Source organism: Panthera tigris, chromosome D2, assembly GCF_018350195.1.
Source record: "Panthera tigris isolate Pti1 chromosome D2, P.tigris_Pti1_mat1.1, whole genome shotgun sequence".
NCBI lineage: Eukaryota > Metazoa > Chordata > Mammalia > Carnivora > Felidae > Panthera > Panthera tigris.
In genome coordinates, this window is record NC_056670.1 from 67,123,191 (window position 1) to 67,195,279 (window position 72,089).

At 43.0% G+C, this 72,089-nt stretch overlaps 1 long non-coding RNA gene across 1 annotated transcript; it reads right to left on the reverse strand.

Moving 5' to 3' along the window:
• Positions 1-21,505: 21,505 nt before the first annotated feature.
• On the reverse strand, positions 21,506-26,222 carry LOC102968390. Its single transcript, XR_445727.3, has 3 exons — positions 25,652-26,222; positions 24,132-24,262; positions 21,506-21,882 (listed from the first exon to the last, which is right to left on the reverse strand). It is a non-coding gene; the product is annotated as an uncharacterized LOC102968390 (long non-coding RNA).
• Positions 26,223-72,089: the final 45,867 nt, after the last annotated feature.

A 72,089-nucleotide genomic window follows, 5' to 3' on the forward strand; every position in this document is an offset into this window, starting at 1 on the left:
TTGATCCAGCACCATGTATTAAAAATACTGTATTTTCCCTTCACTGAGTTACCTTGACACCACTGAAATCATTGACCATAGATGTATGAGCCTATCTCTGTTCTCATCCATTGATCTATGTATCTATCCTTACACCAACACCTCATTGTCATGGTTATTGCCACTAAACAGTAGCTCTTGAAATCTACAGTGTTGGTCCTCCAAATGTGTTCCTTTGTCAAAATTGTTTTTGTCTATTCTGAGTCCTTTTAATTTCTAGATACAACTTACAATCCGAATGGAAATTTCTACAAAAAAATCTGCTAGAAATTTCATTGGAATTGCATTGAACCTATGGATCAGTTTGGGGATAATTGACATCTTAAGACTATTGAGTCTTTGGGGCACCTGGGTGGCTCAGTCAGTTAAGTGTCCAACGCTTGATTTTGACTCAGGTCATGCTCTCACGGTTCATGGGATGGAGCCCTGTGTTGATCTCCAGTCCCCATGCTGACAGCGTGGAGCCTGCTTGGGATTCTCTCTCTCCCTCACTTTCTGCCCCTCCCCAACTCATGGGTGAGAGCACCCGTGCTCTCTCTCTCTCTCAAAACAAATATATATTTTTAAAAAAAGAATATTGATCTGGGGCACCTGGGTGGCTCAGTTGGTTAAGCGTCCAACTTCAGCTCAGGTCATGATCTCCCAATCCTGATTTCAAGGCCCAAGTTGGGCTCTGTGCCGACAGCTCGGAGCCTGGAGCCTGCTTGGGATTCTGTGTCTCCCTCTCTCTCTGCCCCTCCCCCACTCAGGCTCTGTCTCTGTCTCTCAAAAATGAATACATGTTAAAAATTTTTTTTAATTAAAAAGATAATACTGAGTTCTTCTGATCCATGAATTTTGTATATCTCTTCATTTATTTAGATCTTTAATTTTTCTCATCAATCTTTACAAGTAATCCATGTACCAGTCTTGCACATATTTTATTAAATTTATCACTAAGTATATTGTGTTTTCAATACTATTGCAAATGTTATTTTTAGAATTTCATTTATTCATTTATTTAGTAATCTCTACACCCAACATGGGCTCAAACTCATGACCCCTAAACCAAGAGTCACACGCTCTTCTGACTGAGCCAGCCAGGAGCCCCTGGAATTTCATTTTCTAATTTTTTTTGCTGGTATATAAAAATATAATTTATTTTTGTATATTAACCTGTATCCTGTGGTCATTACTTCTAGAAGCTTTTGTGTAGATTATTTATGATTTTCTAAACACACAATCACATTCCCCTTGAATAATTTTCCTTTTTTTTATTTCCAATTTCTATGCCTTTCTTTTTCTTTCAGGACATGGTTGAGGGTGTTTGCATCTATATTCATGAGGGATGTTTGTAGTTTTCTTTTCTTGGAATGTCTCTGTGTAACTTTGGCATCAGAGTAATAATGTTAGCCTCATAATATGAGCTTGGACATATCTCTTTAGTCTTTGTTTTCTGAAAGTGCTTGCATGGGGTTACTATTATTTCTTTCTTAAATGTTTGCTAGAATTAACCAGTAAAGCCATCTCAACTTGGAGTTTCTTTTGTGGAAGATGTCTCATTATGAATTCAAATTCTTTAATAGATATAGGATTATTTACATATTCTATTTCTTCTTGAGTCAGCAATTTGTGTCTTTAATGAAATTTATCTATTTTCATCCATATTGTCAATTTATTGTCATAAATCGTTACATTGTTTATAATGTGTTTTAAAAATTTTTTGAAGTATGGTTGACAGAAAATATTGTATTAGTTTCAGATGTACAACATCATGTTTCAACAGTTCTGTGCATTATTCAATGCTCCCCATGATAATTATGGTCACCATCTGTCACCAGCGATGTTTTTTTGTTACCCTTTTAGTGTCTGTACATCTGTAGTGATATCCTCTCTTTCATTTCTAACATTGATCATTTGTATCCTCTCTATTTTTCTAGCTAGAGTTTTATCAATTTTACTGAACCTTTCATAGAAGTAGTTTTTGGCTTAATTGAATTTTATCCATTTGTCCATTTCTTATTTGATTTTTGCTCTTTATTATTTCCTTCCTTCTATTTAATTACCTTGAATTTAATTTGCTCTTTTTTTAGTAGGTTCTTAAGATGGAAGCTTAAATCACTGATTTTAGATATTTCTTTTTTTCCTAACATGAGCATTTAAAGTTATAAATATCCCTCTAAGCACCACTTTAACGGCATCCCACAAATTTTGATGTGTGGTGCTTTTATTTTCATTCAGGTCTAAATATATTCTAATTTCCCTTGTGATTTATACTTTGACTCATGGATTATTTAGAAGTGTCCGTGTTGTTATTGTTTTCCTAAATACTCTATTCTTTTTTTTAAGTTTATTTATTTATTTTAAAGGAGAGAGGACCCACAAGTGGGGGAGGGGCATGGAGGAGGAGAGAGACAGAGAATCCCAAGCAGGCTCTGCTCTGTCAGCACAGAGCCTGATGCAGGGGCCCAAATTCACGAATGGTGAGATCATGACCTTAGCTGAAATCAAGAGTCAGACACTTGACCAACTGAGCCACCCAGGCACCCCTAAATACTCTGTATATTCTTCATGTTTTCCTATGACACCAATACATTACCTATTCAAAAATAAAGAATAAATTTAAAATAAGAATAATGACTCTCAAGTTGGAAATAAGAACCTACACACAGACTGAACTTGCCATCTTTCCTGCCTGCTCTCTGTCCTATGCGTCATACTCACCTCCATCACCCCGCTGCCCAGATCAGAATGTTTATAGTGATTAGCTTCTCCCTTTCTCATTCCTCAGATCCAAGCAGCTTCCAGGGCTTAGATATGACTTTCCTTGCTGAGTTTTATGACATATGCCCCCTCCTCTGCCATTTTGCCATTATCCCCGTTGAAGCCACCATTGACTCTCATCTGCACAAATGCAGAAGGCATCCCAGTGGCTTCCCCTCAAAATTCTTCTTAGTTACATAGTTAGCGATGTACCATAGAGAAGACTGCCGGATGCCATCTTAATCAAGTGATCAAAATGAACATCACTGGGAATGGGACAAATTGAAATCATGCACCACTGGATCCGATACAATGAGAAAAAATGCCATCTAAACATGTCATTTAAAAATTTATGTCAGGGGCGCCTGGGTGGCTCAGTCGGTTAAGCGGCCGACTTCGGCTCAGGTCACGATCTCGCGGTCCGTGAGTTCGAACCCCGCGTCGGGCGCTGTGCTGACAGCTCAGAGCCTGGAGCCTGTTTCAGATTCTGTGTCTCCCTCTCTCTCTGCCCCTCCCCCGTTCATGCTCTGTCTCTCCCTGTCTCAAAAATAAATAAAACGTTAAAAAAAATATTTTTTTTTAAATAAAAATTTATGTCAGATGATCCCATTATTTTAATTTACTCTGTCCTAAAATTTCCCCCCTATTCTTTGATTTTATTAGCTTTCTTTCTTAGGGTTAGATATTTTCATGTGCTTAAAATGCTGGTTTTCAGACTCATTTTGTGTAGTCCATGGAGATGTTTGTTCATTGTGCTTTTGAGTAGATTAATTTTTAAAATATTTTATTTATTCTAATGTGCTTGGAGCAGCAGTGGTGCCTTAGAAGTATTGAATTTATAAAGCAATCACTTAAAATCCAACATTCTTGGGGCACCTGCCTGGTTCAGTCAGTGGAGCATAAGACTCATGATCTTGGGGTCATGAGTTCAAGCCCCATGTTGGGCATAGAGCTTACTTGAAAAAAGAAAGAAAGAAAGAAAGAAAGAAAGAAAGAAAGAAAGAAAGAAAGAAAGAAAGAAAGAAAAGAAAGAGAGAAAGAGAGAGAGAAAGAGAGAGAGAAAGAGAGAGAGAAAGAGAGAAAGAAAGAAAGAAAGAAAGAAAGAAAAGAAATAGAGAAAGAAAGAAAGAAAGAGAGAAAGAAAGAAAGAAAGAAAGAAAGAAAAGAAATAGAGAAAGAAAGAAAGAAAGAAAGAGAGAAAGAAAGAAAGAAAGAAAGAAAAGAAAGAGAAAGAGAGAGAGAAAGAGAGAGAAAGAGAGAGAGAAAGAGAGAAAGAAAGAAAGAAAGAAAGAAAAGAAATAGAGAAAGAAAGAAAGAAAGAAAGAGAGAAAGAAAGAAAGAAAGAAAAGAAAGAGAGAAAGAGAGAGAGAAAGAGAGAGAAAGAGAGAGAGAAAGAGAGAAAGAAAGAAAGAAAGAAAGAAAAGAAATAGAGAAAGAAAGAAAGAAAGAGAGAAAGAAAGAAAGAAAGAAAGAAAGAAAAGAAAGAGAGAAAGAGAGAGAGAAAGAGAGAGAAAGAGAGAGAGAAAGAGAGAAAGAAAGAAAGAAAGAAAGAAAAGAAATAGAGAAAGAAAGAAAGAAAGAGAGAAAGAAAGAAAGAAAGAAAGAAAGAAAGAAAGAAAGAAAGAAGGGAAGGAAGGAAGGAAAGAAAAAGAAAAAATGAAACAAAGGCCAACATTTTGTGTCTAAATTCTGGCGTAGTAGAAAGAGCCAGGCTCTAAGCAGGCCAGAGCCCCAGTTTTGAATCCTAGCTCTTCCATGTTCAGGTTTCTGAATTTCTCTGAGACCCAGTTCTCTTGTTTAAAAAAAAGGGGGGGGGTGCATAATAACACCTCCCTTGCAGAGTTTTTGTGAGGATTAAGTGAAAGTGCCTGTCAGGGCTTCCCAAATGTGGTTGACTTTGTAACTGAAGCTCTGATTGACTCTCCCATGCAGTGTGAATGACATAAAGCAAGTTGATACTCTGCCAACAGGTGCAAAGGAGGCTGCCGGACTTTTAAAACAAAAGGACTCCAAATACATGTGACTGTTTACATTAAGTAGGAGTGGCCCCTTAATCCAATTTCTGTGTGTTCTCAGAAGCAGTAAGCAGAATATACAGAGGCCAGAACATGTGTGCTATTCTGGTGTCAGAAAGTGACAAATCCAGTGACAGGAATCAACTTCCTGTGCTGACCAGTTGCTGGGGCTCCAGTAACTCACAGAAAGTAAGGAGGCCAGACGTGTGTCTTTCGCAGCCTGGGGCACTGGGGTGGACAGAGTCCAAAGCCTCTGTCAGTCAGATCCAAACAGCCAGTAGTAATAATAGTCTGCGGGCCATCGGAGGCTTAGGTATGAGAGGTGGGAAGCTGAGTTGGTTTGAGCAAACAATGCGGGGGTCAGGGGGGTGGGGGAATGCCCCAGGTAAGTCCAGGTGGGGATCAGAGGCTGCTCACCTCCAGCATTTTTTTTTTTTTTTTTTGAATGTCCTGAGTCTTGATGTGGTTTTCTGAAGCCCTTCCAAACTCAGGACCCAGCACTGTGGTTTTGTCTCTCTTTGGCAGTCATTCCAAGGTTCTCCTGTGGGTCCCTCTGTAGGGGAGCCACACACCGGCTCCCCTCCAGCTCTGGCCACCTTTGACCCCAAGGTCATGGCCAGCCCCACACAGATTTTTACTTGAATTACTCTCCCTTCTTGTTCAGGGTCTCCCTTGCAGCCAGGACACCCTTCACAAGGACACCAGAGGGGAACATTAAAGGAAGAGAGAAAGAACTGAAAAAGGTAGGTGACTATATTCAAGGCATTTGCACATTTGGAAATTCATTTAATTCACTGAAACCCTATAAAGCAAATAGGGCATAATACTTATTTTTACTTTATTAATAAGGCTTGAAGAGCTGGTAATAAACCCAGGTCTCTGTTACTTTAATCACAAAAGTTTTGAAATTATAGAAAACATATTATTGTTAGGTTAAAAGAAATGGTGGATGGGGCGCCTGGGTGGCTCAGTCGGTTAAGCGTCCGACTTCAGCTCAGGTCACGATCTCGCGGTCCGCGAGTTCGAGCCCCGCGTCGGGCTCTGGGCTGATGGCTCAGAGCCTGGAGCCTGCTTCCGATTCTGTGTCTCCCTCTCTCTTTGCCCCTCCCCCGTTCATGCTCTGTCTCTCTCTGTCTCAAAAATAAATAAACGTTAAAAAAATTTTTTTAAAATATATATTAAAAAAAATAAAAGAAATGGTGGAAATTTGTTGTTTTCTTAGTTATATATAATCAGCCTGAAAAACTTATTTTTATTCTATTTTTTCTCTCACTATTATTGTAAATGACAACAACAAAAATACTACCATTTATCAAATACATATGTGCTCATGGAAGGCACTATGCTAAACGTTTTACCTATTCTGTCTCATTTAAGCATCAGAACAAACCAATAGAAGAGATGGTAATGACCCCGTTTTCCAGGAGAGGCCAAAAGGAATTTAACTCACTTAACATTCTCACATAATTATTTTACCTTCCCACATAATGTTCATGATTGTTGTTTTTAATTGCTACCTGCTAATGTTTCCCAATTTACTTAATTCTGCTTAAAAGAGCTGGTGGGGAGGAGGCATTACTCATTCATTTGTTGAACAAATATTTAAACGGCACCTCCTATGTTGTCAGGTGCTGTGCTAGATCCAGGGGATACAATAGTGAATAAGACAAAAACACTTTGCCTCCACAGAGCAGCTCACAGCCTCCTGGGGGACGTAGTCCACAAGAGGCGATCACAGGCAGGGTGGTGATGGGGGAAGTCCAGATACAATCATAGCACAGAGCAGGGAGCCAAGCCCACCCCACACATGTCAGAACAGCTGCCAATTAAGGCCACGGACCATCACTCCAGGAAGACTAGAATATGTTGCATGGCCACCATTTTATCTTCTGCAAAATCAATGATGGCCTCCAAACATGAACCACTCATGGCCCTTTGATGGAACTTGGGAACTCAGGGTTCCCAGGGGCTCAGCTACTTCAGGATTTGAAGCCCCAAACTATTTTCATCCCATGGTAACTTCATCAAAGGCTTGTTTGCCATTCTTTTGCCCAAAGGGGCCTAAAACAGCAACGTCCATTCTCTATTCATTGTTCATGTCTCTATTGTCCTTGTTGATGACAAGGACGATGGTGCTGATGCTGATGCCGTCTTTGACAGCTGTCGTTACCTGAGCATCTTCACGTGTCAGGTGCTTTATAAATGTTATTTCATTGATCTTCACAATAGCCCTGTGAGGTGGTATTGCTAGCTTCATGGTTTTTAGGTCATCACCACATCAGAGAGGTTAGGTAACTTGCTCAAGCTCAGCCTAATATAGAAGCTCAGCCCTAAACCTAGAAGGAGCCAATTCTCTAATCGCAGAATTATACCGCTTAATGTGTTAAGAGCAGTCAGGGTGTGCTGGTTTTACCATCAAGGTGGGTTATTATTTATAATGCATATATACCCTGCCCCTTTTAATAGAGAGCTTGAGGTGGCTTACAATAAACACATTCCAATACGGCTTAAAAAGAGGTACTACGGAATGGGAATTTAAACCAATGTAAAGTGGTTGCTGTGATTGCTCAGCTGGGGCTCTGAGCTTCCTGGCAGCCATGGTAAAAATGGAGGTACAGTAAAACCTTGGTTTGCGAGCATAATTTGTTCTGGAAACATGCTTGTTATCCAAAGCACTTGTATATCAAGGCGAATTTCCCCATAAGAAATAATGGAAACTCAGATGATTCATCCCACAACCCCAAAATATTCATATAAAATGATTACAATACTGTAATATAATACAAAATAATAAAGAAAATACAAAATATAAAGAAAAGTAAACAAATTAACCTGCACTTACCTTTGAAAACCTTCATGGCTGGTGTGAGGGAGATGAGAGATTATGTAGGAAGACTTTCACTATCATTAATGGAACCACTGCTATCTATTGGCTCAATGGGATCTTTTCCTGCGCCATTGTATATGCTTGCATGGATGTTGACTACAGTACAGTATTAAAATTTTTTTTATGTTTATTTATTTTTGAGACAGAGAGAGACAGAGCATGAACGGGGGAGGGTCAAGAGAGAGAGAGAGAGGGAGGCACAGAATCCGAAGCAGGCTCCAGGCTCCAAGCTGTCAGCACAGAGCCCAACGCGGGGCTCAAACTCACGGAACATGAGATCATGACCTGAGCCGAAGTCAGATGCTCAACCAACTGAGCCACCCAGGCGCCCCAGTTCAGTATTAAGAAACTCTTGTCATATACTGTATTTAATATAACTGGCAATAAGGCAGCAGAAGAAAGGGTCTATATCTGCAGGCAGCCTGACCTAGAATGAAGCAAAGCATTCCTGAGCTTACTCTTGTATGGAAAAGCAAAGGACTATCCACTGGTGCTTTGAAGTAACAAAAAATACCCTAATGTCAATTGTGGGCACCTTCCAATGTTCTGAAAAATCACTAATTTCTGCCAAACACTGCAGCCTGAGACTGAGCATCTGAGCATGGGAGATGATCACCCACAATCCCGTAGAGGGAGAGAGAGAAAGAGAAGAACCATTGGCTCAGTTGTGATCGTGGGACATTTGACATCACGTACTACTCATATTGCAAGACGTCGCTCGTTAATCAAGTTAAAATTGATTAGAAATGTTTGCTTGTCTTGTGGAACACTCGCAGAACAAGTTACTCGCAATCCAAGGTTTCACTGTATTGTATTGCAAAGCCATTAATTTGGAGATAATCTTCCTGGCACCTATTTAGATATTCTATACAGCTTCTATAAAAAACAAAGGCAGGTACCTTTGGTTAGGTTTCTCAGACAGCAGACTGAGATCTGTGTGCAGGGGGTTTACTGGGGAGTACTATCAGCAACAAAATCTGTAAGGAGGGAGGGAAGCTGGATTGTGCAGAGGGGAAGTTGAACCGCACTGCAGTGGCCTCACTCTCCTGATTCTATCGGGAGCCCTGGAGCTTGGATGGCTCTTCAGGATGTCCCGCCATAAGGCAAGGGGGCCAGGACTTTATACTCCTATACTGATTATTTATTGGATGTGGGCTTTCCCGGGGTGGGGGGGGGCACTTCATTCAGTTTGGGGCAATTCCAGACAGGGACTCTGTTGGGAGCCATCAGAAGCTGACAGCTCTGGCAGCTGAGGGGTCCTGAAAGGGAGACCCAGGCGGTGCACCATGGCAACCACAGCAGTCGGCTCCTTGTATCTGACAGTTCCACTCGCTTATCCCATCTTGGCACAGCTCCTTCAGGACTTTGGTAGTTTCTTTTTGGGAAAAACTGGCAAGAGAAAGGTTAGCAAGAGAAAACTACAGACCTCACTGCTGAAACTGGTCTTACACCTGCAACTGACCCTCATTATCTGTGGTAAGCAGATGATGGCCCACAGAGATCGTTTGCCTCCCCGGGATTGCTCTCTTTGGAGGATGATGCTATATCAGGGGCTCAGCTTTGGTCTCTGTTGGCGGCGCATTGCATATTTAGCAGTGCAGTAGCTAGATCCGTCTCGATGACTGGGACCGTGTGTTGGTGGTTTCATAAATGACTTCCATCCCTGGAACTCGGGATACTTCACTGACACACTCACTGGACAGTACTGGGGTGGCCGATGACAGAGGCTGACTGATCTCAACCCCCCCCCCCCCACCAACTCATTTTGGGTACTTGGCTCTTCAGTGCCTCTTCCACGGTGAATGCTTTCGGCCGGAAGGGGTGGCTTTCATATGATTCAATGATCATCACGCTTAACGCGCACTTCCGTAGGTTCATCCACACGCCTCTACCCGAGACCTCCTTGTGCCCGATATTTCATCCGTCCACCTTCCAGGACCCTGACAAATCAGTTCATGATGGGCATGAATCAGTTCATCAGTTCGTGACCAGAACCCAGCTCATGATGGGCAGTGGTGGTAGGGACCAGTTCCAGAACGGCTCCCCAGACGTCCTGCCCTAACCCCTCGAGTGAGGATTGTTAGTGCAAATATGTGACTATGACAAGATATCCTTCCTGTGATTCTGTTATGTTATATAGCACATTTGATGGTAAAATAAGATTATTCGGGTGGGTCTGCTCTCATGACCTGAGCCTTTCGAAATGGGGAGCTTTATCTGGCTGACAGCAAAAGAAAAAATGAGAGAGATTTGAAATATGAGAGGAGTTCGATGTGGTGCTGGCTTGAGGATGGGGGGGCCACGTGAGAAGGAACGCAGTGACCTTCACATGCTGAGAGAGGCCCGTGGTGGACAGCCAATAAATACAGTCCTACAGGGGCGTGTGCGTGGCTCGGTTGGTTAAGTGTCCGACTTTGGCTCAGGTCATGATCTCACGGCTCACGAATTCGAGCCCCATGTGGGGCTCTGTGCTCACAGCTCAGAGCCTGGAGCCTGCTTCGGATTCTGTGCCTCCCTCTCTCTCTGCCCCTCCCCCGCTCATATTCTCTCTCAATTGAAAATAAACCTTTAAAGATTTTATAAAAAAAGTAAATGTTAAAAAAATGTTAAAAAAGAAACAAACCAGTCCTACACCCACAAAGAACTAAATGTGGTCAACAGCCTGAATTCACATAAGAACTCAGCCTGGGGGGGCGCCTGGGTGGCGCAGTCGGTTAAGCGTCCGACTTCAGGCAGGTCACGATCTCGCGGTCCGTGAGTTCGAGCCCCGCGTCAGGCTCTGGGCTGATGGCTCGGAGCCTGGAGCCTGTTTCCGATTCTGTGTCTCCCTCTCTCTCTGCCCCTCCCCCGTTCATGCTCTGTCTCTCTCTGTCCCAAAAATAAATAAAAAACGTTGAAAAAAGAACTCAGCCTGGGGGCGCGTAGGTGACTCAGTCAGCTGAGTAGCCAACTCTTGATTTCAGCTCAGGTCATGATCTCAAGGTCTTAAGATCAAGCCCGGCGTGGGTTGGGTTCCACACTGGGTGTGAAATCTGCTTAAGATTCTCTTTCTGTCCTTCCCCTGTTCTCTCTCTCTCTCTCCTTCAAAAAGAAGAAAAAAAAAAAAAAAAAAACTCAGCCTGGCTAACATCTTGATTTTGGCCTTATGATACCCTAAGAGGGGAACCCATCTGAGCCACGCTGGACTTCTGACCTATGTATTTATGAGCTAATAAATTTGTGTTCCCTTAAGCTGTTACATTTGTGATAATTCGTTACACATGAGTAGAAATATAATAGAGCATTTCTGCCACGTAGTCACTTGATATCCCACGGTCAGCAGGATCAGAGGTTCTGTCTCTAGCAGGGCCTGGCTATTTTTCACATGGTGTGTACTTCTCTGTGGTACATGCCATGGCTTGCTCCAGAATTCACGTGTGTCTACTGCGATTCTCCTACTGCGGCTTATAGTAAATTCTGCACCGTATCTTTTCCTTCCACAAACCCCTCTAGCACCATAGGGTCTCCTGTGTCATGTGACCCAAGCAACAGGGTGACCTGCCCCACAGCCTGGACCTACTGAAGAGTCCTCCCCTGGTCTCAGTGCCTTGTTCAACACTGGCAGCCTTAGGGCGCCTGGCTGGGCTTAGTCAGTAGAGCGCGCGGCTCTTGATCTCGGGGTCACGTGTTCAAGCCCCACTCTGGGTATAGAGATTACTTAAAAACAAAAAACATAACACAACTGGCAGCCTTATGTGTCACCTGATACATGACTGGATCAGAGCAGTATCCCAAGTGTAAAATAAATATGCTGCCTCCAGGACTCAAAGAGGGCAAGCAAAGGTTGTTGTGTTTTTTCTACTAAAAAGTAGAAGAAAACAGCAGAAATGGTAAACATATCCAAATGCTGGTTCTTTGAAAAACACAACAAAATACATAAACCTCTGGTTTACCTAATGAAAAAAAAGAGAGAAAGGCGAAACACACAAAATAAGTGACAAGAACAAAATAACCACTGGAAAAAAGGGAATTTTAAAAATACGACTATTTTGCACTACTTTTTTGTGAATAGACTTGAAGATGTAGGTAAAATCCATAATTTTCCAGAAAACACAATTTATCAAAATTGTCCACAGTAAAAATAGAAAAGTTAAACAAAAGAAGTCTCATAAAATACTCTCTTTTGAAATACATTCTCGGGGTGCCTGGTTGGCTCAGTCGGTTGGGTGTCCGACTCTTGATTTCAGCTCAGGTCATGATCCCGGGGTCATGGGCTCGAACCTCCCCTTCTCCCCTCCCCCCATTGACCGTTGAGCCCTGAGTCAGGCTCTGTGCTGAGCACGGAGCCTGCTTGGGATTCTCTCTCTCTCTCTCTCTCTCTCTCCCCCCCTCTACGCCTCCCTTGTTTGTGTGTGCATGCACTCTCTCTTTCTCTCCCAAATAAATAAGTAAGTAAGTAAAATAAAGCATATTCTCTTGGGGCACCTGGCTGGCTGGCTGGCTAACTCTTGATCTAGGGGTCATGAGTTAGAGCCCCATGATGGGTGTAGAGATTACATAATACATACATACATACATAAACTTAAAAAAATAAAATACATTCTTTTATTTTTCTACTTGGTTTTGCTGTTAATCATAGTAAGAGATGAAAGCTATTCTTTGTTTTTTTTTTTTTGTTTTGTTTTTTATATTTATTTATTTATTTATTTATTTTTAGCATTTATTCATCTTTGAGAAAGACAGAGCATGAGCAGAGGAGGGGCAGAGAGAGAGGGAGACACAGAATCCAAAGCAGGCTCCAGGCTCTAGGCTCGGAGCTGTCAGCACAGAGCCTGATGTGGGGCTCAAACCCACAAACCGTGAGACCATGACCTGAGCTGAAGTCAGATGCTTAACTGACTGAGTCACCCAGCTGCCCCTGAAAACCATTCTTTGAATTACTTTTTTCATCTGATGTAATAATGAAAGCCAAAGTGTTCATGTTTCTTAAAATAGCCCTAAATGTGCACTTGAATTTCTTACTGAAACAATGTTAAAGCCCCACATTGGGTATAGAGATTGCTTAAATCAACTTAAAAAATAAATAAATAATGGAAAAAACTATAAAAAATCCAAACAATTCCCTTCCCTCAAAACATACCATAATCAAGTGGGATTTATTCCAGTAATACAAGAATGGTTTGATATTGTTCATTAATATAATTTACCATAATAATAAATTTATGAGAAAATTATATACTATAGATATTACAAACCTTTTGACTAAATATTTATGATCAAAACATTAAATAAAAACAAGAATTAATGAATTAATTTTCATATAATAAATGTATATATTCAGAATGTATACTTCATTCCTAAAGACAGCATCTTATTTAATGAATAAGCACGTGAGGTCAGGAACAAGGCAAGGATAGCCAATATGTCCACTGCTATTTAACATAATATCAGAGATATTAGCCAATGCTACTCGACAAGAGAAAACTCCTAGAAGCATAAGAGTCAACATTAAAAAATAAAACTATCTCTATCGGTAGGTGACATGATAGTACAGTTGGAAAACTCAAAAGTTTTAATGATAAAACTAACACAAGGCAAATAATTCTGTAGGATATATATATATATATATATGTACATGTGTATATATATATATCCATGCACATTTTTATAGAGATGAATAAAATATAAATACAATTGTACAAATATGTTTATATTTATATGAACGATAGCCAGTTAGAGGAAATCACGAAAGAGAAACCTCTATTTATTACAGAAACAAAAAAGTAGAAAATATTTAGGAATAAACTAATAAATATTTGAATGATGTGGACATTCTAACATAGACTGAGGGAGTTATTTACCTGGTATTGTGGCCCTAGGCAGCTAGAACATGAGTTATACGGCCGCAGATGAGAAAACAGCGTATAATAGGTAGGCTTGGGTCTGAAAGTAGCCACCTACGTAAGTAATTTGGAATCCCTAGGGCATTACAAGCTCAGGTACCAGGAGGGTGGTGACTAGTCCCAGGAGAGGTGTCCTGGGTGCTACCTTCTGTCCTGGCTGATTTTCCATCTGGCTCCGGGTCTCCTGTCCCTCTGGGCTGGGAAGCTGGCAGCTGGTGTCAATGTGGTGATTTGCCTGGCTCCGTTCTCTCTTCTAGTATCAGTTTTTCCGTAATAAAACTTTTGCTTTGATCTGCTGGAGTGTCAAATGTTTTATTTACTACTGCTAAAATTGTCAAAACCTCTCTGTGGAAAACTTTAAAACACTCCCAAAGGACATAACAGGAGACTTGAACAAAACAAAAGGCATCCCTTGTTCTTTGACGGGACAATCGAACATCATAAAGATGTAATTCTCCTTAAGCTAATCTGTAATGTTAACACGATCCTGATAAAAAGACCACATTCCCTCCCTCAGGAGAGTTGACTTCAGAACTCATATAGAAAAATAAACACACAACCATAGCTATAAAAAAAACCCAAAAAAGAAGAGCTGTGAGAAACCAGGCTTGTCAAGCAATAAATGATATTATAAAGAATCTATAATTAAAACTGGTAAATGAATAGACAGACTTAGGATAAAATAGAAAGTTCAGGAATAGACCTAAGTGCATATGGAAGTTCAGCATACGATAAAGATACAATCTTAAACCACACAGGAAGAGCTGGTTCTTTTAATAAGTGGTGTTGGGGGCAACTGGCTGGCCATTTGGAGAAAGGTAAAATTGGATCCATGGCTCACCCTGGACACCAGAATAAACTCCAAATGGATCAGAGGTCTCAGTGTAAAAGAGACAGGCAGGCAAGTATTGGAAGAAAACAGGAGAATTTAAAAAATAATCTCAGCGTGGGGGAACTTTTTAAACCCTAACTCTGACTCAAAATCCATATGTAACAGAAGAAAAGATTGACGAATTTCTCTGCGAAAAAATAAAGTGGAATCAGCATGGCAAAAAAATATAATAAGCAAAATCAGAACGGAGATACTGAGCTAGGTGGAAATATTCGTCACCTATATCAGAGATAAAGATCTCATTTCTCTAATACATGAAGAGGACTTAAAATTGAAGGGGAAGGAAACTCTCCAAATATAAAATATAAATGGAGGCAATGTAAAAATGGACAAAACAGACAACTTTTTAAAAAAGGTATATGACAGTCCTTAAATACCTTTTGTGAAAAGGAAAGCAAGCCTATGTGGATATTACATACACATGAAAGAGAAAGGAGGGGGGCAGGGAGGGAGACACAGAGAGACAGAGAGAAGAGAGAAGTAAGAGAAGACAGGGGAACACAGGTTATGTTCTTTCTTTACAAAAGAAATCATCTAATAAATGTAGATGGATTGATTCAATTAGAAAACCCTCATATATAGCTGGCTCTAGCAAGGATCATGAGTGGATGCTAAAACCACAGGCGAATGACTATTGGGGAATAGGACACTTACATAGTCTCCAAGTGTCATGTCAAAGATGGTTTCTAACTACAAAGGGAAAGAGATGGGATCTTGAGATCTGCTTCAATCGAGGGAGACAACTTCACATCACCAAGTAATGGAGCAAACTGGCCTGATGGGCCACCTTGTGTGAAGAATGGAAGATAAACAATACCACCTACGTAGTCTTCTTGTTGAAGTATTTTAAGCTAAACTTAGTAATGGGAAAATGATAAGACAAATCCAGAATATAGAATATTAATTCTGCAGGGTGCCTGGGTGGCTCAGTTGGTTGAGCAGCTGACTCTTGGTTTCAGCTCAGGCTATGATCTCACGGTTTGTGAGGTCGAGCCCCGTGTCAGGCTCTGTGCTGACAGCATGAAGCCTGATTGCGATTCTCTCTCTCCCTCTCTTTCTGCCCCTCCCTAGCTTGTTCGCGCTTTCTCAAAGTAAATAAATAAACTTAAAAAAAAAAGAATATAAATTCTGCAAATCCTAGACTCTTTAAAATTGTCAATGCTATAAACGACAAAAAAAAAAGTGTGAAAACGATTATAGGATAAAGCAGACTAAGGAGAATAAAAAATACAATACATAAAATGTGTATCATAGATTTAAACAAAAAAAGCAAATACAAAAGATGTTATCTAGACAACTGGGAAAATTCGTAGATGTAGAGAAAATAATACTATATTATTATATCAGTGTTAAATTTCTTGCGTGTCTTGATATTGTGGTTACAGAGAAAAATATCCTCGTTCTTTGGGAATACTTGGTATTTAGGGATGAACTGTTATGGTACCTATCACTTACTTTCAACTAGCTTAGCAAAAATGAAACAAGAACAAAGTGGTTATCTGAATCCTTGAAGCTTAGTTTGAAACACACATTGGAAAAACTGGCGTTCGGGCACCTGGGTGGCTCTGTTGGTTGAGCCTCTGACTTCGGCTTAGGTCATGATCTCATGGTTCACGGGTTCAAGCCCCACGTCGGGCTCTGTGTGGACAGCTCAGAACCTAGAGCCTGCTTCTGTCTCCCTCACTCTCTGCTCTCCCCGACTTGTGCTCTGTCTCTCTCTCTCTCTCTCAAAAATAAAAATAAACATTCAAAAAAATTTTTAATAACAAAAAAAGAAAAAACTGGCGTTGAAATGACCTTCATGACACGCCCTTAAAAACCTAAATCTGAATTGTTGATGGTAAGGGGTTGTAGGAACACTCAATTATCATAAAAATCATCCTTGATGAAATTGTTCTTAATGAACAGCCAGCAATGGAGAGGCTGTTACTCGTCCAAGATTACGGACAGAAACAGAAGACTAGAACATGAGGAAAGAATGCCATATTATTCATTTTATGTATTTTATTATTTTTAAGAATGCTATCTTACTATCTGTGCCACAGACTATGTGTGGCACACACAGAAATGTGTGACATTTCTTTTTTCTCTTTTGTTTTCTTAAACTTTTGAAGAAATTTTATTCAGGTATAACAACAGATGCAGAAAGAGACACAAATCATAGACGTGTAACTTGTTGAATTTCTATGACACATCCACGAAACCACCATCCAGATAAGAAACAGAACAATCCAACAGCTCAGAAGCCTCTGGAGGGCTAAGATTGAAAACAGCTTGAGGATCACCCAGTGGATGCTTTCTTTCCCCCTGTTTAGTTAGTAATATTTATTTAATTTTTTTCAGCAAACATGTTTTGAATACCTTCCTCTGTGTCAAACACCCTGAAATGCATGTTGCATTCCATATCACAGTATTCATTCTTGGTAGGCACCTGCCATGACAGAAGTTGTTTATATAACATCCTTTCCAGTTAAAGAATAGATAGATGTTTGTCAGGCTTTCACTGTCCAGCATTCACTCATTCTTGGCACCCTTAGATTTTTCCACTAAGGGAATCACAGACTCTCCGATTTCCTTTCTTTCTTCCGCCCTCCCTCCCTCCCTTCCTTCCTTCCTCCCTCCCTTCCTTCCTTCCTTTTCTTTTCTTTCTTTCTTTCTCCATCTTTCTTTCTTTCTTCCTTTCTCCATCTTTCTTTCTTTCTTTCTTTTCTTTCTTTCTTTCTTTCTTTCTTTCTTTCTTTCTTTCTTTCTTTCTCTTTCTCCCTTCCTTCCTTCCTTTCTTTCTTTCTTTCTTTCTTTCTTTCTTTCTTTCTTTCTTTCTTTCTTTCTCCATCTTTCTTTCTTCCTTTCTCCATCTTTCTTTCTTTCTTTCTTCTTTCTTTCTTTCTTTCTTTCTTTCTTTCTTTCTTTCTTTCTTTCTTTCTTTCTTTCTTTCTTTCTTTCTTTCTTTCTTTCTTTCTTTCTTTCGTTCTTTCTTTCTTTCTTTCTCTCATCTCTACACCCAACATGGGGCTTGAACTCATGACACCGAGATCGAGTGGCATGCTTTCTGACTGAGCCAACCAGGCATCCCCAGACTCTCCAATTTCCAACATGCAGGCTTCAGGTGGCATTCATGGACTTCTGACACCAGGGATGAGCATGTGACTCTGGCTTGGCCAATGAGAGTATCACATTTTCTGGCCATAGATGGGTTCATGAATAGGAACATGCCCAGTCAGAGCCAATGAAATGTAATAAGGATTTGGTTAGGATCACTGGGTCAGGCACATTCACTTTTCTGTTAGACATGATCAGAGCGTGGGAGGAGATGTTGATGTAGAAATGCTCAGAGCCATTTTGCCACTTCTGAAGGGCCACCCCAGCTTCAGAATTTCCATGGCATTGGCTGAGGTCTCCATGGAGGTTTTATCACAGCCCACTTCTCTTTCTGCCCAACCCTGCTTCCTTCTCTTTGCTTCCCTAAGTATTGATCTCTGGAGCAGCAGCACATCTCTGTCTCAGAGTCTGTTTCCCAGGGAGCCTAACTTTGGCAGACATGGTGTTAAACGCTCACCTAAATTATTCATTCCACAGATGAATTCTGAAGACTTACTGTGTGTCACACATACAGCATTGTGACTCTCACAGCAACCTACGGACCTCGTGGTGAGGGAACTGAAGCACACAGTAGCTGGGTAACCCATCCAGGGTCACACTGCTAGTAAGCAATAGAGTCAGGATTGAAAGCCAACGTCCCTAACGATCCTGCTACAGACAAACCAATGGCAGAACTCAACACCACCCCAGATTTCCAGATCTTCAGAGCCAACATCCTTGTGCAGAATCTTCTCCTGCCTCCTATTATCACTTCATCCAAACATCTTGCCTGCCTTCATGGCCCTGGAATTGGAACTGAGCTCAGCCCTCTGAGGCTCCTCTGGCTGTGAATTCCTTGATCTGGTTTCCTGGGTTCTCAGATCAAGGGAACACAATCCCTCAGCTCCTCCCTCTCCCCCAGTCCCTGGCTTCCCCGTATTAGTTTCCTAGGGTTGTTATAACAAAGCGCCACCAACTAGATGGCTTAAAACAACAGAAATTTATCCCCACAGTTCTGGAGGCCAGGGGCCGGAAATCCAGGTGTGGACAGAGCCATCTGAGACATGAGGGGTGGAGGGGGAGAATCCTTGTTAGCTTGTGGGGCTGCCTGCCAGCGCTCAGTGCTCTTGGACTTGCAGCCAGGCCACGTGGTCACGCGGCCTCCTCCCTGTGCAATCTATGTCTAAGTTGGCTTCTTCTTGTAAGACACCAGTCATATTGGATGAGGGCCCACCTAATGACCTAACTGGACTGTATCTGCAAAAGCCCTATTTCCAAAGAAAGTCACATTCACAGGTGCCAGGGGTTAGGGCTTCAACAGATCTTTTAGGGGACACGATTCAACCCATAACACTCCCTTAGATATTTTAGACATGTGTATTTGCTCTTCTCTGGGGAGAGGGGAGCAGAGTGAAGCAGACATGTGATAGGGGAAACCCTATCCCTCCCCAATCCTAACAGGCCTTCTTTGGGATTCTTTAAATCATCAGAAGTCAAGTTCCTCAGTGAAACGTTCCGAGGAGCAGGCAACCCCCCCAGCAAGCCCCCATCCTCAATAAATCCCCCACCTCCAAAGACTGAACCAAACCACACCCCTCACCCCTTGCACTCTCTTGGGGGCCTTCCTCTTACGGATTCGAATTTTCTGAGCTGCCTGGTGTTTTGTGACCAAGCAGGTCATCATCACAGCCACTTGTACTGAGAGATGACTCTGGGCCAGCCTTGTGCTCAGCCTCGCAACAAAAGAGGGAACAATTTGTGATCCCCATCTTATGGCCGAGGAAAAGGGAGAGTGGAGAGTTCACAAAGCAAGGCCCAAGGTCCCTGGCTGGAAAGGAGGAGAGCCAGGACCCAAGGCCAGGGCTGCAGGTCTCCTCCCCACTGTGTTCTGACAATACTCCCTTTTCCCTGCTTCCCTTCCAGATGGTTCCTACAAGTCTATCCTTTCACCCTAGGGCTTTTACATGCAGAAGGTGACTGCCATCCCGATTCAGATCACCCTCCCCCTTTCAAGAGAAGACTGTGCATTATGATCACTGATTCCCCGATGCAAAGTTCAGTCATCATTATGTGAAAACCAGTCAACAGCAGCTTGCTAAGCCCCAGTCACATGCCAGATGACACTGGCCTATGTGCTTTACATAAAAAAAAAAAAAAAAATCCAGCTTTATTGAGGTATAATTGACAATAAATTGTAAGACAGGTAAGACATGGTATGATCTGATGTATGTATACATTGTGAAAGAGCTCCACCGTCTGGTTATAATTATCATATCCATCACTTCACAGATTTATCTTTGTGTTATCAACTCTTGTCACCATGTTTTACATTAGATCCCCAGACCTGTTCATTGTTTTTTTTTTTGTTTGTTTTTTGTTTTTTTTTTTTAAGTAAACTCGACATCCATCATGGGCTGGAGCTCATGACCCCAGGATCAAGAGTTGCACACTCTACCCACTGAGCCATCCAGGTGCTCCAAGACCTCTTCATCCTAGAGCTGAAAGTGTAAGTCCTTTTACCACTCTCCTAAGTGCTTTATATTTAATCCTCACAGTAATCTTACCATGCGGGCGTTATTACTCTCATTCTTCAGAGGGAAACGCTGAAGCTCAGAAAGGTGAAGTTACTTGCCTTAAGTCATGCAGCTAACAGATCCTGGGTCTGGGTTTCTAATCCAGCTATTCTGACTGGAGAGTCTATGCCGGGAGGGGCTCGGCAGGGTCTCCTGCAGGGGGTAGCCCTGGGATGACCAAAGGTGCCACATCAGGGAGTGGCACTCGTCCACCAGCTCCAGGCCAGCTGCAAGGGTGCCCGCTCAGTGAGGTCAGCACATCACAGGCTCTCACTGTTCCTGGCGTCACACTGGCATGCAAAGGCCTCTGGTATTGCCTTCCATAATGGTCACCTGATCCCCGAACTGGTGGGCAAACAGCCTGAGATGTTTATTCCCTGATGACCAACTGGTCTGACAGACAGACAGCCCCAGTGATAAGAGGAGACGGGAGGAGGTGATTGGGGGGAGGGGCTCGATAAAGGAATCCCCTGACTCTGAGAAGTGCTGTTTTGCTTGGCTGGGGCCCTAGTCACACTACCAGCCTCTGAATGACAGTGACATTCCCCAGGGATTAAGCTTGCAGTGTAGAAGCTGGGTCTCCACAGGGGGTGCGGAGCCCCATGGAACTTAAATCACGCAATTAGCTACCAGCTAACATTTCTCCCACATTCATTTCATAGCACCATCGTCTCCCATTCCCCACCCCCCAAATTCAGCTGCGACTTCTTTTATAACACCCCTTCTTATATCCTGCTGCTTTCTCTTGGAAATAGCAAAGGAGGTAAAGCCATTTTCTGGATCCTTCAAAACACAGCTCAAAATTCTTTTCCGGGAAGCCATGCCCACATAACCCTGCCCTCGCCTGCTTTGAGCCCCCCGGGACTCTGAATTCAAACCACAGTTACTGGTTTGTCGCCAGGTACCGAACAAGTGGTAGAAGGACAGAGCTCAAGCCACCTGGGTTTGGGGCAGTGATGCATTCAGGGAAGACAAAGGTGCTGATGTCACTCTTGGTTTGGGATGACTGCTTTTCTGTTTAGGAATAATCAATACACCTCATGGTCCAGAACCTGGATTTTCTGATGCCCAGCTACCTGCTGTACTGATTATAACACAACACCTGTGTAGCTCATTAGAAGACAAGGGGGCCTAGACGACAAATCCACCATCAGAGAGATGGAGGTTGAGCCCTTCCTCACAGCCAATGAGGGACCTTCTCTGTGAGTTGTTAGGCAGAAAAGAACCTCATGGGTCATGTCCTCACTTTTCCTCAGCTAAAGTTCCCTGACTGTCTCCTTCAAATTCAAATGTGCATCCAGTTCCATGAGTAACCATATTATTTTTAAACAGCATCCTTCAGCCACTGCCTCTCCTGGGTTTTCAGAGAGGTAATCCTTAGTGAAGCCAGCACAGGATTTTATTTTATGATTGTTTGAAAACATATCCAGGGATTCCAAGGAGTTCAAGTAAAAGATCATGCTATAGCTCTGAGAAAAGGGTCAGCATATGGAGAAAGCTCACCTCAGGGGGATGGAAAAGAGAATCCAGGTCATGTGGAGAGATGGGAGATGAAAGAGAGAGAGATTGGAGACAGATATCAGAGATATTCAGCCAGGATTTAGCAGAGAAACTTCTGGTCTCAAAAGCCCATAATACCAAGATGCACCATGCCACCATACAGAGTGGTTAAAAGTCCAATCCCAGGGGTGATGAAGACTGGGGTTCGATCTACAGCACCACCACTTAATAGCTGGTCAGGTGGCCAAACTTCTTTGAGCCTCAGTTTTTTAATCTGTAAAATGGGCACAAAAACAACCACCTGGTGATTGTAAGGAATTAAATGAGAAATAGTATGTACTTAAGACAGCTTGGCATAGAGTAATATTCAAAAAAAGCAGTAACTGTTATCATTAACCCCCAGATAACAGTTACTATGTTGTGACTCACATTGATAGGTTGATTAATGTTTATCCATCATTGTCAAACTAGTAAACTGTCTAACTGTAGCAACATGACTGCTGACAATAAGTTAATTATTCAACTATCTCTACTGGGTTGTTAGGATATCAAAAGGCTACTCTGGACAATACTTTGTCCAATGTGTTTCTTCATTCTTCCAGATGGATTTTTGCTTTAAAAATAAATATCCTATTAATGTGCTAAGTATTATTAAGAATTACTAGTTGAAGAAATAATTAAGTTTTGTAGTTAGCTAATTAAAAAAGCACATATTCATAGTAAAAAAGTTTCAAACAATACATATACTTCAATAAAATTGTATTTCAAATATTCAAACAATATAAAAAATCACAAAAGGATAAAGTTCTTGCCCCATCCCAATTTCTAGAGGTTATTACTATTTTTTTTAAATTTTAGAATGTTTATTCATTTTTGAGCGACAGAGCATGAGAGAGGGAGGAGCAGAGAGAGAGGGAGACACAGAATCTGAAGCAGGCTTCAGGCTCTCAGCTGTCAGCACAGAGGCCGATTTGGGGCTCAAACCTACAAACAATGAGATCATGACCTGAGCCAAAGTCGGATGCCTAACCGACTGAGCCACCCAGGTGCCCCAAGAGGTTATTACTGTTAATAATAAATTTCTTGTAGAATTTTCTAGAAATGTTTTATGATCTTTGACTTTACATATATTGAATCATACTGCTGAGGAGCTTATATTTTCTACTCAGTAACACATCTTGGAAATTTCTCCCTAGCAGTCTGTATAGATTTGCCCCCTGCTTTTTAAGGTCTACGTTGTATTCCCTTGTATGTAGGGACCACTCTTGATGTACCCAGTCCCTCACTGCTTGGCACTATGGTTGTTTCTAGCTTTTGCTATTATGAACAATGCCACGATGAACTCCCTTGTACATGGGGCTTTGGTTGTTGCTACATGTAAACGCACAGTATAAATTCCTGGAAAAGTAACTACTAAGTCAGTTTGCTTTGTGCAGTTTTAATAGACACTGTCAACTCACTTCCAAAGAGGTTGCAGCAACTGACATTTTCACCCATTAGTGTGTGAGAATGTCTGTGTTCTGCATTCACCAGCATTGGGTGAAAATTATCAAACATTACAATCTAGTAAATCTATTAAAAATAACAGTAATAATATACATATGTGGAATAGCAGTACCTATTAAGGGATCTCATCTGCAGAGATGAATGTTTACAATCATCGCTGAGAATGGGCTGGTTCCCCTTTGGGAAGTTGCAGGGAGCTAGACCAGGGTCTGAAGCTTAGCTCCACTGGTTATCATCCTAGTGACCTTGGACACAGGTTCATCAAGCTTCTCTGTCTACAAAATGGTGATACTAAATGAAATAAAACATGAAAAAGCTCCTAGAACTAGCGTCTGGAACCCATCAAATATTTATTAATATTAGGAAGCACGGCAGAGTCTGTGGCAAGTTTGAGAATGACCCTAGTAAGTAACAGAGACCTGGGTTCTAGTTCCCCCGCCGCCTTCCCACTACTTTGCCCAGTTGCTTAATTTCTCTGAATTTTCTTGCTTGTAAGATGTCAATTTGGATCCCTCCTATTATTTTACTGATTTGGATACATATGAGGGGCAGAGTTGAGCCACTGTGCAGGTGACGTTTTACATTCATTGGAAGACACAGGCAACATCACAGCAAAAGAAGACAGGTGGAATCTCATCTCCATGTCTGTCACTGAGGCAGTGGAGAGAGGTTAGGGACCAGGTCACCTAACCGCAGTCCTGTTTTGGCCTCTTAAAAGCCAGGCGACCTGGGGCAAGTTCTTGCAGCCATCTGAGCCTCAGTTTTCTCAATTCTAACACACAGATGACAGTAACTAGCTCATGGGCCATTGTGAGTATGAAGTAAGAATCTATGAAAGCACTCAGCAGCTGACTCCTGTTAAATGTTCAGTATATTCATAGACAGCAGAAGTCTCACTGTCTGATCCTAGTTTACTGGTAGAGCAGGACAGACAGGATGCTTCCGCGAGTGGAACAAAGAGAAATGTTAGCAGCCCTCACCTCCCAGTCATGCTCCCCATTTGTCAAGGTGACTCACCCAGCCTTTTTTCTCACTTTGGTAACGGTGAAGCGCTCCCTGGTGGGGTGGGGTTGGGGAGGGCACAAAAGCAAGAGTGCTACAGTTTCTTAAATGGCTGCAACCCCAGCTGGAGATCTCTGTCATTCTTCCTGGAAAGAAGTGGGAAAACACAAGTTAAAAAAACATTCTTCACTGGTACTGCTTAGTCTGCTTGTTTGCTATTATCCTGTACAACATTTTTGCGGGGATTTGAGGTAGAACACGAACAAGCTTTGGGTTTCTGCTGCAGTGTTTCCCTCTCAATTTGTATCTGCTTCCATCTAAATTTCAGTTATTACATAAACATAAATTGCAAATATTAAGCTATAAATGGGATTTCTGAAAAGCAACCTGTGAATTATTAATAATTTTTCTATTTTGAAAATTTCAAATTTACAGGAAAAAATGCAAAGAAGAGCCCAATGAATACTTAGATTTTACCCATTGTTATTATTTTGTCGCATATGCTAATGCATTAGTTTTGAGGTGTAGAGAACTGCATTCATATAATACGGTCTCTCTCTCTCTCTTTTCTGCCAGTAGAAGTGTTATAGGGATGGATATCGGTATATCAATACTGTGACTCCTAGACACTCAGCTCCCTGAAGTTTGAGATCTGTTGTTCTATTTGGCTATGAGGTTGGGATATAAGGAAGCATGTTTGTAATAACTGCTGGATTGATACCTCCTGCACCAAATTTGCACGATACATGATCCCTAAGCCTAACAGGACTGTGTAAGCCAGGTCCTTCATTCCCAATCTACATATTTGGTAACCGACACTCAGATGTTGAATCACTCCATTGGTAAACACAGGTTTGTCTTTTTGACTATAAAGCCCTTTTCACAAAGGTTTTTGGGGCTTCTCAGAGGGAAATTTTAATGCAAGCATATGGGAAGTTTTAACTTTAGTTTCTGGAAGAGTTGCAGTGTTAATTTCAGGTAATTCCTCAACCAGGGCTCCCCTGGGTGGGGGCGGGGGGAGGCAGTGGAAGGTGGAGGAGTTTTATGGAAACCATAGTCAAGAACTCTATTGATAGAAACCGGAGATGATGAGCTGACCACTCAGCCTCAGAAGACTCATTTTGGGATGGCCACTTACTAGTCATGTATGGTTGGACAAATCTCCCTGACGCCCTTTCATTTGTGAAATGGGGGCAACAACCAATACCTGGGTTTTTAGTGAGACTCATTTTCTGAGTTGTGACGATCTTTATTAACACAAGGAATTGACATATCATTTTATTTGTAGGAGGAAGGAGGGAGGAAGAGGGAGGGAGGGAGGAAGAGGGAGGGAGGGAGGAAGGAAGGAAGGAAGGAAGGAAGGAAGGAAGGAAGGAAGGGAGGGAGTGGATGGTCCATTTTTATCTGTAGGAGAGAGGGAGGGGTAAAGATCTAGGTTGGATGACAAAAATCAAGGGAGGCTTAGTTTCCTGAGCCTGCGGGGGGGGGGTGGGGGTGGGGGTGGGGGTGGGGGTGGGGAACTGACAGAAACTCACAGTCTGGGGAGAGAAGAAACCATTTTTCAGGGAATTCCGTTAGTTGCCACGTTCCAGAGAACGCATCCCCAGAATGTTCCTTCACGTGGCTGTGGGAGGAGGACGCGTGGGCTTTGAGACCCCCAGCAAACTTCTTTCCAGGCCACGGGACACTCTGGCCTTCGCTCTGGCTTCCAAGGCACCCAAGGGATGCTTTTTCTTTGCTTCCTCCGGGCGGCCAATGTCAGGATTTGGAAAGCTAGTGCGCCCAACGCACGGTAAGGATCTTCTGGATAACCACTCTCCACGAGCTCTGCCCAGCTCCTAGATGTTTCTGTGGCACCGGGTGCCTCCCCAGACCTCCAACTCGCGGGCCAGGACATTAAACTGCACCTTGAGTGTGGCTCTTCAGCGCAGATGCCCGCGGCCTCAGCTGTGAGCTGGCGTGTGCAGGTGAACTGGCGCACACGGGCGCCGGGACAGCGAACGGAACTACACAGGCAGTGATGGTGGCGGCGCGATGTCAGCGAACTCTCTCCTTTTCATCCTTTACATTTCTACCGAGATCTCGCCAATACATAACAAGAATAAAACATATACATGGTTTTGTCTTTGCGCTCCCGGGATCGTAGCGGGAAAAATGAAGAGAAACCACGGCGGTCCCACTGGCTGCTTCCGGAGACCCCTGAAATCAGCAGCCGGAACTGCCAATGTGGAGAGCCCTCGGGCCTGGTCATGTAAGACCGGAGGTTAGACGTCCCACCGAAGTGGGGGAGGTTCCGGACTTTTCCCCCGCCGGGTCGGGCCCTTCGGACGAGAGTGGCGCTGGCCGGGCTCCAGACGCCGGAAGGTGCCAAGCCCCACTCACTTCGCCCTGGCGATGCGCGCGGACGCCCCGGGGCGCGCTCCGTCCGGCCCGCTTGGCAGGAGCGCGCGAGGTCGCGCGCGCGGTCCCCGGGGACAACCCCGGGGCGGCAGAACTCCCGGCAGAGGCGCGAGCGCGGCGGCCGGCGGCGGGCTGGAGTGCGTCTCGCCGCCTCACGCGGTTGCGCTGCGCTGCGGAGAGCCGGGCCGGGGACCGTGAGGGCGCAAGGTGGCGGTTGGCGCGCGCCGCGCTCCCTCTCCCCTGGCCGCGTTCAGGGTCCAAGGGCAGAGCTCCCCGGCTCACCCCGGCGCTGAGCAGCCCCCCGGGGGCCGAGCGGCTCCCGCCGGCCGGGGAGACGCCCCCTGGCCCCCGCCCCCGCGTGGCCCGGCTGGGCTAGCGGGAGCGACGGGAGGAGGAGGAGGAGGAGGCGGAGGAGGCGGCGCCGCCGGGACTGCCTCCTCCCCGCCCCTCGCGTCTCCTCCCCGCGCCACCGGGAAGGACAAGGGGACTGGGCACGGGGACCCCGGCCAGTGAGCGCCCGTGCCCCGGGGCCGCCCTTGGCGCGCGCTCTCTCGCCTCGAGCCCGGGGCCGGCCTCGCCTCACATGGTGCTGGCCGCAGCCATGAGCCAGGACGCGGATCCCAGCGGCCCGGAGCAACCCGACAGAGATGCCCACAGCGTGCCGGGTGCACCGGCGCCCCCCGCGCCCCCCGCGCCCCCAGGCCCGCGAGGGATGCCGCCGCCGCCGCCGCCGCCGCCGCCGCCCCCAGCCGGCCTACCGCAGATCATCCAAAAGTAAGAGGAGGGAAAGGGGAGCGGGGACTCGGGGTGCGCTGTGACTACATCTGTCCCGTCGCGGCTGAACTCTGCGCGGCCGCCTTGCGTGTGAAGTTTTCGTGTCCTCTCTCTGCGCAGGGTCGGTGTCATTCTGGCTGTGCGTGAGGTTGGGGATAGGAAAGCCAAGTTATTTGGGGGAAATAGGTTTGTTTTTCCTTATCCCCTTTATCTTCAGGAAGGTTACTGGATATATTGAACGAGAATAGCTCACATTGGGGGAAAATGGCCCAGAGACTCTGTTTCATCCCTCTGGTCCCAAGAGGCCGCTGGAATGTGCGGGGAGCCGTGCGTGAGTGTGTGTGCGCCCGTGAGGGTGTGTAAGGAAAATGCCGCCACCAAGCAGCCGCCCTTCATGGTGTCCCTGGCGCAGTCCGCGGGTGGCACTGGGTGGAAAGGATGGTGAGGGTTTGTAAACAACACGTTTGCTTTGCCCTGAAAGAAGTGTTCACGCTTTTCAAGAAGGCCCTCGCCAAGAGCTCTTAGCCACGCCACGGCCACCGTTTTGCATGAATGTTACCATCTTGCGAATCTTAGGAGCTGGCCCTCCCAACCGGGGAGTAGGTTGGGGTGGCCCCCGAGCTCAGAGAAGGTCTTTTTCCGCCCGGTTTTTGGGGGCGTAACAGTAAAACGCGGATCTTTTATTAGTTCTTTCGAAATCTTTTTGATAGTTTAAGGCCTAGAATATGGGTTTGTTTGAAGGATCTTTATTCTCCTGAAGGCTTCCCTCAGCTTGTCCTGAAGTCAAAACCAGTTTCAAGAGTGTAGAGGAGTCTGAATGATGAGCGGTTGGGTGAAACTGACGATTCGGGAGAAAGGCTCCCAGTACAGCAAAGTGCACCGTGGGGAACAGAGCGGGGTGTGTGCAGGGCTGCTGTATTGATGCTTTGAGTTACACAAACATATGAAAATGCAGTAAGAGAAATAACCAGCGATGGGGCGTAAATGGAAGTAAATGGCGTTTTAAACATTGTTCGAAAGATTGACTTTAGAAAGAATAGTGAAAATTCAAGTTTGACATCAAAAAACACTGGTATCATATTTCAGAACAAAATGGTTCCCCTTTTCTGACTGGTGGAATACTAAAGTTCCATTCGTGACAACTTTTTGCTTTAATTCGATTTTACCTGACTTTCAATGACTAACAAGATGCTAACAATTTGAACATGAAAATGATTTACACTATTTTTGTTCCTATTCTGCAAAATTATTTCAGCTAAGATTTAACTAAATATGATGGACAGTTTAAGTACATCATTATTTAAAATTTATCTTTAGTTCTTAATATAAATATAAACCAACAGAGAAAAAGATGTTTAAAACTAAAGCTTCTTTACTAAAAACAAACAAACAAACAAATTGGCCAGTTATTAATTGGAAAACATCTGATGTGCTTCTTACCAGAAATGTCTTGTGGCTTGAGATTAGGCTACACATTAAATTTATTGAGTTTGCTGTGGTATTGTAAATTGGTAAATGCGTTTTCCTATCATTTAAATAGGAAAAAACGAGGAATTTTATGTTCACAGAAATATCTTTGTAGATCGGTGTCTCATTTACCCTGTTCTCCCCATTTTCAAAGTTCTGTCTCTGAAATATATTACTTTAGGAGATAAGAACTTTTCAAAGGTGACCCCTTCTGCTAACAGTCCAGGATGGGAACTTCAAGAAGAGCCTAATGGCCCTGCCTTGTTTTGCATCGGTGACAGATCAGTGTTCAGGGGGCCACGTTCAAGGTGGTGATTATGCCCCTGGGAATGGATGTTTGTGCGCTTATGTTTCCAAAACTTTCTCAATAAGGATGATCTGAGGTTTGCTCCCCTCAGAACCCACTGAAATTGCGCTGGAACCAGGCATAACGTGGCAAATGCTTTACAGGTCCATCTTTAATGCGCTGAAACTTGAGCAGGTTATTTTGAAACTACGTTTGCATAATTTAATCTGAGCATCCATTTTTATGTAGTTATGAGGTGCCGGTTGCCTCAGCCATCTTTGCGAAAACGCAGTGGGGAGATTGCCCTGGGCCGCAAAATCGATTGCCCACATCTTGACTGAAAATTTGGTGAGCTAGAGCTCACAGGATAAGATTCTTCTCTGGTGGATGGCCTATTAAATACATCTTATTCGAGAACCTTTGTTTATTCTAGGTATTTTAGTGGGGTCATTATGTAATTCGAAAGAGGAGAAGCTTTGAACTCTTTCATAATGATGCAGATGACCAATGTTATTCATGTGCATAGCGTGTGAGGATTACAAGAATTTTTTTCACTTCTTAATGTCTGTGTTTAGTGATTTTCATTTATATCCGCTCGCATTTTGGATAAAGTCAAGGACTTTGATGAAATAATAGCCATGATCATAATAAAAGCCTGTTCCTCTTCATGTGTGTCATATTTGGTCTTAAGAGAACTGCTTTATTCTGTAAGTAGCTAAATGCATGAGGTGTGATGTTGAATAATGAGACTGATTTTGATACGTGTTTTATGATAGCCGGTCTCGGTACTCAGGAAGATGGCAACGAAAGTTCATTTCTGTAGAGTGCTTTTGTTCCGGTCAGGTGTATTGAGTTTTCTTAGTACTGCATTCTTAGCTTCGGTCAAGACTCGCCCCCGACCTTTCTGCTCAGATTGACCCCTGACTCCTGGCCCATATTAGCATCCCCTGTAAAGATCATCAGCCATGTTTAGACATACAACTAGTATCTTGTAAGATCTTTGTTTTAAACTTGCCTTCTCTAAGCTGGTCAATGTGGAGATATTGTTGTGTAAAATGTAAAGAAGCATTAGGTAAACCATTTAGGCAATAAAAAAATATAAATTACAACTTAAGATTTGGGATGAGTTCAGAAAGTCAGAATAATTTGATGACCTAAAATATGTGTATTCTCCATATTAGGAGAAGACAACATTGCTGTGCGCTGGTGAGTGTTTTACAAGGACTTATCTCCTTTAGCATTCACAGCATTTTATTTCCAAAAGTATTTTATGTTTTAGTTTTGTGCTTTCAAATCAAACCTAATTCTTGATTTACAACTAGTTATTTATTAACCTGGATGAACAACAGAAGCTAAAGTTCAGGTTGTAAGTTTTAAAACTTTTTTCCCAATGGAAACAGAGTCAGTAAATTCTGTGTGAAATATTGAAGTCCGTTGTCAGATGCAACTATACAGTGTCACTAATCATGGCGAAAATTAACCAAAGAAGCACACACTCTTCCGTGAGGCGAACACGTACGTGATTTTCCTAAATAATCTGACTGGCGGCAAAATATTACTTACTGTTTAATGCATGACATTAGTTTGTACATCTGAGTATAGATGAGTTATTTTATTTCCTTTCCAGATTATTTTGATAAGCAGTGACTAAAAGTCAATTATAAAAATAGAAAAGGTTTTGGTTTAGCATTTGATAGCTAGTGTTCCCTACATGTATAAATCCACCTTCGATTTCTAAAGTTTGTGTCGTCTTCTGCATAGCATTAGGACACTGGCCGACTGGTTTCAGAGGAAAGGCTCCCCAGATTCAGTACAGAAAATGTTATAAGTAGTTATTCTGTTTGCAGGTCATTTTACAGACATTCTGCATTTGGAAGGATCTCCAGGTTACTCTTAGGGAGCAGTGTGCAGGAAAGTTGTGTGTGATGTCCACTCACTTTGATGGGCATGTTGTCCATCCAGGATCGGGGAGGAAATAAGAATTTGCCAAAAACGGACATTACCTCACACTCACACTTGGTCCTTTTCTGGAAGGAGGATGGAATTTCTAACATCTGCGCCAGTTTCTAACATCAGTTTGAGTCCATTTTTAGGGAAAACAAGGATACACTTGTACAAGGAATTTTGAAAATTTTGAACACAGTCTTATGCTGCACGTCGTTCAGCAGAAAATATCCGAGAGGATTAAGTGTTTACCCAAAACAGGGAAGGAGAGAGGGTGGGTTCTTAGCATTCTGAAAAGTTTCTTCGCGTCTCTAGAAAGGTTTTTTTTTTTTCGTAAATTTTTTTTTATTTAGGGTTTATTGTGATCTGTAGTTTTAGATAGTAAGTGTAGCCATCCAGTTATGAGTTGTTGTTTTTTTCAAATTGCCAAAGAGATCAGTATTATGAGATGTAGTACATTATTCCCATTAGTCATGGTAAGTGACTATGCATATGGTGTACATAGAGCTGTTCTAATGTCAGTGCTATAAGGGGGGGGCGGGAGAAAAAAATGATCCCCCATTTTATTCTTCTATCCACTTGTTCTCTTGCTACCTTCTTAGCAGTTGATCAAATTAATAATTTAAAAAACCCCAATCTGTTGGTTGGAATGTGTTAAGATCTGATCGGTTAAGATCTCTTTGCCTGTCCTTATAGTCACCGGGGGGAAAAAACCCCACCAGGACTGACTCACAGTGAAATGATCCCCCATTTTCCAGTTTCTCTGTCTTTCTCTGATTTATTTGTCTTGTGGCTGCAGGTTCCTTGACTCCAGTTAAACTAATATTTCTTCCCTGCCCCTAACAGCTAATCCTTAAGTAAACAAACTGATACGGCTCAATTCACAGCACTGATAAACAAGAATCTAAAAAATGCTAGGAACTGGGGTCTAACCAAGGGATAGGAGTAAAATGGACTGAACCAAACACGGGAAGCGAGAATGGAAGAAGGTTGAGATAGTGGAGTTAAAACTCCAGAGAGAAATTGGGACGCAGGGCACCCCCCTCCCTTCCTCCACCATGGTCCCCCTGCCAGACAAAAGCTTGAAAGGGTCTCCTATGTCAGAAAATCCCACTTAATCTGATTTTTATTTTCTGCCACAGTAATTATCTTGTTTAGGATGGTCTGACTGATATGATCCTGTATATTTGAACAGGGAAAGTTGCTGTGGGTCCACAGCTGGTGCGAGTGACTGGTAGCTGTGTTTAGAATAGTGCACTGAAAAGTTTTGCAGGAAGTAAAGTGATCCGTAGTCCAGAATCAGGGCGAAGATGGTAATTAGTGGTTTGTAGAAAGGAGCACATGGCAGTTCCCTTTCTGGTTAATGAACCTGGCTGAATCTTGCTGATATGTGTGATATACTGGAAGCCTAATATTGCTTGTTCCCACCAGTGAGAAGACTGGGAAATCCTGACTTTAATTAAAAAGGCACATTTTTGAATTAGGAATGTGAATTTGGTTCCCAACACCACCAACAGGGTGTTGGTGGTAGGCTGATAATTTGCCTGGCTCAGTGGCTGTTCACTTTAAATTGCACCCAACTAAGGTTTCAGTCTTCCAACATTTATAGACAGCAAGTTTCGTTAGGTACAAGTCCTCACTGGCAGCTGTTTGAGGAGGAGGTGGAAGGGAAGTCATCCCCCCACCCCCAGTATTTTGTTTATGTATTTGCATATGACACATATATCCACCTAACAGGATAAAGTCTTTGCAGTAGCAGAAGTTACAGTGAAATTAAATGATCTTCCTCTTTCCTACAGTTCCTGCTGGATTTTATAAATAAGTCCCCTGATGGTTTACAAGGCAACTTTTCCAACTCGACGACAGCACATCTGTCAGGGAGATGGTACATATTGATGTGAATGTACTTTATGAGCAAAAGGCACGGTTAAATAGCTTGCATGAGGATGTGCTAATACCTTGCAGTTTAGTTTGGTGAATAAATCTTTCCATGTGTTCAGAAACAAAAGGCTGGGGGTCATGCATGTGTTCAGGGGTGGTTGTCATCCCATAAAGATAGTTTTCACGCCACTTTTCCCTTCTTTAATGTGGGTATTTGCTTTAAGGATGCACCAGGGCCATTTGCTGCTGCCCTTTCTATGCACCTGCTTTCTCTCGATCACAGTAATGACCCATCAGTTTTCAGTGGCCGCTTCCCGCTCTGGCCCAAGCCTGGAAACCGCCACTCACGGCTGTCTGGACATCTTAAATACTTCTCAGATTTTGCAACTTGTCTATAGATTGTCTCCCAAATATGTTTTTGGCTCTTATTACACCCACCTTTAAACCTGACCTCTTGCATCATGATGCTAAAGGAGTAGACAAGGTCATCTATACAGTATTTTAAATATGTTTTAATTTCATTAAGTTACTTCTTGTAGATTACTTTGAATTCATTGATGTAATCATTTAGATTACTTTGAATTCATTGATGACTAAAATGATCTAGGATCTGCCTGCTGTTGGAGAATGTAAAATGCACATCTTTGATCCAAATTAATTATTGGGTTTCTGACCAAGAGGGTCCGAGAGGAAAAGAAAACCCTGGACTGGGAACAAGTGACCTGGACAAGCCAATTAACCTTCTTAATCCAGCCTCTCCGGAGGCTGGAAAAAAATTTTTCCTTTCAAGAAAAAGTTATGTGAATCTCCAGGAATATGGCTGAGTAATCATCATTATAGAATGCCTCCCCTCTCCTATACATCTGATACAGAATATATCCCATATCAGTTACATTTTAGCCATGGGCATAGGTACCTGTTTGTGAGATTGCTCACACATGGAAACAACAATAATTACAAAAAGAAGTCAAATGTTTCCTCCAACATTTGCAAAGCGTATTTAGATTAGTGTTATAATTTTAAGTCAGAAAAGTAGATAGAAATGTCAGTGACAAGGCATACGTTTTATACTGTTTTCTGATCACCAGAAATTTTTAAAAATAAAAATTATTTTGGAATGTTAATTACTTGGGAGTGTTGAAGTGAATACTTGAATGTGCAAAAAGAGTGCTGTTTTCAATGCAGGAGGCAATACTTTTCATTTGTCTAAGTTGGATTGTATTCAACCCGGGCAGGTGGGAGTGTGTTTGGTGACCGTGTTGTTTTCAGAGGCACAACACGTCAACAGGACCTGCGCACGCGTCTTTCGAAGCGGGGCTGGGCTGGGCTGGACGTGGAGTCCGGAACCGTGTGGCGCAGTCAGTCGGCCCCGTGGGCCCCAGGGAGCCGCCCAGACCTCAGCCTGAAAAACACTTCGCGAAGAGATCTTGAGTGTTCAAAAGCAGAGCCTCAGGCTTCCGGGTGGCCTCCTTGAAGAGACGAAATGTTTCCAGAGCCTCCCAAGGACTGGGTCTCCTTGGGGCCCTGCGACCTCAGGACTAGCAGCGTCATCCGTAGACTCCAGTTACGGAGAGGATTTGTTTGACACTTGAAAAGATACTTTTCAACCTTCTGCATAAAAGGGGAATGAGTTGTGTGGTTAAATCTTGATTTATATATAGACTTTACATTATATGCATAATGAGGATGAGCACGGGAGACTTACTACAGCATTGTCTAGAAGAACAAAAAATTAGAAACCTGCTAAATGTTTCCCAGTTGAGAAAATAAACCACTGCTGGCTCCTCATGTACCGTTCGGCAATTACAATAATAATGTTCTCTTATGTTTATTACTATGGAATATAAAATCATATGGAATGTAATAGGGAATATAGTATTGTTAACTACAACAAAAAGTACAAACAGCATGTTACAAGGGATGTCACTTTTAAAAAAAGGTATGTGAGTGTGTGTGCAGGTACCTGAAAGTCTGGAGAAACATTAAACAAATATAAAGATGCTAACAATAGTTCTAACTCTAGGTGATTCAATATTAGTGTGTGTGTTTTTTAAACACTTTCTACTTTTTTTTTCAGTATGTATCAATTTTATAATCAGAAAAAATAAAACTCTGTTTTCTTTTAATTTTTTTTAATGTTTTTGTTTATTTTTGAGACAGAGAGAGACAGAGTAGGAGCAGGGGAGGGGCAGAGAGAGAGGGAGACACAGAATCTGATGCGGGCTCCTGGCTCTGAGCTGTCAGCGGAGAGCCCGATACGGGGCTCGAACTCACAGACTGTGAGATCATGACCTGAGCCGAAGTCGGACGCCCAACCGACTGAGCCACCCAGGCGCCCCAAAACTTTCTGTTTTTTAAAAACAAAACTAGGAACAGACATTTCATATTGGTATTGCACTATCTTTAAGACCGAACTGCCCGTTTGTGTCTTAGACTTCAGACCTGGAAGGCTTCTAAGAGCTGCTTTAGCCCAGCCGTCCTGTTTTTCTAGGTAAGGCAAGTGAGCATCAGAGAAGGCAGGTGAATTATTCAAGGTCACGCTGCAAGGGCAGTGGTCGGGTTGGCGCAGGAACCCTCATCGCCCTGTGTATTGTATTTTCTGCTAGGCTACCCTGTTGTGTGCCTGGAGATGGAGAAGAGAGAAATGGAGAACATTCATAAACCAGCCATTTATCTACTGGCACTAGTCTGCTCAATCCCCCAAGGGGACTTGAAAAGCATCCGTAGGTATGTTACCTTCTCTCTGCTCCCTATCCACCCCCCCACCCCCCACCCCCGTGGGTTTTCTGCAAATGGCGGTAGACTGGCCTCTCCAGAGCATCTCATTCTGCCAGACAAGCCAGGCATCACATTTTGGGGTTTTTTGTCCTTGAAGTATATAAGTTGCATAACTGTAGTTCTGTTACCATAACAAAGGAAATTAGTCTTAAATAATTTTCCCTAATGAACACTAGGTTTTTAGCTTTTCCCATTTTCAGGAAAATGTCCCCTATAGCTCTTTTTAAAATCCCCTGGCTGAGATTCACAAGTGCATTTGTTTATGATGTCTCTTTTATTTATTTTATTTTATTATTATTATTTTTTAACGTTTATTTTTGAGAGAGAGAGAGAGAGAGCGAGCGAGCACAATGGGGGAAGGGCAGAGAGAGAGGGAGACACAGAATCCGAAGCAGGCTCCAGGCTCTGAGCTGTCAGCACAGAGCCCAACACAGGGCTTGAACTCAAGAACCATGAGATCACTACCTGAGCTGAAGTCGAAGTTGGATGCTTTACCTACTGAGCCACCCAGGCGCCCCTGTGAGGTCTCTTTTAACTTAACAACTGTACCCACCTTTTTCTGTTCTTCATGACTGAAGATACCAGGCTATGTTGTCTTGTAGAATGAGCCATGATCTGGATATGTTATTATTTCCTCATGGCCAAATTCAGGTTAAGCATTTTGGCAAGGATCTGCAGTGGATGCTGTGTATTCCACTAAGTTTGATCTGTTGGTTAACGTCATCACTGACAGATCTCTCCATCGTAACAGGACATTTTTTCTCTTTGTGATCTCACGGCTTGTGAGTTCGAGCCCCGTGTTGGGCTCTGTGTTGACAGCTCAGAGCCTGGAGCCTGCTTCATATTCTGGGTCTCCCTCTCTCTCTGCCCTCTCCCGCTCATGCTGTCTCTCTCTGTCTCTCAAAAATAAATGAATATTAAAAAATTTTTTTAAATATATTTTATTTTTTTAAGTAAGCTCTGTGTCCAACGTGGGGCTTGAACTCATGACCCCAAGATCAAGAGTCGCGTGCTCTCCTGACTGAGCCAGCCAGGTGCTCCTGTGGTTTTATCTTTTAATTTCTCCATGTTTTAAAAGCCCCTTCAATGAAATGTGGGACTGAAATGATAAATAAATTCACTTTAGAATGGATTAGTTTGGGTAAATGGTTCAAATCAGTAGGCCTTGTGAATATGTGTGTGCTGTACAGGCCCTTAGATACTATCGGGAGACTGGATTTTTCTCATCCTGACTTCACCGATGGGGCCATTCACTTCCCACTTAACCTCCACGGCAGGCATTTTGTCACGGGCTGCAGTACTTTTTAATGTTCTTACAGAGAGAATATAAATCCCCCTTCATGCTCATGGCATGAATCGATGCTAATGTAATTTTTGCTAGCTCACACGACGTTTTTAGGCATCCTCTTGAAGCTAAGTCAGCCCTTTACAGAAACCTTTTATTTTCCTTTTCAAAACCACTATATGAAGCTGACTTTAAAAGTGACTCATGACTTGCCCTGGAGCCTAAACTGGGTGAGTCCCAGAGCTGGTCTGTGCCTACCAGTTTGTTCAGGCTTTTTAGATTTAAATTACATAGCTATTTTTGCCTCTTCCAGATTGGTGCTCTTATTTTCATGCACAAAATATGTATGGGTGGGGAACATGGTGTGGAGTGGCGAAAAGAATCAAGAGCAAGCCTGCTCTGTGTTCTAGATTCAGCTTTGCCACCACTCTCCCTGAGCCTCAGTGGTCTCATCTATAAAAGGGAACGATAATAAAGTGAGTAACAACTAACATTCATTGGATGCTTCCTGTGTGCTACCAACTACTCTAGGCACCTTGTGTATGCTACATGCATTTAATCATCAAATCCAACAATAATCCTGTGAGGTAAGTGCTGTTATTCTCCTCATTTTACAAATGAGGAAATCAGGGGCCCCTGGGTGGCTCAGTTGGTTGAGCGTCCGACTTCAGCTTAGGTCATGATCTTGCGATTCATGAGTTCGAGCCCCACATCGGGCTCTGTGCTGACAGCTCGGAGCCTGGAGCCTGCTTTGGATCCTGTGTCTCCCTCTCTCTCTCTCTCTGTCCCTCCCCCACTCATGCTCTATCTCTCTCTCTTAAAAATAAATAAACATTTAAAAAAATGAAGAAATCATGTCACAAACTTACAAGGACTCAGCAAAGCTAAAAAATAATAATATTTATGAAAAAACTAGTAATGTGAGGCTGGGATGAGAGAATGTTTTATAAATTAATGTGATCATATCATCTCTATGTAAATATCTTTGTCCTCAAAATAATTGGTAAAAAACTCATCACTTGGCAAGGAAAATATTATAGAAAAAATTGTTGAAATACATCTGAAAGTAGGTTGATTGAATTTGAGAATAACTAAACATTCCAATTAAAAACATTATTTCCTGTTTCTTTTTTCCTTTCTTTCTTCTTCTAGCTTTGAGTGTGCCTTTTGGTTTAAAGTGAAATCCATATCCCAATTTAAATTCCATGAGCCAATCTGACTCTGGCATTTGATTTGCTGCCTTACTCTGCTTGTTACGCATGTTAGGCAAGACCTGAATTTGATGCTCACAGAGAGTATATAAACACTTATAATCCTCTCAGCATGTGCTAAAATCATAACAGATACGATCGTTTGATTTGCAAAGAGAGCGTCTGCCAAGTTCGACCACAGCATTTTTAAACCAATTCAGAAAACCAGGATTCCGCAATGATTAAAGTATCCTAGGCTCCTATTAATAGCAAGAATTCCTGACTTGAAACGTGGCAACACCAAGCTCCCTTAGTCTGCTCCAGACACACTTCATGAATGGTCTTAGCAGACTTTGTCACAGGTGTCCTTTCGCTTTAAGACACTGTTGTATGTAAAAACCAGACTTTAATGGAGTCCGTAAATCAGGACAGGATTGTTTGCTTTTGACCTGTGAAAGGGTTTACAGTAAAGATCCTTTAAACAATGAGTTCCTCAGGGTGTTTCAAATAAAAATTTAGTAAGTCTATTTAGTAAGTGATGATTTTTAAAACTTTTGGGTTGTTTTTCAGTTTTACAGAGGATAATTGAAGTACGCTAAGCTGTGCATGTTTAAAGCATCCATCACATAATCAAGGCAGTAAACATTTTTATTACCCCTGTGAGTTTCTTCATGCCTTAAAAAAAATTTTTTTTTTTACATTTATTTATTTTGGAGAGACAGAGCACAAGTGGGGGAGGGGCAGAGAGAGGGAGACACAGAATCTGAAGCAGGCTCCAGGCGGCTTTGAGCTGTCAGAACAGAGCCTGACGTGGGGCTCGAACCCACAAATCGTGAGATCATGACCTGAGCTGAAGTCGGACACTTAACTGACTGAACCACCCAGGCGCCCCCCGTGCCTTTTATAATTTATCTTCTGCTCTTTCTCTTAACCCTCTCCCCTCTCAGGCACCTACCCATCTGCTTTCCATCGCGGTACCTGAGTTTTTGCTTTTTCTAGAATTTTATACAAATGGGATCATAGTTTTTGTTGTTGTTGTTGGCCTGGTTTCTTTCACTCAACATAATGATTTTTTGGGAAATTTTTTTTTTAATTGTGACACAATACGCATAGCATTTACTGTTTTAGCTATTTTATTTTAAAAATGTATTTATATGTTTTTAGTTTATTTATTTATTTTGGTAGAGAGCAAATGGGGTAGGGGTGGAGAGAGAGAATCCCAAGCAGACTCCGCACTGTCAGCGCAGAGCCCAATGTGGGGCTTGAACTCGCCAACTGTGAGATCATGACCTGAGCCAAAATGGAGAGTCAGACGCTTATCCGACTGAGCCACCCAGGCACCCTCATTTTTATTATTTATTTATTTATTTTTGAAAGTTTATTTATTTATTGAGAGAGGGAGGGAGGGAGAGAGGGGGGAGGGGCAGAAACAGAGACAGAGGCAGAGACAGAGAATCCCAAGCAGGCTCCACACTGCTGATATAGAGCCTGACGCGGGGTTTGAACCCACGAACCTGTGAGACCATGACCTGAGCCGAAACCAAGAGCCTGCTGCCTAACTGACTGATCCACCCAGGCACCCCAATTTATTTATTTATTTATTTATTTTTAAAAATTTTTAAATTTAAACATTTTTTTAATTTTTAAAATTAAAAAAAAAATTTTAATTTTCTAAAATTAATCTCTGTGCTCAGCGTGGGGCGAAGACTCACAACCCTGAGATCAAGAGGCGTATGCTCTACCAACCGATCCAGCCGGGCACCCCCATTTTCGCTATTTTAAAGTGTAATTAACTAGTGTCTGGTACGTTCACAAGGTTGTGCAACCGTTACCACTGTCTAGCTCCAGACCATTTGCATCATCCCAAAAGGAAACCCTGTGTGCAGTGAGCAGTTATTCTCCATTCCCTCCTCCCCCAGGCCTGACAACCACTAATCTGTTTTCTGTCTCTATGGATTTGCCTTTTCTGTATGTTTTATATAAATGGAAACATGCTATATATGGCCTTTTGAATCAGGCTTTCTTTCACTTAACATAATGTTTTTTAAGGTTAACCCATGTTGCAGCCCGTGTTAGTACTTTATTCCTTTTTATTGTTGAATAATATTCCATTATATGGAGAGACAACTTTTTATCCATACATCGGTTGGTGGCTTTTGGTTTTTTCTACCTTTTGACTATTGTGAATAGTGCTGCTGTGAACATTTATGTACCGGTTTTTGCTTGGACATCGTTTTTTAATTCTTTTGGGTATATATCTGGGATTAGAATTGCTGAGTCATACGGTGATTCTGTGTTTAATTTGTTGAGGAACCTCCAAACTGTTTCCCTAAGTGGCTGTACCGTTTTACAGTCTCACCAGCAATGAATGAGTATTCTTACTTCTCCACAACCTTGCCAACACTTGTTATTTTCCCTTTTTTTTTTTTTTTTAAATTATGGCCATTCTAGTGGGTATAAAGTGGTATCTCATTGTGATTTGGGTTTGTATTTCCCTAATGAGTAATGATGTTGAGTATCTTCTCTTGTGCAACAAAACCATTTGTATATCTCCTTTAGAGAAATGTCTTTTAAGTCCTTTGTCCATTTAAAAATTTCATTGTTTATCTTTTTTGTGTGAAATTGTGAGGGCCCTTCATAAATTCGGGTTACTAGACCTTTGTCAGATACGTGATTTGCAAATATTTTTTTCCATTCTGTGGGTTTGTTTTTCAGCATACGATTTTAAAGTTCATTCCCCCCCCTTTTTTTTCCCACATACCAAAAGTTTGGAACTTTTTATTGTCAAGTGGTATTCCAGTTTATGGATATATCATAAATTGTTTATCCGTTCACCTGTTGATGTATATTTAGGTTGTTTCCAGGTTTTGGCTTTTACAAATAAAGCTGGTATGAATATCCCTTTACAAGTATTTATGTGGACACATCTTTTAGTTTTCTTGGGTAAATATTTGGTCAATGATAATTTAACCTATTAGGAGATGACAAGATAAAATCAAATAAGATAAGATAAAAATGATAAGAATCACTTTTGGTTGAAAACACCTTTGAATTTTTATTATTGGGTCTTTGAACAGAGCGTGTTAAATATGACCCTTCAAGATGTGTTTATTTATTTAAATGTCTTTATTCATTTTGAGAGAGAGGGAGAGCATGAGCAAGGGAGGGGCAGAGAGAGAAAGGGAGAATCCCAAGCAGGCTCAGCGCAGGGCCTGATGCGGGGCTTGAACTCACGAACCTGAGCCACCCAGGTGCTCCAACCCTTCAAGACATTTAAAGAACACACATGTTAGGGGCGCCTATGTGGCTTAGTCAGTTAAGTGTCCGACTTCAGCTCAGGTCATGATCTCACACTCTGTGAGTTTGAGCCCTGCATTGGGCTCTCTGCTGTCAGTGTGGAGCCTGCTTTGGATTCTTGGATCCTCTGTCACCTCTTTCTGCCTCTCCCCCACATGTACTCTCTCAAAAATAAGTAAATATTAGGGGTGCCTATGTGGCTCAGTCAGTTAAGTGTCTGTCCTCAGCGTAGGTCATGATCTCACGGTTCGTGGATTTGGGTCCCGCGTCAGGCTCTGTGCTGACAGCTCGGAGCCTGGAGCCTGCTTCGGATTCTGTGTCTCCCTCCCTCTCTGTTCCTCCCCCGCTTGCACTCTGTCTCTCTGTCTGTCTCTCTCTCTCAAAAATAAATAAAGATTAAGAAAAATAAGAAAGAAAAGTAAACAAACCAAAAAAAGGACACACACTTTTTCATCTTAGTTTTCAGGGTCAGTCACTCATCAGCTTAGTTTCTCTTTTTCTTCTAACTGATGAATCTTCCTCCAGTAATTTTTCATTGGAGAAATAATTATTACCGTGGAAACTGGGACACAAGATGGGTAAGATGACAAAACTGCAGAACTTCAAGCTGGAAGGGACCCAGAGATCATCTACTTCAATTCTCTAGTGAGCAGAGGAAACTTACGTGCCTGTGAGTAATTTTAAGTCTCCTAGTGATGAGGTGTCTACAGATGTAACAGTGCGGGGGTTGAGTGAATGGCACCGTATTCCTGCTGTGCCATAGGGCTCACGGGACACCTTTCCCCCCCTCGCTTGTCCCATTTAATCCCAGCAAGCTCATGAAACAGGTAGGCAGTTACCAGTAGTTGAGGGGTCCCTAACCAACGATCGGAAGCCGCCGGCTCAGAGCCAGGCCTTCTGTCCTGTTCCAACTTGTACGTCCTTCTCCCTTTCTGGTGAATCTTTCCCCGCCTCTAAGCTGACTGCCACTGCCTTCATTCAGGCCTCCCAGCTTCTGCCCCTGCCCCCAGCTGGGCCTGTCCTCAGATCTTTCTCTTCTCCACACCAGTTCAGCCTTAATCTTGTCTGTTTGCTCAAAGCCCTGCTGTAGCATCTTGTTGACTGTAGGTTGAGATTCAGACTGCTTGGAAGCTCTTTCTGGAACAGCCCCCACTTAACTGTCCACGCCTGGCCCTAGCTGCCTCCTGCTCTCTCTCCCTGCACTACCTTTTCTCCTCAACTCAAACATTCCTTTCCTGTTTATAGATTGTGCTTAGACCTCATGTCTTATAGGAAACTGTCCCCGACACCACACAAGAACATGGGCTGGGTGCTTCTACCCTGTGAGGCCTTGTGGCCCCCCACTGTAGTGTTTACTCCATGCTTGCCTCTTGTTGGTCCACCCCTGAAGACTCCACGAAGTCCTTTAGGTTGGGGCCAGTGTCTTTCATCTTGGTGTCCCTAGCATCTGACAGGGTCCCTGGCACATAGTTTGTTGAATATGACAGAAGGAGCAAGTTGACAGCCACCCAAGTATAGATCTAATGGACTTTGTGATGAAAAAACCCACTCAGAAGGGTCTCATGGGTGCGAATTGATGTGGGAGCGAAGTTTGGTTTTCTCCAACGTATGCGTTATTCTGCCTGCCTGTCTGAAAAGGCTGGAGGAACACAAACAGCCTGCCTTTATGTTTGGAGAGGTGGTGTAAGGGGGGTGGGGTGGGGAACAGACCCAGGAAGTATAAGAAACCCAAGCTGTGGTCTGGCTCTACCTTCACGTCACTGTGTTAGCAGAGATAGGGCGCTGAGTCTTGTAGGTCCCACCTTTGTTAAAGGGGGCCAGGGTGTGGGCTTGTTATAGGATGCGGGGTTTGTTATAACCATCAGTGAGATGACACGGGAACACGCTTTGAGGAGAATAAAGTGCTGAATACACGTGCATCATAATGGAACCAGGCTTCCTCTCCAGCCAGGGACCCGATTGTGCCTTTCAAGGTACAGGCAGTTTCCAGGCTGGATTTCTTCATCTTCGATCCAAATAGAGAGGGTGGAAATGACCACTCAGAATACCCCTTGAATCCTGTTGCATCAAAGCTTTCAACAACAGAAATTTCTGGATAACAAAAATGTTTTGTTTTGTTTTGTTTTTAGTCTTTTTTAAGTCCTAAGCAAACACTATGTTTATTTCAAGCAATTGCTAAAACAACATAACTGAAGACAGCTGTGACACCAAGATACTTTATTATTACCTTGACATTTGTGATAATGACAGTTTAATGGTGGCAATGATAATTGGGCAGTTGACCAGTGGCAGCTGCAAAAAGGAGTTGCCCATTTGGCCTTTGAACTCACAAACGCTTTCTTTTTCCTCTTCCTGGGATGCTGTCAAGAGGCTTCCAGAAGGGTCCAGTGTTTGACGCACTGTCGTAAGCTGTCCTACGATACAGCCTCAGACGAAACGAGGCCTCCCTGAGCCCCTGGTAATGGCATTGTTTACCTTTCCGAGGAGGTTGGGACAGCATCAATCCGCATGTGGTGCGTGCCCAGGCCAAGGAGTTCGTGCCGTGAGGCCTAAGGTTCTTATGAAATGAAAAAAACACGTCAGTAGGGCCGTGGTGGTTCCATGTGCGCTAAGTGTGTCCGTGACAGGATCAAGCGTGCTTTCCTTATTGAGGAGCAGAAAATCGTTGCGAAAGTGTTGAAGGCACAATCACAGAGTCTGAAAGCTAAATAAACAAATGAAGGGTTTTTTTGACTAATTAAAAAGAAAAAAAAAAGGAAAAGGAAAAAGAAAGGAGTTGCCCAGAACATAACTTAACGCCCATGATTTCTGCTCCGCTGCCCTATTAAAATTGCATTCTGCATCTCCCCGTCCAATCTCCCTTCCTTTGCTTTGTTTTCAACCGTAGCACGTTTTCTCTTAATAGCTGATATAACTTACTTCGCTTACTGTGTTTTTACTGTGTGTCTCCTCCCACCCAGCCTGTGTCACGTGTCACATAAGCTCTCCAGGAGCAGAAGCGTTTCATTCAGTGATTTACAGCCCCCGCCCAATGTAAGGGCAATGCCTGGCACCCAGAAGCAGCTCCCTGAATATTTGTTTGAAGGACTGCATGAACTGTTAGCAAAAGTGTCAAACTTAGACACTGGTACACAGTGGCATTTGTTTCTTCTCTGAGCCCATCTAAGCTGTGAGCTGTATGTGTTTGGTGGTGCAGGAGGCTGTAATGAAAGTGCAAGATATGGGAATATCATAGCCTCTGGTCCTGTGTCATTGTTGGAAGTAAAAGAAGGTGCGGAACTGGGCTGCTCCTCTTGGCCCCAGGCATCAGTGACTCAGTACTTGTATGACAGGCTGGCTCTGACAGTGGCTGGTCTCATCGGACTCTCTTTGGCAGAGACCCAAGCTGTGCATTTGGTGGGATCTTGATGCTGGACGAAGAACAGGAAGGGCTAGGTCTCGCTCAGTCCCTTGCAGTAGGGGCCCAAAAGACTAGGATGAACACATATCCAGCAATAGGGGATTAGTGAGTACATTTGGCTGCGTCCTCCCATACAATGAGGACTATCTCTGTGTGCCGTTAGAAGAAATCTCAGAGGGACGCCTGGGTGGCTGAGTCGGTTGAGCATCCGACCCTTGATTTCGGCTCAGGTCATGATCACGTGGTTTGTGAATTCGAGCCCCATGTCGAGCTCTGTGCTGACCATGCAGAGCATGCTTTGGATTCTGTGTCTCCCTCTCTCTCTGCCCCCCACTTACTCTCTCCCAAAAATAAATAAATATTAAAAAAAATAAATCTCAGGGATATGTCAAGGGGAAAAAAAACAGGGTATAGAAAATGTAAATAGTTGCTCCCATTTGTGTAAGAAAAGGGAGAATAGGAAAAAAATATATTAAAAAAATACACACACACCTACACAGAAAATTAATTTCACATAGCTTTATTTTTTTAATTTTTTAATTTAAAAAAAATTTTTTTTAACATTTTTATTTATTTTTGAGACAGGGAGAGACAGAGCATGAACAGGGGAGGGTCAGAGAGAGGGAGACACAGAATCCGAAACAGGCTCCAGGCTCTGAGCCGTCAGCACAGAGCCCGACACGGGGCTCGAACTCACAGACCGTGAGATCATGACCTGAGCCGAAGTCGGCCGCTCAAGCGACTGAGCCACCCAGGCGCCCCTCACATAAATTTAAAACACAGTAATTTGATTATACATCTGTAGTGGAATGTACCTTTTTTTTAATGTTTGTTTTTGAGAGAGAGAGACACACAGCATGAGCAGAGGAGGGGCCGAGAGACAGGGAGGCACAGAATCTAAAGCAGGCTCCAGGCTCTGAGCTGTCAGCACAGAGCCTGAGGTGGGGCTCAAACCCACAAACCATGAGATCATGACCTGAACTGAAGTTGGACGCTTAACTGACTGAGCCACCCAGGCGCCCCTCTGGTAGAATGTATCTTAAGTTCAAAATAAACTCCAAGTAAATCTTAAACCATTTTCAGTAATATTGTTAGTAATGATATTGGTATTACTATTATGAAACAATTATATATAAAATATTTTATACATATATAGTAAGTAATTGTGTTAAAACCATCAGAAACCAGTGTTTCCAGTATATAAAAAAAGAACAGTTTCATAATTAAAGATGTTAAGTAAAAATCCTGTAATCCTAAATTTGAATTGGAAATGTCAGTGTGAATTCCTGATATATTTTCTCTTTAACAAATAAAAAAGTATTTCCTAACTTTGTCCACTGAAATGCCTAGAAATAGTGGCCAATTTAGTAGCAATAAGCACCCATGACATCCAGATTGTGGCCTCTAAGTACAACTTCCCACTAAAGAGAACTTTGATCCTCAGAAAAAATGGCTGATTCCAGGTCTGGGACAGTAAATGTACAAGATGTGTTGGAATATCTTGTATCAGCAAGCAAAGAAGCTTCAAAGACCACTTGTGTCCTGTCTGAAGGACTCGAGAGCCAAGTTAAATGGCCTCCCAGTGCCCAAATATGGAACAGTTTGAGCATTAAGGAGTGTAAGTATAGTGGATGGATATACATTACATATATTACAATGTGTCACATTCCTAGTTAAAAATTCAATGGTCCTCACTAGGTTGGGGAACCAACTCATTCTGAAAACTGGTCAAGAAAGGGAAAGACTCAGACCTTTCTTGTTGATTACCTTAGGGTATCCAAACTGTTGATGAGGAAAATTTCTTTTTTATAGGAGAATACTATCTAATAAACACAGAAGGAATTATAGAATTGGGCCATCATCATTTTGCATCCTCTAGTGAATAATGCGTTTAGACAACATGGTTAGTAAGTTCCTGCTAAAACATCAGGTGAAGCTGGTGGGAAACTTTATATGGGATGGATTGGGTTGATGCATTCAAACCCACTGATCATTTTTAATGTGACAAAAGAGAAAGACTTCAGGTATCATGTACCCACAGAGGTAATGCAGCAGGAAGTAAACAGCACTGTCAAAGGTAAAACCTGAATTCATCTGTGCCAGGCTCAAGGTTTCTGTAGTATTCTGTAGAATACAGAATACTAGTTTTCTGTAGAAAATACAGGGGACAGAGGAACATGTCAAAACAGTACTATGGAGATAAAAATCAACCAGTTGTGAGTGTGGGACATCCTTCAGGCCCGAAGACCCTTTTTTTTTTTCCAACAAGTAAATTGCAAGGATCTATCAGCAGGAGGGGTTCTCTATAGATTAAAACAGATTAAAAATACTTATCCAGTCTATAATCCAGTCTGTAATCTTTAATCTGTAATCTTTATTTGGATCCTAGCTCAAAAAAACAAGAAAATGATTAGATTACTTAGGACACTTGAACATACGAAATATTGAGACTAAAGAATGATTTATTTATTTATTTATTTATGGCTCTGGTAATGATACTGTGATTATGTTAAGAATAAAAAGTTATTGTAGTTCAGAGCTATATACTCAAGTATTTATAGATGAAATAATGACTCTGGGATTGGCTTTGAAACAATAGTGTAGGGGGTGAGAATGGGTAGGGTAGAGAGTAAACAAGATTGACCAATAGTTAAAATTGTTGAAGCTGGGTGATAGGTAAAGGTAATGATAGGTAATGAACCTATGATAGGTTTCATTATCCTGTTCCTCTACCTTTGTATAGTTAGAACATGTCCATAATAAAAGGAAAAAAAAAAAAAACCACCAGCTCAGTCAGTTGGCCAGTCCTGATTCCAGCTGTTCCTGAGTTTAACTTTGGACTGTGGAGTATGCTCTTGAAATCACACAGCTAGCGATTGGAAGGGCTAGGATGGTAATTCACATATGTCTGGCCCCAAAGCTCAAGGTCTTAACATCTGACTCTGTAGAATTTCTGTCCCTCTGTGGCTTAGACTATTGTGGGATTGTTGAGATTGAGAGTGTATAGGGTTTTACAAGCAGCCATAATAGAAACATGGGGAAATGGGGGCAACAACAAAATAAGAACCAAGTCAAAACCAAAACATCAGAGTTAGTCTTCCTTGGAAGGAGGGAACTTCCCTGGGTGAAAGAAGAGAGGGTAGAAAGATTGCACACGTCCCACCTAAACCTTGTTGGGCTTTTCCTGTCCATCCCCCCACCCCGGGGTTTTGTATTTAGAGACCTGGGTTTAAGCAGCTTGGCCTGTCACTTACCAACTGTGAGTTTACTGTTCTGTGCCTCGGTTTCTTTACCTCATCTAGTCTTGGGGAGGATCACATAAGCTCTTAAATGTTAATTTAGAAGCATAGAAATTAGAAAGCAGAAGCATACTTAGTTCACCAGCATCCTGAGAATCCCGAAGCTGGGTTGGGGATTGTGTATTTGGAATGTCTTATGGTCTGGATACCCCTGTCTTGCTTTTCCAGCCCTAGCACATTCTCCAGCATTTTCTCCAGGACCTAGGGCAGCCTTACTTACATTTGGAATTACCATTTAGTCTCAGTGAGGACGATCAGGGCTCTAAGGGTGGTAATTTTCCCATCTGGTCATGTTTGAGTTTGTTATGTGGCTTGATAGCCAAAGGTAGCTGGAGAAGATCCTTCTTAGGTGGGTCCATAGAAAAGTCCAGCCAGACAGCTGGAGGCCAACTTCAACTTTGCCATCTTTGAGATTGGAAGGAAAAGGTGAAATTGCTTGTCCTTTCTGAAGGAAGCACCACATTTTCTTTCCCTTCTACCCCATTTACCCCTTAACCCTAACCTGCTCCCCTTTCCTCACTAAATCTAAGTCTTGTGACACACAGGGCTCAGTCCTGGCAAATGTGGTTCTTTTTGCAAACCTTTGAAGAGTTCCTGGCAAATGCACTTGGTTGAACTGCTTGGTCACCTGGGAAGTATTTAGGAGTCACACCTTGTGGTCTTTGATCCCTGGTGTCCAGCTCACTTTCCCCCACTGCGTGTGACCTGTCCACTTGCTGGGGGCTTGGGTGTGACTGAGCTGCTGGCCCAGGGAAGCTCAGCCAGAGGGAGCCCTGATTTACGAACTGTCTGGATTTAACTGAGGCTACAGCACTTTTATTAATAGAACATGCTGCATTTCCTTTTTATAAAAATATGAAGATCATTGCACTCAGGAAAATGCCTGGTGACTTTCTGTCTTTAGGGCATGTTCATCACCGGGCTAAAATTAAAAGTGAAGTCAGGCCCTTCTTGAGTCTATTTTTAACTGAGTTTAGCATATGAATGTGAACGTGAAGTCTTTCTTTAGATCTCCCTTAACTCAATTACTTACTTATGCTAAGCATCCCGCCTGGAATTTGGGTCTACCTACAGTGGGAGGCCCAGAGGGGGATAACTCTGCTATCTTAGTTTGTGTGTCTTCACCCATCCCAGCTTCACTTATATCTTGACGGTTAAGGAGGCGTTAGTCATTATACTGAAATAATCATCATCATCATAATACGAGAAAAAAAGAAAACCAACCACCCACCAACCTAATGGCCATTCTGTGATGTAGATATCAAGTAACCCCTAACTGGTACGTATTTTTCCAGGGGCTCCAATTTAGGAGCAGCCACTTGGGTGGAAGAGGAGACACGGGATTGCAGAGAAGACTGTGTCATTCAGGCAGAAAGTGCGAATGGCCCTGGCTTACCAGGGAGACTTGGGACAACAGGTGGAGGGAGGGAGAGGGGAAAAAACTTAGCAAGTGTCATTCCTGTCCAGAGAGTTCCCGATGAGTGATGGGAGTGCTAGGGAAAACTTTCAGAAACCCTCTTAAATTCCCGCTTTGAAATCGTTTTAATGTCTGCTCTTTGAGGACTGTGAAGGGGGGGTGGGGCAGAGGGGCAGAGTTGATCCTAACTCTTAAGATTCTTTGGCCTAAAGTTTCACTTGAAGGCAGGGACTGACAAAGGCTCTTTTTTGAACTTCTTCCTAGGGCCTTTCCCTGTGGACGCTTTTTGAGTAAAACACTTTTTTAAAAAAGCCTATTTATCATGATCACTCTTGGCCCTTGTTTTGTTTTGTTTGTTTGTTTGTTTTTAGGACGGTCATTTTGGGTGAAAAAATATTGAGTTTGTTTCTGCTGATGTCATTTTTCTTTGCACTTTTACATGAATGTATATTCAGCTCGTGGTGTCCTGAACCCTTTTAAGGTGTCATTTTTAAGCAGAGGAAGAACTTCCTTCTGTTTTTTTGGTATGACAGCAAAGCCATTGTTGAGGATAAGCGGAAGATTAATTTAAAATGCCAATTACTTTTGCTAATCCGCTGATGGTGAGGTTGTTTATGGCTGGAGAACTATGAAAATGTTTCCAGATAAAGTGTGAGAGGGGAGAACAGGAAAGGGGTGTGTGTGTGAAGGGGCAGAGGGGTAGTTAGGGGGACTGGGAATGGTAATTAAGCAATAGGCACCTTCCATATATCGCATTTTCTGTTAAGAGCAGTCGAAATGAAGTATGCTGTGTTTATAGGCCACCACCATCTGTCTGAAAAATCTCCTATGGGTTTTTGTCTGCAGTTCAACAAACCATTTACTTGCTATAATGGTCTTTTCAATAAAACTTTGGATTAAATTACAATACTTTTGGGCTTAGGAGGTTTTCAATTCTGAAGACTTTGTACTTTCACTTAGTTACAGTAAATTTTAAGGGATTGGCTCTCCTAGCCAGATTGATAGTTTTGGGTTATGTCCAGTTAGTAAAACATGGTAAGGGTAGGGGTGGGGAAAGCTATGCGTTGCCACGGTCCTTAAGCATAGTGACTGAAGGACGTTCTCCTGGCTTCTGGAGGAGGCACCTGTGTGGGACCTGGAGAATGGACAGACCCCTGATAGAGTTGTTGAATTCAAAATAATAGGCCGTCCCTCTGAAACCATTCAATTTCACCCTTATTAGTTATTCAGATACTTTTGTCTTGGTTTTTAATCTCCATTCAACTCTGTTCCTTAGTGAATCTAAGGACTCATCTCTTTGAAACCTTTTAGTTTCACCTTGGTTGGTTGTTTCCGTTAAAGAGAACATTTTTGTCTTGTTTTTTCCTTGCTTCAACTTGACCCCTTAAGGGGTCCAAAGGTGTTTCACGCCTTGGAGTTTCGGGGTGGATCCAAGAAATGGTCAGGATCACGCTTGTCTCTTTCTCAGGCACTGCTGGGTGGTACCTGGCACAGGTAGATGAGGGAGTGAAGAATGTGTGGCACATTCTTAAATTGTCCTCTGAGAGGAGATCTGAACCTCAATTTCTCACGACCAGACTCTGTTCCTTTAGATCGGTGCTTGTGTGTGAAAAGCCTCTGGCTTTGCTTCTTTCACTGTTACCATGATTTGTGGGATTGAGGTTAGGCCTGGAATCCTCACGGAGTTCCTCTCAGCTGGAGTTCGCTAAGACAGCGGCTGAGAGCGGTGCTAATGCCAGCTGCCAGCAGGAGCCCGCTCCTTCCCTGGCAGGTGGGAGCCCCCTCCGTGAATATTGAGATAGGATCCAACCATCCCTGTTGCACATTTTCTTCTGAATGCTCCTGGTTTGTGAAAATGTAGCTTACTCTCATAAATACTTTGACACGCTTCCCTTTCTCCAGGTCTGATTTATGACAGCACTACCGTAACAAGCTAATGGGTAACTTTATTTTATTTTTTATTTTAAATTGAAGTGTAGTTGACTAAAGGGAAATTTTGAAAGAAAGAATAATCGTCAGTAATCTCTTCGTTAGACTCCATAATTTGCCTAGTTTGTCTTCGTTCTTTTTTTTGCTGGGTCATGTGCACATAATTTGAAACATGCAACTTTATATTCTTTTTTTTTTAACATTGCATTTGCAGCTGCATCATTTCATAATTTAATTGTCCATGACTGCTTGATATTCCACTGAGCTGATCTACCAGAATATACCTAATTATTCACCTACCGATGGACAATCATGATTTCCAATACTACAGTAATGGATATATCTGCATGCACGCAGCTTTGGAATATTTCCCAGGAATGGGATTAGTAGGTCAAAGGGCATGAATATTTTTATTACTCTTGATATATTTACCATATTGCTTTACAATAAAGTTGTACCCATTTACAAAATTAGCAGTAAATTATGAGGGTATGAGTTTCACTGTGAAACTTAACAATAGTTTCACGAGAGGATATGAGAACCCCTTTGCCACGGTTTGAATCCCAGCTTTGTCACTTGCCGCTTGCCAGCTGTGTAAACCTTGGGCAAGTTCTAAAGAACTTCCTGTGCCTCAGTTACCTTCTCTGTGAAATGGGGATAACCATAGTACCTACTTCATAGAAATGATTTAGTTAATATTTGTATAGTGCCTACAACAGTGTGTGTGTAGTATCATGCTGTGTATTTTTAATTTTTATTGATGTTTTATTGTGAGAGAGAGAGAAAGAGAGTTTTAGCAGAGCACAGGGGAGGGGCAGAGGGAGAAAAAGAGAATCTTAAGCAGGTGCCACTCTCATCAGGGAGCCGACCTGGGGCTCCATCGCACAACCCTGGGATCATGACCTGAGCTGAAACTAAGAGTCCAGCATTCAACCAGCTGAGCCACCCAGGCACTCCTGCTGTGTGTGTGTTTAACAAACACATCTCTCTAGGATTTGAAACAATTAATTTAGGGGAGCATGGGTGGCTCAGTCCGTGAAGCATTGGACCCCTGATTTTGGCTCAGGTCAGGATCTCAGGGTTGGGTGGGTTCTAGCCCCGTGTGGGGATCTGCGCTGACAGTGCTAAGCCTGCTTGGAATTCTCTCTCTCCTCTCTCTCTGACCCTTCCCACGGGCATGCTCTCTCTCTCTCTCAAATAAATATTAAAAAAATAAAATTTAATAGCAGTAGTGACTTCATTTGTTAAAAATATTTAAACACGTTTATTAACAGTACTTCTAAGTAACACTCCTTTTTAAGTCTCTGTTTTGGAAAAGGTAAGTCTTACAATGTTAATTTACAGCACAGATCCAATCTGGTGGGTTTATTCATATTACAAACGAAGTTCTTCCTTAAGTTTTTAAAACAGCCCTGTATCCCTTTAGGGTGGGGTCTGAAGGTCGGCAAGGGTTAGGTGGCCCCGAGGCGCTGAGGCTGGCAGCCCCCCAGGAATTCCACAGGCTTAAAATCAGGTCTCCCCGCCTCAAGTTCTGGGGGGTAAACGTGGGTATTTGAGGGCCTGAATAAGAGGCTCTTCCTCCTCCAGCGTTAGAGGACTGATAATGTAGAATCCCGATTTTGAGGCGGACATGGTTTCTACCTGGGGGACTTTGGGGACCCCTCCTCCCTGCGCCCCATAGCGATGCCCGGGACCCTGCGGTAGGGGCAGCACTGAGGCTGAATTCATCCCGACACCCCGCGGCCAGGGGCGGAGGGCGGCAGAGGTAGCAGAACTTGGATCGTTATGGATCGATCAGCTTTCCTCTCCTTAATCCTGGTTGTTTCTGCTGAACCCTCCGAATAATTTAATCCTTGTGTGTGTTTACAAACAAGAAGCCTGAGAGGGGCGCCTGGCTGGCTCAGTTCGTAGAGCAAGCGGCTCTTGATCTCAGGATCCTGAGTTCAAACCTCACCTCGAGTGTGGAGCCTACTTTGAAAACCACCACCACCAAGAAAACCAAACTAGAAGCCTGAAAAATCTCAGCGAGCCGGTCCAAGGGGAGGCTCCCCGTGCTTCGCGTGTCACCTGCGCCCGGACCCTGCGTCCCCTCCACGGAGACCACCGCGGCCGGCTGCCTGCCGCCTTCTCTCAGACCCGCGGAGCTTTGGGGGTCGTGGGCAGAAAGCGCCCCCGGCCAGGGCGCGGCGCGCGTGCGATCTTCCTGCGAACGCGCCCGGGGAGGTGTGCGCGCCGCCCGCTCGCTCGCGCCGAGTCCTCGGAGCCGCGCCATCCGCAGCTTCTGTCCCCTGCGTGGAGACTGCTCCCGATCTGGGGGGGTGGGGGTGGGGTGCCCGGGGGGGGGTGCCCCAGCGACCCCAGGAGAGATGGTCGTCTCTCCTGGAGTGGGAAAGCGGCTTCTTTTGGAGCGCTAGTGCTCCCAGCATACCGGAATGTACCATGAACCTGGACCGGTTCGTTTGTCAAACGCGTAAGACGTGCGTCTTCTAGGACCGTGGAGCAAAGTAGGAGAAACCCCGTGTGGTTCCACTCTGCAAAGTCGACTGCTTTTTTCTGCACATACACTAGTTTTCTCTTTCTTCCTAGTTTTAGTTGTACTAAAATGTTCAATTTTGAAGTCTGTCTTTTTTACTTAACATTATTTTACAAACATATATACTGGCTGCATAATATTTTCTTAAGTGTATACAGACATTCCCCTGTTGGATATTTGGGTGGTTGGGTTTTTCTGTGGTAAACATCTTTTTGCCTATAACGTTTTCCATGTTATGTTATAGGCTCATGTTGTAATTATTTGGGGCAAAGTGTAGGGACATTTTTAAGTCTGTCTGTCTATCTATCTATCTATCTATCTTTCAAACAGCTTTCCAAAAAAATTTCACTCCTGCTAGCTGTGGTTCAGTATATATTCTATGCCAGCCTCACCAGCACTGCTGAGAGTGAGAATCCTGGTGGGATAGTGAGGCCAAGGCCACAGATGAGGGGAGACGGGCACTGACTGTGAAAGCCTGCTTTCTGTAACCCACTATTCCCACTTCCTGCATTTGGAGGACAGTGGTTTATATTGGAATTGGGGGAATGAGATTGAGTTCTGATTTGGGGCCTGAGGTGGTTCTTGAGGTTACCTTGGATTGGGGTGTTTAAAGGAGAGCACTGTCTGAAATTATCATGGCTTTGTAACCCATGAATTTGGGTTACATGTAGAGGGAATACCATTTTCTATGTGTGGGATACGTTTTTGGGGTTGGCTTCCATTTTGAGCAGAATGAGTCCATAATGGAGAGGTTTTCCCTGGGCAGTTTGAGGATGTATCTTCCTGGCATGGACCTGAGGTGGTTTTTAGCATCTCCCTACTTTTATTTTTTATTAAAAAAAAATTTTTTTTAAGAGAGAGAGAGAGAGTGCACACTCAAGTGGTGGACAGAGGCAACGGGAGACAGAGAATTTCAAGCATGCTCTACACTCGGCATGGAACCCAACCCATAAAATCAAGAGTTTGATACTCAACCCACTGAGCCACCCAGGCGCCCCTCCCCGTACTTTTATACTGCGATTGTTAAGGTTGCTGCCTAGAGAGAAAAGGTCTCCCTCTTCCAGAGTGCATTTCGTGTGTCAGGTGGATGGGAAGGAATGCAAAAGTCACAGCTTTAGTCTGCAAATGTATTGGAAGGGCTGGGTTTTAATAATAAGTGAGCTGTGTAGGATGGTATTCATGTTTGGGTCGTTCATGGTCAGTTCTTATGTCCTGTACAATCCATGAGAAAACCTGTAACTGTATCACCAGTTCATTCTATGCCTGAGCCTCATGTTCCTGGGGCTTTGCCTACAACAATGAGCTCGTAAATCCTAGGCTGCTGTATTTGCCATGCTGCTGATCTCGAGTTAGAGCGAGATTCCAGTGTCCTTCAGCTTAAACAAGTTCTGAGTGTCTCCTTAAATTCTCAATTTCCAGCCCATTTCCAGATGGCGGGCAGACTTGAATTATACAACCTGTAGCTGGACATTTGTGTCGTGACTACATAAGCTGAATGATGTCTCCTAAGTCTTTGTGGATCCCTTAGAAGCTCACTGGATTAATAGTGTTGAAGGTTTTTAATCTGAATAATTTTAATTGCATTTGGAAGCCTGCATATTAACAAGCTGGTAGTAAGGCAGGTTGGCATTAAGAGTGATAGTGCTTTAATCTTTGAGATAACATACATGGTCTGGTATTTTGGAGGATGTCGATGGACTGTATTTTTTAGACTTTTTTTTTTAGTTCATTTTCGCTGTTGGAGATAACTTAATTATCTCAAATAATTATTTTTTAAATGCCTTAAAATAATATAAGCCAATAACTTTAGGATTCTTCCATCAGAGGTTATACCTATTTTATATGGCTGTGTCTGTGTGTATGCATGTGTATACTAACTCTGTGTCCTGGCCTGCAGAGAATATAGAAGTATCTCCCGTATAATCTTTTTTTTTTTTTAATTTTTCAATGTTTATTTATTTTGAGAGAGAGAGAGAGAGAGAGAGAGCGAGCATGAGTGGGGTAGAGGCAGAGAGAGAGGTAGACACAGAATCCAAAGCAGGCTCCAGGCTGTCAGCACAGAGCCCGATGCGGGGCTCGAACCCACAAACCATGAGATCAGGACCTGAGCCAAAGTCAGCCGCTTATCTGACTGAGCCACCCGGACTCCCCTCTCCTGTATAATCTTTAAGGAGCTTGCAACCAAGTCGCGGGGATAAGGAGAACAAAGCTGAAATATGTAATGAATGTTTCAAGGCAGGATATAATTCAATATTCACAGTGTGTTGCTGACTGATGGTGATGTTCTAAGTGCTAGCATTATGTGGTGCAAACGGTCTGGAAGGAGACCAGCAGGACCTCGGTGTTTGGCGAAGACATCCTGGAGGGGTGGGATCTGGAAGGGCCTTGAAGGAATGGACAGGTTTTGGGTGGGTGGAAGTGAAATTACTGAAGTTATACCCCGAGAAGACTCTAGTGGAATAAAGGAGAACAGAGCCTGGTTAGGAGAAGAAGATTTTTATTGACCTGTGAAGGGTAAAAGGTTAGATAGGACGGTGGGTCTAGGCTTGGGAGGAACCCAAAGTCAAGAAGAGAGGCTGATTCTTAAAACCACCACCACTGCTGTCATCATCATCGACAGCATGTTATTAGCAGCTAACCTTTGTTGTGTGCTCACTACATGATTCTAAGGGCTTTCCGTATATCTTATTTAATCCTCAGACAACCTTATGAAACAGATAACAATTATTATTCACTCTTCATGGCAGAGGGACCGAAACTTCCAGCTAGTAGGAGGCACAGTTGGGGTTCAGACAGACTGAACCAGGCAGCCTGTTTTCTGTCGGAGCCCGTGTTCCTCACCACGATATGGTACTACCTCTTAGTCATAGTTGAGAACTCCTAATGAGATTAATGTGGCTTCATCATGTGCAGGAGCCTGGCCTTTCGAGTCGGAGAGACCTGGACTCACATTCCCGCTCTACCGCTTATTAGCTATGATCTTGGAAGTTATTTCTGTGAACCTTGATTTCATCACTTATTTATTTTTTATTTTTATTTATTTATTTATTTGTTTGTTTGTTTGTTTGTTTATTTATTAAAAAAATTTTAAGGCTTTTTATTTATTTTTGAGAGAGAGGGAAGCACAGAATCCGAAGCAGGTTCCAGGCTCTGAGCCGTCAGCACAGAGCCCAATGTGGGGCTCAAACTCACGAACTACAAGATCATGACCTGAGCTAAAGTCTGACACTCAACTGACTGAGCCACCCAGGCTTGATTTCATCATTTATGAAGGAGGGATAATAATACTTCAGGATTGTTGGGAGGATTAAATGAGATAGCATACATAAATCACCTAGTGGAACGCCTAGCAGGGAGTAAGCTGGCAGGAAAGGATAGTTGCCATGGACTCCTATTTCTCAAATAAAAATTGGGCTGAAATTGGTCGCTGAGTAGAAAAAGGAATGAGGGTAAGAGATGATTCAGGTAGAATGTATTTGGTGTCACTTGCAATAATAATTAGCCAACACAGATACCAGATGTGGAATTCCTTCTGGATCATTCCAGGAATGGACTATAAATTCCAGATGTGGTTCTACACGGCTCCAAGAACTGACTGCATTTTTCTTTGTCCTCCGAAACTTGGAGGGTAAAACCAGGACATTGCCATTGTACTGAAATTAAGCACAGGATCAGGTGCCAATTGCGCATTCCAGGGGCTAGAATCAGGATCTGCTGAAATCAGTGTCCTCCCTCTTCCTAATGGTGCCGACCACAGATAATTGCCGTGCCTCTCAGAGAGAAAAATAGATATTTGAAAGTAGAGTACTTAATAATTATGTATAAAGTAAAACAAGGCATGGAATAATTATAACTGAGACAGAGACATTTAAACAACACATTTTAGAGGAAAAAAAGAACAAAACAGCGGAATAAAAACTGTTCCCTAAGATGAAATGCTAATTAGAAATATCACTGTCAGAGTTTATGGAGAAAAAGCACTTAGTGCTTCTCACGTTGGAGTCCTTGCACATTCCAGACAGTCCACCTGGTAGTTTTTCCTCTGTGTGGCATTCTGTGGTTGTAGTTTCTCTTAACATTGCTTCCTCCCAGAATTTCAAAAGTCATGGTACAAATGTCTACAAAGAAGAGCAATTTCTTTTCCGATTTTCAGTTTCCTTGTTTGTGATAAACCTATTTGTTCTTGTGTCTGTGTCCTCAGTATAATTCAGGTTGTCTTCCTTGGAACCACTGAATGTTCTTTGTTGCTCTCAATCCAATATTGGTTTTGACATTTGGAAATGCAAGAAGCTATAAGGAAGAATAAAAGTTGAAAAAATATGTAGTGTGTCTGAAAATGTGAAAAATTTTATCAAAATCCCAGAGTTGCTGTAGAATTTTTAAGTTTTCAAATAAGGCTGGAATCAGATTGCTGCTTGCAGACCTATTTGGTGCTAAGTGGTATTTTGGAAAAGCTGGAGTGTTGCCTATTATTTAATTTTATAAATTTTCATTCTCCTTTCTCCCTCCCTCCCTTCCTTCCCTTCTTTCTTGTTTGTTTGTTTGTCTGTTTGTTTGTTTTTTTTTTTTTTTTAAGTAATTTCTACTCCCAGCGTGGGCTGGAACTCACAATGCTGAGATCAAGCGACACATGCTCTTCCTACTGAGCCAACCAGGTGCCCCTTATAAATTTTCTCATAGGTGATTTTTACAACAGAGGATTGGTGATTTTAATGGACGTGTGTTTTATGTTTCTGATCTTCATGTAATGGATGTCTATCCAAAGGTATTGAGGTCGACCTGGCTGGTAAAATAATGGCTTTCCAAATTGTTTTTCTTGAAATTAAGGGTTTTCACATCCTCCAGAGCTCACTGCCTCCAATTCTAACCCATGGGACACTTCATTCCTAGTTCATTCAACTAGGAGAAGTATTTATTGAAAACCTACCATGTTCTAGGAGCTGTCATAGGTGCTGAGAGATGAACAGAAATGGATGTGGTCATCATGAGTGGAGCCTATAGGCTAGTGAAGAAATCACACATAAATCAAAAAAATACAGAGAACTATGAAAGCGTAAATTGACGTAAATAATATGAAGGAATGAAAGGATTTCTCTAAACCAAGGTGGGGGAATAGAACTCTGGGAATAATGAAAAGTTTATTCATACAAAACATTCCTGGGGTGCCTGGATGGCTCAGTCGGTTAATTGTCCAACTCTGGATTTCAGCTCAGGTAATGATCTCACAGTTCTTGAGTTCAAGCCCCACGTCGAGCTCTGTGCTGACAGCTCAGGGCCTGGAGCCTGCTTCAGATTCTGTCTTCAGATTCTCTCTCTCTGCCCTTCCCCTGCTCATGCTTTGTCTCTCTCTCAAAAATAAATAAACATCAAAAAAAATTTTTTAAGTGATCATGCAAAAAATGTGCAGGTGTCAATGCATTTAAATACATCATGTTGCCATTAATTGGCCATGAGGGTGTCCTTAAATTGAATTCTGTTTCAAGACACATTTGAGCCCATGGCCATGCAGAGACCATGAACAGCGAATCTTGTAATTTGCTCTGTTTTAGTTGAAGCAGCCTCATCCCCACCGCAGTGTCACTGAGGAATGGACCCCCTGGGTCAGGGCCATCATGGAAAACATCTGATTGAGTGACTTGTCCCTTGTTGTTCATTTCTGACCAGATGCAGTTTAGTTCTGGGAAGCATCCTTGGGTGTGCAAGGCCAGAGTGATCTGAGTTCTGCTGCCAGCTCCTCTGGTCATTGAGCTTGGCTTCCCTGAGGCCAGGAGAGGTGGCATATGAAGATGTTGAGCTTGACGACCTCAAGGAGTCTTTCTAGGATTAAGTTTTATTTTGGAAGAAGCGGGCAGTAGAAGAATGTCCGGGTAGAATCACTTTATACTCAATCAAGACATGACCTCTACATGACATTTTTATGGTTCGATGCAGTAGGGGCACTAGGTTTAAAGTCTGAAAGTTCCAGGCTCCAGAAGACCATAGTGGACTCCTGGAATGATGTGCTTTATACTCATTCAGGCCCAGAGTGTGGGTGAGTTCATGCTCCATTGCAACCCTTGTTCAGAGACAGGGAGGCTCCAGAGTGGGTAAGCATGCAGATTCTGGGTTTAAGTCAAGAACATTCCACTAAGTAGCCATGTACACTTGGGCAGGAAACTTGGCCTTCTTGAGCCTCAGTTTTTGCATCTATAAAATGGAGCCTCACTTTTTCTCATCTATACTCTTCTCTTTCTCCTAGAGTTGGAGCAAGGATGAATGAAGGGTGTATAAAGTGGTTAGCATGGTGCCTGGTACATAGTAAGTGCTCAATAAATGTTCATGGTCACTTCATTTTTCTTTTTTTTTTTTTCTTTTAAAGTTTTTTTTTTATTTTGAGAGAGATAGAGAGCATGGAAGGGGTGGAGAGAGAGGGAGAGAGAGAGAGAGAGAGAGAATCCCAAACAGGCTCAGCATTGTCAGCGCAGAGCCCATTGTGGGACTTGAATCCATGAACCCATGAGATCATGACCTGAGCCAAAATCAAGAGTCGGCCACTTAACTGACTGAGCCACCCATGCGCCCTGATCTTACAGTATTTCCCTTGAGATATTCTTTTTTTAAATGTTTGCTTATTTTTGAAAGATAGCAAGCACGAGTGGGGCAGGGCGGGGTGGGGGGCAGAGGATCTCAAGCAGGCTCCACGCTGACAGCAGAGAACCCTATGCGGGGCTTGAACTCACGAACCATGAGATCATGACCTGAGGCAAAGTCAGACGCTCAACTGACTGAGTCACCCAGGCACCCTGTCACTTCATTTTTCTTGTTCATCATTATTATGGCTTCTGCTGTTGTGGTCCTTCAGTTGGGCATGGCATGTAAGCCCTGTGTCTTGGGATCCTACCTGTGGTGTCTGTTTCACAGGGTCATTTTGAAAGTGAAATGTAACTAGGGTGAGGGTGAGGCGGTGGAAGGCTGGAGGTCTGTCTGTCTGCAGCTTGGCTGTTCTCTGAGGGAGGGGTTTGGCTGAGCCTGGAAGGCAGGCCTGTCTTCCTCCAGCCCTGACAGACCGAGGCCCATGCAGACGCACTTCCCATCCAGGCGGACAGGCCCGGCCCGCAGTTGGTTCATTTGGTGACTGTCATTCACAGCTCATGGCATCTCATGCCAGAGGCAGTCGGAGGGCACCTCCATCTCAATTTCGTCTCCAGACTGACCCTGCCCCCCTTCAGCTTCCTTGTTTGAAATTGCCAGAGAAGGGCACAATAAGACAGCACTGGTCCTAAAAACAATTATATAAGCTGATTAAAAACAATAAAGTCCAGAAACTGTGAGTGGTGGTGCTCGAGCTGGGCACCTGTTGTCACGCAGGCCGGCCTGGGGGAGAGCAATTAGTTTGTTTGGCAAAACTGCTGGAATGTTCTTGGTGGGGGCGGAAGCTGGGGAGTGGGTGGTAGGTTTGCTCCTTGGGTGTGTTGCCTCCTTCCGAGCAGATGCGCCTGAAAGAATTTCTAGGGGGGGGGGGGATGGCACAGCCCAGGGAAGGCCCGAAGGGCTGCTTTCCTGTCCAAATGGCCCATTCATAAAATGCCTCCTCTTCCTTCTCCACAGGGCACCAGCCACTGCCCAGTTTTTCCCACCTCAGGGGTTCATTTCCCTCAAAGGGGGGAGGAGGAGCCCTGTCAGCTAAAAGGCTGGTAGGAGCCTCCGTTCTCCAAGCTCCATCCGTTTTACTACTCATCCAGCCGGGTATGATAGATGGCCTTGGCCTCATCGGGTCGTGTGTTCAGCTGTGAGCCAGCATCTGCCAAGGGTGTTTGGCCAGTGGCAGGACTGACACACACGGTTAACCAGCCTGGGCTCCGGTGCTGTGTCGCACGGTGGCTGTCACAGTGACAGCTCACCTGGGGGCCGGAGCTGTGGGCGCTTGGGGGAGGCCCATCTGACCTTCTTCCATGGCTCTACTTGGTGGTGGTGGAGGGGATCCTTCCTCTTCGCCCCAGCCTGGTCCACTTAGACTGGGGCCCATCAGTAAGGCCAGGGGGAGACAGGTGGCTCTTGAGGGTCACTTTGCCCAGCTGCCGCACCCACACCATTTCCCCCCGCTCCTCCTATGTACTCCCCACTCGCTTCTGTTCCCCTTTGCTTCTCTTTTCTTTCGACTTCTCTCTTGCAGCCTGTGTCTCTGGTTCTCTCTCTGAATTCTGGCGTAATTGTAGACGTGATTTGTTAAAATTCGCGATCAATCCTGACCGTGTGTCTCATGTTTCTGTCCGAGGGCAGTTACTTGATGGGAGAGAAGCAGGGTGCCCCCTGTCACATTCCTCGCTGACCATGTATGGGGAGCCCTGGAGTGGATGAAGAAAGGAAGCCTCTGCTGAAGGCATTCCGCTCCCTCATCAGGACCGCTCGAGGAGCCGGTGATAGAACTGACCCTGCACCCCAGGGACACACGACCTCCCTTTGCTATCAGCCCAGCCTCCTCTGCGAAGGTCTGCGCCAACCCACCCCCGGCTGAGACGGGCAAGAAAATCTTCCGTCCGCCTATTTCTTAGGGTCGGGTTAGGCTTCGGAGGCCACATGGAGAGATTTCGATGTCTGCGTTCATCCTTTTATTTAGTGCTTTATATTGAAGGACCGGGATCCCCAGGCTATACTATATTTTTAAAGACAGTGCTGGTTAAAACAAGGGATGCTCTCAGTTAATCCTGTCTGCCTTCAGATCACCTGCACGAAGTGTCAGTGACACTGAAATTATTTTCACAGTTGCCTTTAAGCCGGATAAAGACAAACCTCCTGGAGAGGGCCGCTGCTGCTCTCAGCCTCAGAGCAGGCTCAGGAGTTCACCACGATGCTTTTTTTAACTTTTTATTGTGAAATAAATTGATTTACAAAAAATCTGCAAAAATAGTAGAGTTCCTGTATACTTTTCGCCCAGCTTGCTCTTGTGTTCACATCTTACATAACCACGGTCCATTTATCAAAACCAAGAAAGGAATATTGGTATAATACTAGTAACCAAATTATAGACTCCGCCCCGCTCCCTGAATTTAGCAATTTTTCCACTAGTATTCTTTTTTTTTTTTTTCAGTTTATTTATTTTGAGAGAGAGGGAGCACAAGTGGGGAAGGGGCAGAGAGAGAGAGGGAGAAAGAGAATTCCAAGTAGGCTCTGCACTGTCAGCACAGAGCCTGATGTGGGGCTTGATCTCCCAAACTGTGAGATCACGGCCTGGGCTGAAATCAAGACTCGGACACTTAACCGACTGAGCCACTCAGGTGTCCCTCCACTAGTGGCTTTTTCTCTTCCATGATGCAATCCAGGATCCCACCTGGCATTTGGTTTTCATGTCTCCATCCTCTCCTCCAATGTGTCATAATTTCTCAGTCTCTCTTGTCTTTCATGACCTCAACACTTTGAAGAGTCCTGGCTGGTTATTTTTGAAAACAAGGATCAGCCAACGTTTTCTGTCCAGGGCCAGATAGTAAGTGTTTTCAGCTTTGCAGGCCACATGGTCTCTGTTGGAGCCCCTCAGCTTTGCTACTGTAGCACAAAAGCAGCCTTAGACAGTATGTCAGTGAACGAGCATGGCTGCGTTCCGGTATAATTTCATTTATGAAAATAAGCAGAGGTCCAGATTTGGCCGTCAGACTGCAGTTGGCCTTCCCTCGTGTGAAAAAGACCCTCGATTTGAGTTTGTCTGATGTGTTCTCTCGATCAGGTTGAGGTTTTGCATTTTTAACTAAGAATCCCACAGAGGGGGGATGTGCATCACTTAATCACTTGGTTGAAGTGGTGTTAACTATAAAGCGAGAAGGTGCTTTTTTCCTTCCTGTGTAATTAAGAATATCTCAAGGGAGATACTGTAAGATGATGCAAATACCCTATTTCTCCTCAAACTCTCACTTGCTAATTTTAGCATCCATCCGCAGAGCTTGCTGCAACAGTTATTACTGTAATCTTCTTTAAAAAAATTTTTTTTAATGGTTATTTATTTTTGGGAGACAGACAGAGTCGGGGGAGGGACAGAGAGAGAGAGAGGGACACACAGAATCTGAAGCAGGCTCCAGGCTCTGATCCGTCAGCACAGAGCCCGACGTGGGGCTCGAACCCACGAACTGTGGGATCGTGACCTGGGCCGAAATCGGACGCTCAACTGACTGAGCCACCCAGGCGCCCCTATTACTGTAATCTTCTAAGGGTGAATTTCTGTTTCATTCATTCCTTCTGCATTTATTAATTGGAATTCTTCTATAAGGAAGACCTGTTTCTTCTCCCCCATTAATTTCTTCATCAGTTATTTATTTCAGGACGGACTCATGGATATTTCTTTTCTTGTCTTTTTTTTTTTATTATTATGCCGAGCACAGTTTATGAAGTGGCTGCCAAAAATCACCTCTTTTGGATTTCTTTGGTCTCATCCAATTCTTGACCACCCTCTTGATTTCATAGTTGACTTTATTCTGATTACGACTCTGCAGGCGTCCGGTGGCCTCAGACCCAATAGGTCTGCGTTTCATTAACTTGTTAATGGCACAAGGCAGTTTTATTTTTCAGCCAAAGCACTGGCCAAGTTTACACTCTCAGTCTACCACACAGCTGGTGAGTTGAGTGGGAGGTCAGCCTTAGGGCGACAGGAGCCAGTTGGGAGCTGGTAATTGGTTTCCATTAATCTTCCTGGGTGGAGGAGGAGTTTGTAGTATTTTCTGGTACATTCTAGGTTAGCTTTGAGTTAGGAGTGTGGTCCAAGTTGTGAGTTCTCCCATCCTTCTTATTCTTTAAAAGCTTTCTTTTTCTTCTGTTGTTGGGACTTTATTAAAAGTGAAAACCTTGTTTAGGCACAGAGTTTGAAGTACGTAGAATTTCATTGCTTTTGTACTCATTTGTCTAGATTAAAGTAAAATGTTAGTTTAAGTGGCTCAATTAGAAAACCAAACAGGGGGTGCCTGGGTGGCTCAGGCAGTGAAGCATCCAGCTCTCCATTTCAGCTCAGGCTGTGATTTCATGATTCGTGAGTTTGAGCCCTGCATTGGGCTCTGCGCTGACAGTGCTGAGCCTGCTTGGGATTCTTTCTCTCTCCCTCTCTCTGTCCTTCCCCTGCTTCCGTGCTCTCTCTCTCTCTCTCTCTCTCTCTCTCAAAATAAGGAAATAAACCTAAAAAAAAGAAAATTGGGGCGCCTGGGTGGCTCAGTCGGTTGGTGTCCGACTTCGGCTCAGGTCATGATCTTGCAGTTTGTGTTTTACAGCCCCACCTCGGGCTCTGTGCTGTCAGCTCGGAGCCTGGAGCCTGCTTCAGATTCTGTGTCTCCCTTTCTGTCTCTGTCTCTGTGCCTACCCTGCTTGCCCTCTCTCTCTCTCTCTCTCAAAATTGAATAAGCATTAAAAAATTTAAAAAATTGGGGCGCTTGGGTGGCTCAGTCGGTTGAGCGGCCGACTTCGGCTCAGGTCATGATCTCACGGTCCGTGAGTTTAAGCCCCGTGTCAGGCTCTGTCCTGACAGAGCCTGGAGCCTGTTTCAGAATCTGTGTCTCCCTCTCTCTGACCCTCCCCCATTCATGCTCTGTCTCTCTCTGTCTCAAAAATAAATAAACGTTAAAAAAAATTTTAAAAATAATTAAAAAATAATAAAAAATAAAAAGAAAACCAAACAAATTTCCAAAATATAAGCCATCTGATCTGCTTTGAAACACACAATGAATATGTTGAGTTAGCTTTCTAAAATAGAAGAAACTTCTATTATTCCCCATAATTAAAATTTTTTGTTTAGTAACCACATGGGAGATGAGGTGAACAGCCCGTGAGTATGGCCCTTCCGTTTTTGTTAGCCCCTTTGAAGCTTTTAGAAAATGTCCTTTTCTTAGGGCTCTTTGGTCAATGATGATAGAAGAAAGAGAGGAAGATCAAGGCACATTCTGTGACCAACAACAGGGTTGTATTCCATACTCTGAAAGATTTTTTAATAATTAATTTTTGGAGAAAGTGAGTAGACTCAGTCAGCTTTTAAAGAAATTCATAGAAAGATTTCTCTTACAGTGTCAATGAAGGGAAAAACAGAAAGAAAAGAATTGTCATTTGCCTAAGACATTATTAGAATCCAAAAGGGAAGAAAAAAAAGAAATTGGGAACTTCTGATCTTGTCCTGGTACAGAATTCACTGAAACAGAACCTCGTAAACTGCAGCTTAATTTCTGCCTTCTTTAGGGTAGAAATGTGAGTGTTAGAGTCCTGTGGAAGTTCGTGCAGGTTCCTACCAGCAGCTGAGACGATGCATCCAAAACTTTAGCATTCTATTTCTGCATAATTTGTTCATCTTGCCCAGTTGTAAAATTGCGTGTAAAGCCGAAATACTAATACTTTTTGTGTAATTTACAAAAGGGAATCACAGCCTTTGTCACTAAGTGTTTATTTCACTGGCTGTGAAGCAGCTTAATAAAGTCACATGTTTGAGTCAGATGGGGATCTCTTGGAGCTTAGGGCCTTCAAAACAATCACTCCCAGCAAGTTATGTGAAGGAGACAAGTAAAGAGAGCTGCTGGTGGTAGATGGATGATTGTGGTGGATCCCGGCATCTCAAGAAGGGACTGGATTGACAGAAGCTCTGGTACAGGTTCCTGGATCTGCGTCTCAGAGCCTGAAAGGAAGTGGCGACTTCTTTTGTAAAATGTATGGCCATTTATGAAAGGAGGTGATTGGGTCAGCTGTTGGCTTGGGAAAAGACATCGTGTGGGCCCTTGCTGGCCTTTCTGGGGCTTGTGATCACAGTGGGAGCTCAGCACTTTTCACACGGGACCTCACGAATCCGTTGTCATCTTGTCCTTGGTGGGCCTGTCAAAAAGAAGTTATTTCGAAAGCCTATTGCTGATTGCACATTTCATTCCATCAAGTGTTCCATGCATTTCATACAACTGCTGGAAGCTTCTGAGATAAGAGTGGAAAAGTGCCCTGTGCCCTTCGGAGAGGTGGGTGATCTATTTTCGACTTGGAGACTGGTGACAAACCTGTCTTCTGTCAGGTCAGACTTGCAGGGACTTTCTTGTTTTCTGTTCTTCTGTTGACAGCTGCCTCTGTGTTCAGAACGGTCACAGGGTAGCTGGAAGATAGCTCTGGCATTTAAACACCTAGATAGGAAGAGGTGATGGAATGTATTTTTTTCTTGGCTATTTTAGTTAGCAAGTCCCTAGTAGTCCCTAGTGAGACGTGAAGAGGAGACAGTCTGGGAGGGTGGGCGGGAAGAGATGCCAATTTCAGGTTTGGCAGGCAGAGAGGGCGAGCCATCTCTACCATTGGTGAGTTCAGTGCCTGGAAAGGAATGGCCGGAAGGAAAATGGAAAATAAAGGTAGCATTTGAGGTAGCCTTGGGTGGGGGGAGGTATGGAGGTGGGATGGACTTAACGAGAAGGGCAGGACTGCTTATTTATTTTTTGCACACGGCATAAAACAGATTAAAACTCTGGCGCCCAAAATTGCATTTCTGTGTATAATACATAATGTGAGAGGTTGTTTTAAAAACACAGGGGTGCTGGCTGATGTGATGGCAGAGGTCTCCAGTGCTCAGCTGTACGTAACATAAATGTGCACGCGTTGTCCAACTTCTTTACTTTCCTCATCTGCAGAATGGAGTCAGGTCTACCTGCCTGCCTCACAGGACTGTTCTGAGGGTCCACGCTACAGTGCTATACTATGTTGTTGGGGCTCTTTAGATGTTTTGTAAAACCTGTACTAGAAACTGGGGGTCTCACATACAGACCACACCCTCATATTCCTCTATTTATAATAGCTAGTAATTCTTTCCCTCACCCCTCCTTTATTGAAGGTCATGGCTTCCTTTGAGATTCCAGTGAAAGTGTGGGTCTCCTGCACACACACACACACACACACACACACACACACACACACACTCTTAGCATAGAGTGTTGGGAGTTCATAATCTGAAGCCCAGCTGAGAGTCTGTGATTTGACTGTGGTTTTCTTTTATGAAAATTACAATTTGGTCCGAGAGAACTAGGTTTTTACAGATGCCTGACATTTGGAATTTTCTGCTTGTATGCATTTTTCTAGATCATTTATTTTTCCAGTGGAAGAAAGCATTACATTGTATCCTGAGTATAAACTCCTTGCTTTTTCTAGTACTGACCCAGTTCAGCTGCCTACAGCAAGACTGTAAACTATCAAAAGAAAGACTGTGAATGTAACAAAAGGTAAAGCTGAGTGAGTCATATGGACCGAAACTAGTAAGATACTAAAAATACATAAATTAAAGGCATCCAAATAATATTTCCTTTTCCACACTTAAAATGTCATAAGTAACCAGAAGGTTAACACTTTTTTAGTGATGAGCCCAATCAATGTGATTTAAATTATCCATGATATATTTATAGTTGAATGATTAAGTTGGATGATATGACAAAACACTTAAATAGTATTTATGGTCATTGATGGTTTTACGCATTATTAGAGAGGAGCATAGTTACACCAAATTAAAGGGAGACATCTGATCCAGACATCAGTTCAGTAATTTCATGGGAAAAAATAAATCTAAATGAGCAAAAAAATGTTGTGGTATTAACTCCGATGTGATGGCATTACAAGTTTTCCCAGTTAATTAGTAACACATATTGCAGAACAAATGTTTGAAACAGAAATCTGATGTTTTTGCATAACAGAAAGATCCCTGCACTAGGAGTTGAGCTGAGAGTCATCTCTGCCCCCACATTGCTGTGTGACCTTGGGCAGATCACTTCACCACTCTGGAGATGTGCAGGGCAAGGAATGAGACTGTATCTCTCCAGGGAGGAGAGAGATTTTTTTGCAGTGCTAACATTGCATGACTTAAATCTAATTGTGTGATGGCTGCTTTTGAAAAAACAAATGTTCCATCAACAATTAACGTACATACAGAAAAGTGGCCAAATTGTGTGCAGGGCTCATTGAATTTTTACCCTTCTGACCAGCCCTGAATTAAGAAATAAAATGTTATCAATATTCTAGAAGGACCCCTCCGTGTTGTCTCTGGTTCTTGAGTGCTACTCCTAAATAGAGACAGAGAGAGAGGGAGACAGGGAGAGAGAGAGAGAGAGAGAGAGAGAGAGAGAGAGAGAGAGAGAAGTGGTGAGGAATGGAGGTGCTAGTTTTTAGAAATCTGGAAGTCTAACAGTAAAAATCAAAAGCTTTATTCATTGGGGATCCTTTTAATCCAGTGCACAGTCAGCAAGCCGCTATTTTAAAATCCAAATATCTCAGAAAATTGAAAGTTTTTTGCAAAACTTTGGTAACAAAATTTTACCTAGAAGGGTGGGTGGCTGTTTGTAGTGTTTACTTATCCTACATCGTGTGACAGTCAGGCATCTTGTTGAGACGTGTTCATGTGTGTGATAATAAGGCACAGCCTGGACCCCACAGGGGTTTTAAAGTATAACACATGTATCGTGTTTCTTCTTTGAAATAGAATAGATTCTAAAGTCCAAAGCAAATCTGGCCCCAAGGATTTTGGATGAAGGACTGTGGATTCAAGCCACAGCATAATCGTTTGAGTGGATACTCTTTTTTGTTGCTTAGATTTACATGATTTTTATCTGAGAAGTGAAGCAAATGGAGTTCTAGTTAACTACCTAATACATTATTAGACATTTCTCTTCCAACCCTACATTTCTTAAAAATAAACTCTTACCTTGGGATAATTTTAGGTTTAATAAAAAGTCGCAAAGAAACTATAGAGAGTTCTCATTAAGTCTATATCTAGCTTCCCCTAATGTTGACAGGTTATATCCAAACATTTGTCAAAACTAAGACATTAACATTGGTATAATACTACTGGCTAAATTGTAGACATTTTTCAGATTTCCCCAGTTTTCCCACTAATGTCCTTTCTCTGTTCTGGGATCCCATGTGGCACTTAATTGTCCTGTTTCCTTAGTCTCATCCATTCTGTGACAGTTTCTCAGTCTTTTCTTATTTTTCATAACCATGTCAGCTTTGAAGAATACGGGACAGGTATTTTGTAGAATATCTTTTAGGCATTTGTTTGCTTGCTTGCTTAAATTTTGTAAGTTTTTTAAAATTAAACTTTTTACTGAAATCATTGTCGATTCACATGCAGTAAGTAGTAGGAAGTAATAGAGGTCCTATGTACCTTCACCCATTTCCTCCCTATAGTGACATCTTGAAAACTGTAGTCCAGGGTCACATCCAGGACATTGACCTTGATAACAGTCAAGGGACAGAACATCCCCATCACCAGGAGGATCTGTCATCCAGCCCAACTCTTGCACTCTCTTGGTTCAGTGCATGTGGACTGAGGTCTCCCATGCGACAGGCTCTGCTCCAGGCCAGGAGGGGCAGGGGTGAGCAAGAGAAGCAAACCTGTCCTCAGGGAGTTTAGCTTCCCCGAGACAGATGGGGCAAAAAACCGTGTGCACAGATAAAACAATGTCGGCTAAGAAGTGGTTGAAGAAAAATAAAGCAGACGAAAGACTCAGGAAGAGGAAGAAATCCAGAAGATTAGCTTCTTTTGGAAATCTTGAGCCCTGGTCTTATTGGACCAGCCTTCCCTCTCGGCACGGTAGGCGGGGCTTCAGAGCAACTACTTGGTTTGGGTGGGCTAATTGCTTAATCTGTGTTTTGCATTGAAGTCATGTGCAACTATTTTACATCCTGTTTGTTGGAGATCCATGGTGTTCTGTGTTGTGAGTGGGTCTTCAAAAACCTGAGGAGTTTGTTTGCAGTAAAATTCCACTGAGAGCCTGGCTTCTGTTACTTCCAGGTCTTCACTGTGGGGTCTGGCCGGATAGTAATGGCATTTTGTGAATTTGTTGTTGTTCTTTAAGTAAAGTCTACACCCAGTGTGGGGCTCAAACTCACGACCCTGAGATCAGGAGTCACGCGTTCTACTGACTGAGCCAACCACGAGCCTTAGGATGTGAATTTGTGACAACAGACATAGTGTATAAACCCATTACAAGTATAAAGTGGCAGCGTTTTTATTTCTTGGTATTCTTGGTATCATCAAGAAGCTGTGACATAATCAAAGGGAGGGGGATGTTTGAGATGGCAAATATTTAAAATTTTTTAATGTTTATTTTGAGAGAGCATGTGCATGCACGAGCAGGGGAGAGGCAGAGAGAGAAGGGGAGAGAAGATCTCAAGCAGGCTCCATGCGGCCAGTGCAGAGCCAGACGTGGGACTCAAACTCACGAACCATGAGATCATGACCCGAGCTGAAATCAAGAGTCAGAAGTTTAACTGACTGAGCTACCCAGGTGCCCCAAGGTTGCAAATATTTATTTATTTATTTTAATTTTTATTTATTTTAATTATTTTAATTAATTATTTTTAAATTTACATCCAAGTTAGTTAGCATATGGTGCAACAATGATTTCAGTAGATTCCTTAATGCCCCTTGCCTGTTTAGCTCATCCCCCCTCCCACAACCCCTGGAGTAACCCTCTGTTTTCTATACTTAAGAGTCTCTTACATTTTGTCCCCCTCTCTGTTTTTGTATTATTTTTGTTTCCCTTAAGTTCATCTATTTTGTATCTTAAAGTCCTCATATGAGTGAAGTCATATGATATTTGTCTTTCTCTGACTAATTTTGCTTAGCATAATACCCTCTAGTTCCAACCACATGGTCGCAAATGGCAAGATTTCATTCTTTTTGATTGCCGAGTAATACTCCATTGTATATATATACCACATCTTCTTTATCCATTCATCCATCGATGGACAATTGGGCTCTTTCCGTACTTTGGCTATTGTCGATAGTGCTGCTATAAACATTGGGGTGCATGTGCCCCTTCAAAACAGCACCCCTGTATCCTTTGGATCAGTACCTAGTAGTGCAATTGCTGGGTCGTAGGGTAGTTCGATTTTTAATTCTTTGAGGACCCTCCATACTGTTTTCCTCAGTGGCTGCACCAGTTTGCATTCCCACCAGCAGTAGGTTGCAAATATTTAGAATGGATTTTTCATCTATCAAATCATTGTTACTCATAAAAGAGATTTTGTCATTTTAAGTGCTTCCAAATGATGGGTATCAAAAAATACTTAAGTAGGACCTTCAGATGAGTAAATTGAATGGCATCAGTTACTTTCAATCCCTGAAAATGAGTGATTTCAAATGAA